Below are 72,089 nucleotides of genomic sequence, written 5' to 3'. Positions count from 1 at the left end.
AAAAATGTGAAACATAACGATCAAGTATCTGAGAATGTTTTTGTCACTTCCTACGAAGTGAAATCTGAAGCAGGCCAAGCCTAGTTAAAACTGAACTTTTCATATGTCGAAGTAAAGTAAATTCACAAATTACCAGATAATTTGATCCAGTTATTAAAGAAATGTATGAGAATCGCTTGGGGGACGCTTCCTAAGTTTCGCTTCTAAGTCAGAAGGCTTACATTTTGAATTTGTGTAAATCGAAAGTTTGGCGTCTGAATAGGGTCTCACATTACGTGCATGTATTTGCTTCACAAGTTGAAGATACTTACATACTTCCCGAACAAGGATATGTAGCAGCAGATAAAAGTTGCATATTCCTGTCAGGAACTCCATAGGTTTTAGATTACCGAATGTCTGTTTACGGCTGCTTTCAACAAGAAAATAACCATGCATACGTATATTTGTCTCTGCGGCACGAACCCTGGGGTCGACCTCGGTTTGGTGATTTTGTGCTATGCTTACTACTTACTATACTTAAGGAAGGCTTAAGGAGTCCGATTTAGGGACTTGTCAGAAATTAGCAGGGGGGAGGGGGGGCTGGGAATTTTAAATTTGGGTTCGGAAATTAGGTGACCCATCCCTGCAATGGGAGTGAAATTTGCTAACCCTCCCCTTGAGCTTGGCCTAAAATATCATGACCCTCCCCCTCTTGTATAAATGATAAAATCTAGTTCTTGCAATACACTAGGGTGCGTCAGTATTATGAAAACTCAAAATATATTTCTAATCTGTTCTTTGTCATGCTACATACATACATTTTCGATGACAGCATTAAGAGTCCGACTGATCACTCGACTCTCCTATTTCTCCCAATACAAAGTCTTCATCACTAGAACAAGTGGGTAATGCCTCATCCCCTTCATCTACCTCACATTCATCATGATCATCCACCTCTTCCAAATAAAGAACTTCCTTTTTCTTCTGTGGGTGAACCTCTACACGATCACGGGCATATATTTGCATGACCCTCCCCCTTTTAACTGCCCATTTTTCATGACCCCTCCCTTTTCTGAGGCTCAAAAAGTTGTGACCCCCCCTCTGTTTCCACCCCCCTCCCCCCCTGCTAATTTCTGACAAGTCCCTTATTTCCTTCGATCGCGGGACTTATTAAGAACGATCTTTTATGGCTAATGTGTTGCAAACTGGTGAACCTTCCACGTATATGTGAGTTCGACCAGACCTCTCACAAGATGTGAAAACTGAACTGAAACGGTCACTTCCGCTCTTTTAAGTTAAGAGCTTGATTTTTCCTGTACATTAAGTAGGGCTTTCCTGGATCTTAAAACCTTCGGATCCCGTGTGGAAAAATTTTATTTTGACTTTGAATCTCACCCAACAATTATCCAATATCACTCCTCCAAAATTCCGATGTGCGGGTCTTAAATTAGGCATATCACTGTTCCCGAAAAACCATTCATGTAAATTTATTGAAAACAGTTAACTTTGCCCAAAAAGGTCAAAGTCCGGGTGGAATGTTAGAAGAGAAAAAGGGAGACTTAAAGCAGAAAAATAAAAAATCAAAAGAAAAAGGGGAAGACAGTTTCTAGCATACTTCTTCTCTCAGTATTTGCCCATCTTCTCATGATCAAAGATTTTAAATTCCGTTCTGTACATTTGAGACACGCAGAATCTCCAATTACGTATACAGGCTTGTCATACCTTGCGTTAGCCCGGCACTGTCCAGTCGTTTATTAAAGAAATACTTATACAAGATTTTGTATAAGTATCCAAAAGTTTCCTTTTTCCCTAACTATTAACTTGTTTTGGGTCGCACTGACGAGAGAAACTGCCTCCAGAGCGCACCACGCCTAGCAAAGGCACCGAATGCTCGCGACCTGCCATTTTCAGGCTTTTTAATCACTATACTCTATACCATTCTAATTACATTAATTTTGCTTCACTCTTTCCTTTAATCACTGAATCTGACTTACTGATAAAATCTCATCATCTCTTACTTACTTCGGGAAACTCTGGTCGACCGACTCATAACTCTGAACGATCACTCTCTCTCTCTGATTCTCACCAACCACTCACTCTTACGTACACACATTGGTATTCACTATCCGTGGGTGAGTGGGCATGCTGGCCAACTGACCTTAAAACATTAAAAATTTGATGTCAGAACACTAACCTTAAGACTTTTACAAGCATCTAACAAAGAACAACAACTTACTTAATGCTTCCAATCAACCGGATAAATCTCTAACTGCGTTAGCCAAAACAAGAACTTTATGATAAGTGATTCCTTACTGTTTTATTTGGAAATATACTTGCGTAAAGCAAATTGTGACGTGGCTCAAAGCCCAATTTTGTAATGAATCTAGTCGTTTGATCAAATGGGTGCAATTTTACAACAAGGCGTCAAAACCGAAGCGAGTCAACCTGCGGAACCTCACTCGGCCAGCGTGATCTAAAGCTCTTGCATGAAATTGAGGTGGTCCAAAATGGCGTCGATAAGCTGAAACGGTCTGGCTTCGGATCGATACCTGCGGGATATCATGAAACCTGTGAGACTGAAAAAGAACATGAATGGTATACGTTCTCTACGTAGAACACAACAAGGCTGTCGCAATCAGGAAACTTATCGCGATAACTTGAACCCAAATAACTTTAACATTTTTCTCTAACATTTTTTGAATTCAAATTGCATCGAAATACTAGAGATAAACAAATGACTTAATCATACTGAACTACCTCCCTCCCTCACATCACTTTTCTAGAGGATTAAGGGGTTATTAATGAGAGTCTGGTGACAACATTTTTACTCTGAATATTTAATTTCTTTTATTAAAATTTATAGCCCTTTTTCGAACTGATCAAAAATAAAGATTTCCTATTAAGCAATATAATCTCACAAAATTACCTATGGTTATCTCTAGCTAATAGTGTGATTGAAACAAACTTCAGCAGCAGCTGACAGAATATTACTGAGGCATTTGCCTTCGAACGCTTCCTACTTAATAGTAGCAAAACGAATAACAAAAAAAAACCCTTAGTCGAATTTCTCTCAATTGCCCCCTATTCACCACGGCCTCCAAAGCCTGATACTAACTGCCAAAAGAAAGAAACGCTCTACAAAATTAAGTTAATCACCTCTCTACTATTAACATACAGTGCACCAAAATTCGAGTCAAATTGTTCGAGAAACAATATTTGGAAGCTTCTTTTCAATATTGACTGCCGAGAGAATAAGAATGTCTCTATTAATGAAACCGAAAATTCCACAAATTGATGTACTTAATGAATGTTACCTTTTCTTCAGTTGTTGGTTTCCTTCTTAATTATATATTTTGATGTTGTTACGCATTTATGTGCGACACAAAGCATTTTTCACAAATATAAACATTTTAACTTACGGAAAGGTCAAAATGCATTGTATCCCTTTGGTTGAAAAATGTGATACCCCAAAGCCGCTGTATTCGTCTGTGTAACGGCAAACACTCGGAATGTTTAGCAGTAACCAGCACTTAGCCATTCTACGAAATTCACCGTTCACTTACGTGGGATATATTGGCAAGCAATATTCCCTCGGTAACTTTATTGTACATAAGTATGTCTAAGTTCACTGTTAAGTCTTTTGAATTTCGTTAGATTTTCGTTAGATCGGGCCAGTTGAGTGAATCAGGTCCAAAGATGGAATTTTAAGGCTGGCCATGCGGACGTAAGTTGTCTTCCTTGAGTGAAGTCATTCTGCAGCTCTGAAAGCTATGTACTCAGATGGGCTCATAGCTGTTATTGATACTTGTATGGAAGTTAATTAGATGTCTTGGGTTCAAAGCAACAATAGCGACCTGTTTGGAAGACAGATTGCCGCGCCATCAGACCACGTAGGTGATGTAGCTTGCATCCGATGATTCCCTGCTGTGAGTCTGGGACCCAACGGGCTTCGACTGGTTTGGAAGTGTTTCTGGTTTTATGTCGTGCGAGTCTTGTGAAGTTCGTGATAGTGTATCTGGTCTCACAAGTTCTCCACGGACATTCCTATATGGCTGCAGGATTAAAAGGGAAAAAGATCGGAATTTAAGACAAAAACATGTCAACAATAATTAAGCAAATTTATGCGATATCCTACCACAACAAAAGAACTAGGGCCACTTTGACCTGGAGTATTAGGACCCAATTGTTCGGATACAATTTAGGTGATAGGATCTAAAGAAACCTTGAAAACATTACAAGAGGCGTTTCCCTTCACGAGGATAAGAAAATTGGTGTTCCTTTCCTTCATACACTCCATGTTTCATAAACTGAGTTTTACAAAGGTAAGTATGTCTCCTCTGGTCCATAGAATAGAGAAGCTTGCCGGCTAAACGCAAGATTTTGCGCAGTGGGTGAAGGAAAGAAATAGAATTTTCTCTTCTTGTTTGGCTGGTATATCATAAACATCAGAGCATCGTATGTCAAAGCTATGTCGTTTTTTACGAGAGAATCGTCTCTGTGTTTGATCAACTTCAAAGTACATGATTATTTTGGAGTATGTGGAGTAAAAGTTAACTTCGGAAATGAAGAATCTATCTTATTCCATGAACTTTACCAGTTTACTCCGCTCCGGCTGATAACGTAAAGCACCGCTTGAACTGTTCCGTGGACGTTTTTCCAAAGTGAAATTAAGAGGTGATGAAGGCTCTGATTTTCCATTTTCTGCGTGGAAATAACACTAGATGTTAGTAAACTTTTCAGTTGTCAAGGCTAAAGGAAGAACAATAACACTTAGTTATCACACACTGTGTCTTCGTAGTTGCAAAGTCAGAAGTATGACTGCAAATGTGGATCGTTCCTTAATGGAAAAATTTCACTTTTGTGTCATATGTGATCATGATATCAAACGACGTCTTTATAACACTGACCCTTGTTGGTCAAGAGCCCTTACGCGACCACAGAAGGCTCCGGAAAAGAACAGATAGGCCATGGAAAAGATTTTTTTAAGTTATAACACCACAGCTCGAGGTTATCATAAGATATTTCTTGACGCAGGAAATATACTCTGGAACTTCTCTCCCTTTTTTTTTTGAGTTCTTTAGTCGACCCCGTAGATTTAACACTTGGTTACCTACCTGTATCATCTTTTTGGGGCGTTTGGCGGTTGCTAGGTAACATTTCAATGGGGATTATTAAGTTTCTTGGCCCCTCACTTGTAGATGCATTAGCGGGGCCATCAAGATCCAAGTTGCCAGGATTGTGTAGAATTGGTCCTTTAGCAGATTTGTCCTTCGCTTTGAAAGGGTCTAGCGATAAAAAAGAGTAGGTGGAAACGATCATGAACATCTTAAATTCTTTAAGGAAGATTTGTAAGTAAGACGACCCAAGTAAAAAGTGGGTAAAATAAGTAACACCAGGCAGAGGGAAATGTTTGATGCATTCGAAAAGACGTCTGCCATACACCTTTGAGTAGTAGGCTCTCCTTCCAGCACTATTAAAATGTTTAATTTTCAATTTAATCTTATTCTTTTTTTTAGTTTCAATTCATCTTACCAAAAACCGATTCAAGGGATGCAGGACTTTGTTTATCCAACTTCTTTTTCTTGTCTGGCATGGCATATATCGCCGTTGGATCAAGAGGTCCTTTATCTTTGTCACTTCTATGTCCGTCTTGATTAGACCTCATTTCACTTGGTGCTACACTGGCTTCTTCCGCCCTGTGTACAATATGACAATCATAATTCGACATATGCATTAGGGATTCCAAGAGATGATAGACGTTGTCCTAACGTCTGTGAAGGAAAATTGGAAGATCATTGGGATGGTATGTTCTAAAATTGATGGGAGTCTCGGTGATAGCAGGTTGGCTTACGTAGCTACAGCCTACCACAGCCCTGTGGAGCACATCACAAGAGAGCATGAAAAAGCGGAGTACAGCTGACCTGAGCAAACACAACAGAACACAGCAAAGCATAACAAAGCACTGCAAAGCACAGCGTGAAAGAACGAAGCCACTCACTGCGACGCAAAAAAATTGAGTGGCCTTAGAAAAGAGAGTTGAATAGAGGTACTTATACAGAGTACGTGAATGTAGTACATGGTGATACAGAAACCTGTCTTCCGGGGGACTTTTCCGTCGCTTCTGCCTGCCGCCTGTGGATGTACTCGGCCTTGGTTCAGTCATCATTATTCGATCTTTCTGTTTCGAGGCTTCCTCATAAGAGGGTGGTCTGTGGTAGGAGGGAAGTGTGCTGCAATCTCTCTGTGGTCCTTTCGCTAAATATGTGGAGGTCACATCAAGCTCTCCTGTACTTTCCGTAAGACGGTCATTTTTGGGGAGACGGGAGCCTGATTTTAGCAGCATTTCACCTTGTGGTTGATCTGAATCTAAGATAGACAAAAAGGTGGTGGGGGGAGGGGAAGAAAACAGAGAAATTTATAACTGCTTGCGAATTTGATACTTAGCAAAAACCAGATTCGACTGTAAAAGAGTATTTACACAATGATGCATTATTTGTACATAAAGAATTTTAACCTATTTTCTAAATTGACAACCTCGTGGGAAGGAAAGAAAAGAAATATAGTGTCGAGATGGCTGCAACAAGAGCCGTCTGTTTACGCGAATGGTTGATCAGGCAAACCAATTTTCCGTTTACATTAGGCACGTTAGTAACGCTTAAAAAAAACCCTAGAAAATCAACAGGTTGGGGTTCAAAGTATGGTCTGTGTCAATGTGTTGTATTTTAAGGTAAGACACGTACTTCACGCGGTACCCCTCTCCAGGCAGTTGTCTACATAACAACACAGGATAACCGGTGAATAGTCAGAGAAACCAGACGTAAAGGGGGATAACTTCAACGAGCTAACATCCCATCCACAGAAAGCAGCCAACAAACTGGCTAACCTCACGCTTCAGGAACCGGAATAAACTATGGCTGCGATTTAAGTTATGTTCCTATGAAAACACCTTACATTAATAACAGCCACATTCAACGTTATCAAGAAAACTCTGTACGGTTAGCCTTATAAGGCATCATATGGATCAAGAATGTTGGCTTAAGTCTAAGTTCTCTACCGTCTGGTTGGTATCCATAGTTGACACTGGAATCTCTCTTCCTGTCCCTTCTATCGACTGAATTCTGGGAATAAGTAGACGCAGCAATGAATGGATCATCTTCAATAGATTCCCTGCTAGAGCTAGGCTTGTCAGAATGGTGGGGGCCATTCTTTACATACCTAAACAAAAAAAGAAAAAAGAAACGGACGAATGAATAAAGCGAATCACAAAAACTGGAGAATGTGTTTGACTCCAACAAAAAGGCTCTCTCCAGTATCAAATAGCTACAATCACAGATATCAAACATTGCCTTCCACCAACTTCAATTTGTATGAAGTAAATGATGTATAACAAAGTAACCTCAAGAGTGTTCTTATCAGCGTGAGATCCTGCTCACCAAATGAAATTCGCCTTTGAAAGTGGGAAATTGACCCTTTAACGCCGCCAATGTCACTCTAGCTAAGCGACCTGGCCGTACTTTTCATCTCTTAGTGATCCGTTTGATCGCTTATTTGGAGCTACACAAACGTAATCAGTTGTTGATTGCGAGCCAAACGTTGTAATTACCGCAATTTGGTGCGTCTGTTAGTGAATTAATAAAACTAGTCGATCAAACCCGGTAACCAACTTTACCTTACCTGTAAAAAGCGAAAGCAGATTTGACAGCGCTCTTTCGCATGAAAAGTATCACAACAGAAAAAAGTAAAATTTACCTCGAAGTAGTCGACATGTCAACGGCTTCATCTTGAAAGAAAGCAAAAAGAAATGTATAAGTATTTGTTAATATGACATGCCCGTTACTATCATCAGATTAAACTATGTTACATCGTAAACTCGAAGAAATTATTCATAATAAAAAAGAGGTCTGAAAGTAATTAGCATGAAGCTCATGTGGTCGTGGAGTATCAGCAAAGGGAAACCATCTCTCGTATTGTCACCCAAAGTAAAGAGAAAACCAGGCACAAACTTAAGTCGCGTTTCTCTTAGCTTTTGATATAATCGACACCAACTTGATTTATACAAGTACATTGGACATGTATGTTCAACGTCGAGGAAAGCAGCTTCGACCGGGTAGCGGCTTTTACTTTCACATGAACCTTCGGGGTTCGGGGTTGATAATTAAAAAGGTTTCAAAATCGCGAGAGATGAAACGATAGTGGTGTCAGTGTTACACTAATGGTAATACTTATAGCGTGATTTTCTTACCTCCGGAGCCCTTCTTCTTCTTCTGAGTTTTACTGATCCAACAAAGTAAGAATATAACGACAAAGAGGAGGACAAGACCAGAAACACCAGCTATAACAGCAATCATCCAATTCTTAAGACCTTGGTTATCCCCGCTCTGAGCAGGGAGTTCGGAAGGTACAGCGGATGCTGAGGAAAGGAAGTAATGTAAATGTAACTAATGTAAAGCTGAGGCATTCAATTTAATGCAAGCACAAACAAGTTTAAATTCACTGGCTAGCGAATGTAAAGAGTCACGAGTCGCAAATTACAATGCTGAAAAAGGTTAAGTAGCCAAAGCTTTCAGCAGTTTTTCATGTTTTCTACTTTTAACATTACTATATCTGACAGAAGAAAAAAAAATCGTCCATCATGTAGTGGTTTTTAAAATTGATATTGTTGGCCACACTTCGGAATATCCTGGCAAATATAATTACGTCAGGAGCTTGCCTTACCAACGAATCGATTCCCCTCCGGAGACAATAGTGGCATCGATTTATCTATACTTGTAAGTTATCAACTTTAAAAGGTGATTAAAAAAATTATAACACACCACATCTTACAGCAACTAATAATGTCCTGGACTGGTCCTAGTCATATCCTCGCTTTTCATTCCTACTTACATGCATTTTCAGTAGTTTTTGTGCCATACGTTGAGCTTTTGGGTCCTTCAGTTGGCCTTCCGGGTCGCCAACCTACTATTTCTGAAGCTTTCACACCCAACTCTTTCAGCCCTCCATTCTCTGCAGAATCTTTTAGCATTGAAAGCACCTTCTCCTCTTTAACAGAGGAATTGAACTTCAAGGCCAAATCAACAATCACGCTACCACACCTAGGAGGGTCAGAACAAAAACAAGAATTTAAAAACAGGTCTACTTATAAGAACAGCTGTAAATCCTAGGACTTTCTAGTATCTCAGGGTAACTGGCTGCAAACCTTAGGCCCCTTTCTCGTGCATCCTCAATGTAATAAGTTCAACAGAGGACTGAAAAATAACCTGCACACATTTCGTAAAGAGTAGGATAGGAATTCCAGCTATTGTAATACATCATGTTTTTGCCTGAGTCACAGTAAGTCCACAGCAACATCTTTCTAAATACATAAAAAGGACAGATTACCCAGGTAATAATTCATTTCGCCTACATACCTGTAATTTGTTAATTCTGTGCTCCTGTATCCTTCATTTTTAAATAGGTCCTCGATCTACAAGAAACGATAGCAAAATTATACAGTGCGAATCCCATATGCACATCATCACCGTTCTGCTGAATAAAGGTATCTATTTACGTGTGTGGTGGTGTCACATGCCAAATAGTTACCTTTTGTTCGAGGTTCTTCCACAACACGGATTCAGATAAATTTTCATCAGGACACTGTTCACTGATGAAAAGTGTCACATTTATCACATTGCCTGCTATAACTGTTTGATGAAACAAACAAGCAACATTAGTTTAAAGCTGTGTTATGCTACTGGAGGCGACACAGCGGCAACAATGGAAGTCAAGTGAGGTCTTTTTCAAAGAAAATAAGCGGGAAAATTAAGACACCGAGTTAACAACTATGTCAGCTATTTCAGTCTTGCTGAGCCTCGTCAGCATGGTATGGCTAGCATGATGACTTATGGGTTTCCACAAAGAAAGATATGACTGATTATGACCCCGTGAAATCTTAATCATTTCATAATATTAGCTATTCCAGTGCTTGGCTGAGTATGATTCAACTTTCCTTGAATATATATAATTATTTGCAGGTGATGATCAGGTTTAAATACATGTAGGAACAAGTTGCATTCAGTGATCGTTTGCTATACCAAAGGAGATCTGTGAAGTTGTTATTAAATTTTCATAAAGGAAGCTATGTAAAAATTCCTCATAACTCTAAGTTAGCATCGCTTAATTAAAACTTACCAACTTTGGTCTCTCTTGTATCATTACCCAAAACATTTGCCACATTGCAGGAGTACACAGCGTCGTTAAGAGCGTTGGAAACGGTAAGTGTACTCTCATGACATGCTTGGGTCTTTGAATCACAAGGGAACCACGTGTAAGCAGGCGGAGGATTTCCTTCGGCTTCGCAGTGAAGACGCACACTTCCTTGTACTGCAACGTGATGTTCGCTAGCAAGTTTAACAACCTTAGCAGAATCTAAGTAACAAAAACAAGCAGAGAAGAGTAAAAATAATCCACTCCAGCTAGCGTCTGCTATTAGGATGAATTACCGACGCTGATTAACTTTTGTAGTAAACAAGATCACAGTAAAACTGGCCGAACATTTGCCATATTCCTTTCACCTATCTTTGACGAGCAACTTTTCAGTTTCTGTATATGTCGTCGAAACGTCAGTCCTTGACGCTGACAACAGTACTTTTCACAAATGCTTTCACCCGGTCAAGAGGTTTTTGAAGTACCTTATTGAAGATATTTATCACTCATACTTCTTGAACGTCAACCGAGGCATTTTTTGGTTTACCAGTTGTTTTGGGAGACGGAAAAATAATGGGAATTAAAATTCTCCATGCTAATCAAAGCGGTGACAAGGTATGATACACCTACAGGTAACATTGACTTTTATCAGCCGCCACACTGGATTTCCAATTCCATTGTCAGCTGTACAGTTGTATAAACCAGAAGCAGTTCTGTTAATTTTTGTTAAATTCCAATGGGTTCCATGATGCAGCAATTTACTATCGTTACTATTTTCAAGCACTTTGGTCCACGTTATGTTTGGGGTTGGATTACCAAATGCTTGACATAACAGTTGAAGATAAGATCCTTCTTGCACAGTTTGGTGGTCGCTAACATTGGCCATGCTCGCCGCATCTGAAAATAAATCACATTTTACTAGGTAGAAAAAGTAGAGAGAGAACAACTAAACTATCGTTTAAGTCAAATCCACACGTTGCGACCGCGCTTATTTAACACAAAAATTAAAGAACACCATACGAAAAAGTTATATAACAAGCTGTCTGGCAAAAGCTACGTATATATATAATGATCCTAAATTGACAGCGACAAGTATCACCCAAAATGTAAACGTTGTCACTTTCTGCAGGAGGAAGACAAAGAATTGAGCAACGACGACAACAAAAAAATGAATGCAGAAAAGAATCGACAGTAACGATAATGATGTCGATGACCTTTACGATAATGATGAAGCAAAAAGGATAACGATAATCACAATCACAATAATGATGATCCATCCCAATGAAGTTGCAACTTACGTTGGTTATGATACGCATTATACTTAGTAAAAAACACCTTGGTTTTAAAGATATAGGCTACATCTTACATGACCAACCACAGTTTTTGTTTGTTTGCTTACAATGTACTGTGAGCTCCATGATGCTGGAGAGCGTGTTAAGTTCGTTGATGTCCTCCCTGAGGGTTTTAACATCAAATCTATATCTTCCTCTGTCTGATCTTTTCAGTCCAACAATTGTTATAGACGCCATAGTATCTTGTATATAATCCACATGAAAACGAGGTCTATAAGCTGTATGTACGATTGGTGCAGTATTTAACACTTTCTCTGCAATGGTTTTTTCCCCGCTGCTAAGATTAGTAAATTCTGCTCCTCGAAATGACGACGCTAGGCCGAGTGTTTTCATATAGGTCCACCGAAGGGTGAGGTTGTGACGTTCAACAGCAACAACAGATAACGGTCGCTCCACCCAATTCAGATGTCGTTCTGGCAAAAAAAAACCCCCCAAAATCGTCAATTCTAAATCAATTTAAACCGCCATTCTTCCCATACGTCAGACTATTGCACCTTTAAAGCGGAAATTGCACATGGTTCTGCTTTTAATGTGACGTACACTCCCAGTTAAGACTCTTTGACTCTAAGGAGATAATACAAAGACCATTGCCTTACCGGCGAGGTTATAAGAATGTTCTAAAGCTGGTTTTTGGGTTTTGCTGTTTTGCATAGTTTTGGGGCACTTGGGGTCATTTTAAGAAAAATTGGGCGCTTTTTCTGTTAACTTTCTCAGACATGCGAACAGCTATGCGTGCTATAACTGTAGCTTGCTGATCACTCCGGGTAACTCTAGACCCCATAACATTTTGGTGGGGCTACCAGCTACTGTAACTATAAAGGGTCTTGACTGTAGATCAAAAATAGGAAATCCTTCCAAAGCTCGACACTGGGTTTGAAAGTTTGGTCATGGTAATAGTATATCTTGGGACAGATTGAATACAGAGGGGAAGTAGGGATACCAAAACCAGACATTTTTATCAAAGAGACACAGTTGGGATGGTTGGTAAATTAAACAATAAAAACTAACGAGAGTGATTTAAGACTGGAGTTTTACACAATGCGTCGGATGCAATAAGATGGATATCACCGAACTGACACTTACTTGTAAAATTCACGAGAATACTGTAGGTCCAAGAGTTACTTAGCGTGGAGAGCTTGCATTGGAAAATCGCTTGTTCATCCTCAGTCACTTTTTTTAATATCAGGGTGGCCACATTACTATCGCTGATATTAAATCGCGTCCTGTAATTATCTTTGTTATATATCACAATGTTATTGTCAGCATGGTATATAACTCCAATGTCATTCCAGCTGCTGCCATCATTGATGGAAAAAGTTGTTGTCTTCAGATCTGAACCTTCTGACAAAGTGTAATTCCAACTGAGATGTATGTGGGTGCTGCCCTTCAACACTTGAATATCAACTGTTCTGATGTCATTTGAATCCGTTTGGGTCCAACTTGGGGCTGGTTTTGTCCACAGTACTGTAGTGGCTACAACATATTGAAGTAAGACATAATCTTTTTAATTTATCATACAGAGAAGAGTAACGGTTGCCCTCCTTAGAGGGTAACCATATTATTATCCCTTTAACACCCAAGATCTCATAAAAACTGAATTCTCCTTATTGTTTGCCTTACGTCAGTTCGGAAAATTGAATTTTGGATCAATTAAGGAGAAGGAGAAATTCTGTCTTAATCACTCATGAGAGTTAAAAGGTAAACACACTTCCTTTTTCAATTGACCTGTTTACAAAGCAACTTGAAGTAATCCCAATGCTATGCTACCCAAGCTGACAGATACAATAACGGTTATGGCAGTGCCAAGGGAGCCCTCTTTTCCCTCTAAGTACTCGTTTTTCCTGTCTCAGCTGCACGAACGTAAAATTGACATTAACAGTAAGAGTGTTCCCACCAATGTAACTTTTTGACTCACTCCAAATTTTGTTTATCCTGAACTAAGAGGTAACTGTTCTTTGAAGAATGGATTTAAACTGAATAACCCTAAATCACTTATTTTTGCAAAATATTCGATCACTTCTCGTTACTTTTGTTAAAATATGCGTTCGCTACATTTCTAGAATGGTGTAGTTTGATTTCCATGAATCTTGTGTTAGGAGAGGGGTGGTAAAATTATTGATCTCTAAACTGCTTCCTTTTTGTAAGCCAAAGTAGCAGCCACTTTTAAGATATTACGTAATATCACTGCACGCCCAAAATTTTATCTATCATTTTGAGAACTTTATACAATATGGCTTCTTACCAAAAGCCCCCACCCCTTCCCCCCAATAAGAGATGTCCTTGTCAGTCCAGCAATTGTTTTTCAATTTCAATAATAAAAAAATCCCCAAATTTAAGGTGAAAATTGTCGTAAGAGTGAAGGAAAATATCAAGCCGTTACTGAAAGAACGTTTCAAGACGGGCAGGGGTTAAAGAATAAAACACTTCAGAAAACATTCATTAGTAGGAAGACTAATTTTGCCCTTAGGGGAGAAGAAGGAAAAGAAAAAACCAACTTTCTCGTTTGTAACGATAGCTTAGTAATTTTAGAATTTTTAGTAGAGAGAAGAATGATTTGTGATAAGAAGTTGAGGATGTTGTTCCTTCCATTTTTCTTTCAAGTTGAATATAACTGAAACTATGCTTTACAAATAAAAGCGACGACATCGTATTCAACTTGTATGAAACCAAAGAGGTACGGCAAGAATCACGACGGCAAGTTATTCGACGTTTATCGCGTGCGATTATCTCAGACTGCGAGAGGTGTCGATCGAGGGGCAATCAGTAAGATCTAGAACACTTTAACAACGACAAAGAGCCTTTCATAAATGGGAAATTAAAATAGCCGGTTTTTCTTGATTAGGCACACTTAGAGGGTGACGTTGCAAAAATTAATATATCTATGAATTAAAATAAAGCCATTTTCTGGCAGAAAAAAGCCCTCGCAATATGTTTGCGTTATTGAGAGCATTCCAGAGCCTTTCTTGTCTTTTGCCCTCGGGATGTCCAAGGAGTTAAAAAATATGAAATAACAACAATAGAAAAATGAACTGAGGCTCTGAATATTCGAAAGAAGGAAAACTTTTCGTAGAGACAGCTTACGTTCTCTTTTGGTTTTTAGTACAAAGGGCAATTCAGTTCCTTGTGCCTGTCTGAAGCTCTTATCAGTTTGATCAAGAACAGCTTCGGATCTTTTCAAATTTAACAATAAAGGCAGACACATTAAAACATTGCTAGCGGCATTGCTTTTGCATTTCACATTTGTGACACAGCGCCAAACCAAACACTCCGGATATTAATGTGGTCGACGTGAAGACGCCAGAGAACTAAATTATTTATTTCTGACCACAATGATTCTAAGAATTAATTGTAAAGTTTACACCTCCAATTACGCAGGAAATCTCAAACAATAATATTTAGCCGTCATCAACACATTGTTGTCGAGCTCTTAAAAGCCAATGAACCATTTCCGCCTGTAAGCCTCCCTTAGGCGAGTGCTAAATGAAAGCACGTTACGTAGTCAATTCTCTTCTGCGTAACATCAAAAAAGTTAAAAATAGTGAAAGAAAACTAAAACTCATGTTAGGCTCATTTAGCATTTGCAGTGCTGAGCACCGAAAAGCTGCAGTTGACAACAAAGCTTACCTCTATTTTTGGTAACAATTTAACACTAACTCTAAGCAGAACCTCAGTATAAACAAACATTAACAAATGTGAAAGCGTTAGCAAACATTGGAGTTCATCTTTCAAAATCGCGAGCGATGCAATGGATTTAGAGTACATATCATCTTACGCACAATAACAATTCGCCCAATAGAAGAAAGGGAAATTGACAGATCACAGAAACCATAATCGTTGTCAAGCTAAAAGCATGACAACAATCACGCGTAACATAACATCAGTCACGCAAGACTCAACAACCCAATGTGTATATTCGTTTTTCCTTTTCGAGCTTCAATCTTTCCAGACAGCGGATTGTGTCATATTTTGGTCGTAAAATTTAAACATAATAACAGTTCTACGCCTATCTTCGCCTTATTTATGTCTACATCCACAGATGGCATCCTAATTTGCACAAAGGAACCTGGAATGTTTCGGCGAAATTGTCGTCATTTCGAATCATTGATCAAGTTGATCACTAAGAGTAATAAATCAATCTACGGCTCCTAGCCCCTTTGCTTAAGTTTTCTCGGTTTCCTTATTCCGTTAAATAAAACAGATTATCTCCTTGTGAGTCAGTGTTATATTTTGACTAAACAAAAACATGACTTTCACGGGTGAAATCCGATAACATAAATACAAAGCCAGCCAGCCTTTATGACTCAACGATCATACAATTAAAGGAAAAAGCGTCTTAAATGTGAGCTAGTTTTCTTCTGCTTTGAAGAATGTAATTGTTATCAAAATATATTGGACCATGCATTAAGACATCCTCAGTGCTTCGACAGAATCTATCTCCCCATGATAAGTCGAAAACTATGAATCGCAAATGCATGTGATCTACGAATATTTACGATCTTATGTATGAATCAAGTACACAAGATGAGAATTATATGCTTTACACCGTCTCAACAGCCATACGCTCACAACCTTGTTTGGAGCATGATCCCCGCTGATATCAAAGCTACATCACAAAAACTTACAGATACGAAAACCATGTAAGTGATAAACAAAGCATTGAAAGCCTTAAGCTTACCGACAAACTGTCGATGAAGAATCAGCCAGAGAAATATTCCACCAAACCTTGTTAATCCAATTTTGTTAAGAGCCGAAGTTATGTTAACCGAGGCCATGTTCTACAACAAACGCATACAAGACGACAGATCACTTTCAATGGCGTGCAACGTATCACATTTTACTTTCACAACAGCTTAGCTGCCAGGCAACCGTCAGCGTCAAGCGAGTAGGCGCGCGTAACCTGTCAAAGGTGCTGGGTCGGTGGCTTGTGAACGATGCTTGGTGGTTTCCATGGGAAAGGGCTAAATCTCCGCTACTTTTCGTCCGCACACGTTTTCCTTTATCTTAACAAAATAAAAGCCTGGCAAAAGTTAAAAAGTGTGTCCAAATCATAGGAAACCAAAATAAACCGCTATGAAAAGATGCCATAGGTATCAATTAGGTGGCGAACGCGGCGTTCCACCTAATTGATACCTACTTGTAAAGTTCAGGAAAATCCTGTAGGTCCAAGAGTTTCTTAGTGTGGAGAGCTAGCACTGGAAAGTCGTTTGTTCATCTTCAGTCACTTTTTAAACTTTCAGGGTGGCCTCATCACTTCTACTGATATTAAATAGCGTCTTTTAATTATTTCTATTATCTATCACAATGTTATCGCCAGGATGGCATATAACTCCTATATCATTCCAGCCGGTGCCATCATTGATGAAAAAGGTAGTTGTATTTAGACAACTTTTAGTTATCGTTCTGAACCATCCAACAAAGTGTAATTGGCTTTTTCTCCTCCTAGTTACGCTTTACACATACGTTTCCATATCCCGTTAAAACAGATTATCTTGATAGAAAAAAAGTGTTGAGACACGTTAGGAAATTTAACCGAAAGAAGAAGGAATGTAGTTCTGACGAGGACTGACATGAAGTAATGAACTAGGTTTTTGTTTTATCTATTTAAAGTTATCGATATGGACAAAGGATCTAGGCCAAGGGAAAGAAATCTCAACCTCCTTTACGACAACCGCGCCTCAAAGATTTTCACACAAAGGACGCTACAGCATAAACACAGATACATTATTATGTAAAGTCGTAAACAATGTATCAAGAGACTTATACCTACTGGAAGACTGGTGGTGAAGAATCAGCAAAAGGCATTGAATCAATCCAACTTTGTCAAAGCGACCTGAACAGTAGACGATACCAAAGGATCACCCTCAATTTCGCGCAGGGTATCGCATGTTGCAACACGTCAGCTTTACTGCCAGGCAACTGTCGCAAGGTTATAATCTCCTCTAAACCCTTCGTCGGTGGCGGGCAAACAACGCTAGATGGTCATCTTGGGAAACGGCCCCATTCCCACCATTTTTCGCCCGCCGTCGTTTTCGTATATCTCCATTTAAGAAAGTCTGACAAAGACTAATTTAAGTAGTGCACAAATCGTTTCAAGCTTTGCGAAGAAACAAATATTAGAGAAACAGAATCATACCAACAGAAAATCTACAAGTGACTTGACATAATGAGATGGCGGCAGAGAGCTGGCCATTAGCAGAGAGTTTGCTGTGTAGCTTTTGCTAAAAGCTTTGGCCTTAGATCTAGAGCACCGGACAGAGATAAAGAAAGCCCCTTTTGTATCAACAACATTCAACAGTATTTGCAAGAATGTTAACAAGATTCCAGAGGGGGGAGGCTAATTTTTTTTAGTGCAAATTACCTGTTATAACTCTTTGCCCTCTCCTCCTTTTCCTCTTTGCGGCCTCACCGCGATTACCATTCGCAGTTTTAAAAAGCTCCAAACATGGTTGAAAATACTATTGTTGAAATTGTTTGATCTGTCAAATCCATTTACCCTAAACATCCTGACGTCAACCTGCATACCTGTATATGTTCTATACTGTTCCCTACACATTCCCTATGTGACTAACAAAAAGATTTTGTTTTTTTAAAACAATCGTAACTTTTTAAATGGCTCTCATTCTGTTTCGTATGTAAGTTTACTTAACTGACCTCTTTTAAGGGCCAATATGGACAAATTGGAAGCAAACGAACCGTGCTGATTAAAAAAAACCCCAACGGGAAGGAGGCAGGCCAGTTGGCTGTACATGTGTACAAAGTGCAGCCAAGGAGTTGAACTTGGGGCAACCGAGAACAAATCCAGTGAGTGGCAGGATGGAGGGCCAGGAGTCTAGAGCCCGAAACCACCAGACGCGCCCTAACTACACAGCCTCCTTGGGATTCAACGGCGATATGTTGAGTGGAAATTGGATACTAGCCACTCGGGAATTAAATAGTTAACACGGCCCTTTCTCCACAGTTCAAAAAATTCCTTACTTTTGGTAACTGCGCGTACTATTTTTGAAATGAAGGGTGGAAAAAAACAATCTCAAGATGCGGAGCCTGTGAAATCTGAAACAGGCAACAAAAAGATTGATGAAAGACTCTATTTTATCAAAATGTCACCTCCTTAAAGTTGAACATATTTTCAAAACCCCTCACTCGTTACCGTTTATACTCGAACATCAGTAGGCATAGTCTCTATGCTGTGCTCTATACATTACCTATGATGCTGAAAAGGAGAATTTTTTAACCAATCACTTCCTTTTCCTTTCCTCTCGTGTTCTATTGTGTGGTTAAAGGTGATATTTCGAAGAGAAATTATATGGTTGTCACTCTTAGGGTCAAAGGGTTAACTCACGCTCTGCGAAGAACACAGGCATGTAAAATAATAACTAAAAAAAACGAAGTCAATGGCCAGTGCTGAGCTTAACAACAATTACAGACCCACAGGTCACATTTAAAAGGTACAGCATCTATGCCAAAACCCTCAACAAATAAACATAAAAAGATGCATTTAAACTGCTTTAATTAATTGACGAATCTCAAGTTTAATGATACAAAATCAGCTAAATATACTTACTTCGATGTTTGACGAATTAACTATAGTTCTGATATATTTTTTGATAACACACCACGCTGTAAAGATGTTTAATCGTCGACCAGTAAGTTTCTTAATAATTTCCTCTTAGGATTAAAAATCATTCACCGAGAAAACTGCTAAAAATGGATAATATAATTATATGATCATAATTATGATTATGTTTTAACTAACACAAATGTTATCGTGCCGATGCACAAATACTATACAGCTAAAAAAGGGTTACGACTTTGAACATTTTAGTATAAATCTATTGCTGTTTCATCGCAAATGTTGCAATCTGATCGGTTACAATACTCGCTATCTGTTCAATGATATACAGATAGTGAGTACAGTTCGAAGCCTTTTGGTGCGCGAATGCAAACAAATTACAATGAAAACATAAGCTTAACTTGTTATTAAGGTTTGAACCACAGGTACATTGATACCAAAACAATATCGTTTACTATGCACGATAATGGATTTGGACCTCTCCTTCATCAACTATCACGCTATAGAAATGGAGAGCTTTCATAATCTAACTGTTACGTACATGAAAAAAAATTATGTCGTGTTCCCTTCTAAATTATGATTACCACCTAGCGACTAGTTGAATAAATAATACCTAGGACACTCATTAAATAAATGCTATAAATATCCTATTAAAATGCAATCAGCTATTTCTGTATTGCTATCGTTAAAACTAGACCTTATCTTGTTGTGGCATTATTCCTTTGACATTATACCATCAGTTCAAGCTACTTTTATCTCAAAATTTTTACGACCACAATTTTAGTGGCCTGGACTGCCAATGAAAATTAACCGTGTAAGATTTTATTCGACCCACAAGATTTAAAACACTTATATCATCACTAGATAAAACATCAAGTTTAAGACATGAAAAAGACAATGATTTGCGAGAACTAAAGTTATGAATGAAGTGGAATGCAACATACAGGAGCTTGCTCGTTAAAACTCAAACTTCACCACACACCGCACAGTTGAGTGGTTATCTACAAACACTTATCTTGAATTATTTTCGTGTTCTAAAATTTGGCGAAAAGATGTAATTTGATGTTTACTTGGAAAAAAAGAACACAAGGAGCGAAACGAAACTACGACAGAAGCCCTTAGATTTTAAACCTAGAAAAATACTTACAGGTTACGAAAATATCTCAGTATGCTCAAGAAAGGTTTCTAAGACGATGCCTCGTATATGGATACTACTTCGGTAGATTTAGTTGCGGTTTATAGCCTAATTGTTCAGTTTGTCCATCTAGGACCCGACTCTATCTCGCTACTTCTACAAACACGTCCTTTTTTTCTTTTCCTTTTATTTCTAATCATTAGTTTTACGTTATTCATACTCAAGGCAAGTACTGCTCGCTTTTAACAAACAATGTGCCTTCTTATCTAACATTTATCTATATTATTGCATCGAAATAACGTTACTGATGACTTAACTTAAGTTACAAAATGCATTTCATTTCTGCAAAAAGTAAAAATTATGCAAACGTGCTAAACCACTTAAGAACATTTTTAAATTCTAAAAATTGTTTCTGAGGTGTACGAATATTACTCTAAAGATCGGTTTATTTAGATTTAACTGCTTATCCGCCAAGCCGGAACTGGCTTCGTCTTTCTTGCTCACTGCAAGGAAAATACAATGTGTAAGAAGAAATAACAACGCCCAACAACAGTTGCTTATGAAACTGAAAGAAACAACAGTTTATTTCACGTAGGCCTTGAATAAAATCTGAATCCGACAATAGTACTTAAAATGTAATATTCAGCATTTTTTAGTAAATAGGCAGTGCACTTTTCTGAATTTAGATTTTTGACCTTTAGTACTAAAAAAATTTATTTTCATAACTTTAATCGAATTTTTAAAAACTATTGCTCATCTAATAGTTCAAAACTTAAGTTAGAGCTGTTACATGTTATCTTCATTCTTGTTCAACAATTTTCTTTAAGTAGTGACGGAAGTTATATCATGAGTGGATAACAAATCTTGAATCTTGTCGAGTGGCATTGTGAACACAAGATGAATTGCTCCCTATGTGCTGGCTCTGAAACTCGTCTTCTTTCTGTGTTGTGCATTACGAAAAGAACAGGTCCTCCAGCTTTTGGAATAGAAAGAACTGAGCTCCAATCTGGCATTTTATCTTCAGAAATGTGTGCTTAGGGGCTTTGAGTCACAAATTTTGGACTGCTTCGGTGATTGTCATCCTCTTAATTCCAATAAGCCATTATTGTGCCTTGGTATCCAGCTGATTATTGCTTGGATGCGAAGACTGGGTTCAATTCAGTAAAAAGTTTCTTACTTGATTGGGAATAGGCGATCCTGACCACAGAAGCGTTAGTCTTGGGCATATCTTATGGCATATCTTATTATCTAAAGATGGCTACTATCAGTAGCCATTTTAAGTTTTCAAAGTCAGCGTGAAGTTTAGTTAACATCAAAAGGCATTCACGAGGATTGTAATATGCGGTTGCACAACGTTGATTCATTCATTGATTATTGATTGCTTAAATTTTCCGGACACGACAACTTTTCCAGGCTGGTTTTGACACTAGACTAGCACTGGATGTAAGTTAATGCGTTATCATTTCATGGCTCAATTTATGCGTTTGTTGCAAAATGAACTGCAAATTAAGATTTTAGTTGAATACGAATGAAACACGAGTTTCGGAGTGAAAAGCGTGCAGTAGAGGCTTTATGACATCCCGGAGTGGTGTACCAGACGTGGGCATAAGTAGGTCACCGCAAAGTTACGGCATTTTAAATATGAGTCTTAAAATAATTGTTGTTCAAGGTGGGAGAACACACACAGTCACAAAAAAAAAACTAAAATAAACTGAAAAAGGATCCACTATGATTAACTTTTTCACGAATATGAGATTGAAGTAACTAGTGCCGTACATAGTGGAACAAAAGTAGAACCTACATGACTTTGAGCTCGCCTTACCTTTGTCATACTGGAGTCATTGATTGCAATCCCAGGAGTCTGCGCTGGATTTGTCCCCTTGAATGTTACCATTTCAGTGGAGTGGTCCTGGCCATTCGTTTTGTCATACTCGTATCCTGAATTCACATTTCCATAATTGTTCCCTTGAAGAGTCCTCTCTGCTGAACCAGCAGTGCTATCATACCAAAAAGAGGCAAGTTGATATATATATATAAACTTGTGAAATTAATTGTTTTCTTCAAAAGTCCACGTATGTTACTGACTTAGGATAGAAGATTTATGGAAATTGACTATATAGAAGATTCATTCGTATTTGACTTTCACAATTCATATCAAGAAAAGCTACGAAATAGACAAAGAATCTCACAGAAAGCCAAGGCCGGAGCCATATCGAAGGTGACTGTCCCTATCACAAGTTACCATGTACCTGTAAGTTTACGTTGTTCTTTTAATTGTAGCATTCCTTTCTCACAACAATAAAGTCCCTAATTCCCTAACATTTTAGTTCAATCCAAAATGTCAAGAACAGGAAAGTTGGTAGAAAAACAAGACCAAAAATAGAGATAATTAACCCAAGGTGGTCTTCAATCTTACGTTAAAACGATTATTACGTTAAACTCGTCGCTCAATCTTGTTTTTTCTTTTCTTTTTTTTTTTTGAGGGGGGAAGGGGGGGGGGTGTTGACTTGTTTGTTTGTATGTACGTATATGAAGAGGAACCTTCGATCAAACTCCTCCTAAAATATATCGCAGCCTGTGATCTTGCTTACGGCCTAAAAGAGCGCTTGCTTTGCTTTAGCAGGCTTACATCACAAAAGAGCACGACGATTTCAGTTTTTACCATTACTGCGTATTTAACTAACATTGCGGCAACTATACATTATAAATCATTTTCCAAAACAAATGTCTCACCCGTCTGGATCGGCCCTTGGTGCATAGTTAACTACGAGTCAAAAACAAAAAGTCATTTCTACTTCCAGAACAGAATTGATCTGTTTCTTTTTTTGCTCTCCCCTCATCTTTTCTTAAAATTATTATTTTTCAAAATTCTGTGGCATCCATTATTACAGTTTCGGCATCGTGGAACAACCCAAACGAATCAGAAAAGAAAACAATGTGTTACCCATTTTTACCAGCTGTTTCTATCCCAGTTAGATTATTAGAACTAATTTCCCCTTAGGAACACTCACGTTTGTCCGATTTCTGGTATTTTGTTCCACATCTCAAACAGATTGCCGGTACCGAATCATTTCTCCAGGGAATAAAAAAGTATAACTTTTCCTCTACCCCCTCCCCCCCTCAAAAAAAAAAAAAAGAGAGAGAGAGAGAAACATCATCAACAATAAGGCCAGAACTAAAAGGAAGTGATAATAAAAATAAAAAGTAAATAAATAAAAAAATCACCGTTAGAAAAAAAAAAGAATTATGATAGGCTTACCATTTGAAAAGGATGCAACGTTTGATTTTTTCTTGTGCAAACCGTAAGCTATTATTGCTACGATGATTGCCAAAACTGCCACACCTCCAATCACGCAGAGTACAATCAAACCAGGCTTCGCTGGAAAAGATCATGAATAAATAGCATGGAGTTATATGGCCAAGCACAGTTTATAATTGTAATTTAAATGAATGGAGTGCAATTTGGTCTGAAATCATACCCGTCATTTGAAATCAAAACTAAGATTGCACAACACGGAGTTCAATTGCAGCTCTATTACATCCGTTTATGAAGCGCAAAATGTAACCAATATTCTACTGATCCGGTACAGAGCTGGTTTGTAAATGATTTAATGTTGCCTTTCATTTTGTTGCGATTTGATTGGTTACTTTAAATGATTGGTTTGTAAATGATTCAATGTTGCCTTTTTTTATTTTGTTGCGATTTGATTGATTACTTTAAACAAGCCATGAAATCTAATTGGTCGTTGCGTTTTAGAAAAGCTTTCTCATTGACTAGGAAAAGATGCGATTTAGAGCAAACAATAGTGCGATGCGTAAATAAATCGCGCCGACCAGGACCACCAGTGATTTCAAAATGGACGTAATAAACTCCAGTAAATCTTACAAGAAAATTGATAAATTGATGATCAAATTCAATTAAGTTCCGAGTGGATATGAGCATGGGAGCCCTTCCCATTCCCTGTTTCTAGGTCAAATTGGAGTTTGACGTGGGGATTGGAGGAAGGAGAACGAGGAGAAGTATCCTCGCCAGAACGAAACTTTTAACAAAAAAATGACACTTGGTTCCGGTTTCTCGATAGTCGCGTTAACAAAACGGGCTCGAAACTTTGATTAAAATTGAAACTTATGGATTAATAATGAGGCTACTGGCTAAAAAAACAGTTCTATTGTCTTCAATTTCCCGAAATTGTAGTTGTTCGAATTACACTTTTTATATACCTCGATGCTGAATGTGAACACAGCAAACACAATAAAACCCGTTTGCTGAATGGGAACTACCAAGACTTTCCGAGAATCAAACCCTGGCCACAGGCAAGCTCTGTCTTATCACTACACCATCTAGGGTACCTGATCACTAATTTTATCACGATGTCATCGCAGTGAGCGCAAGGTACAGAAATCAGAGTGTGTATCATATTAAACGTTTTCCAAAATATTTTGTGTTTTCCAAAATAGCATTTGCCATGAGTTTACTGAAGCAAAATTGGAACGCACCCCTGGAATTCGTTGGAAATAATTTGAGCTGAAAGAAGACCGGTAAGGTATTGCAGGCGAATTTTCGAAAAATCAGTTCACGCGTCACGGATAAAAAGGGAAATTTTCTAACTTCTCATCTTGTGTGCAAGGTTTATTGAAATCTTGAGGTTTCAAGTATACTTCAGGATATCAAATCTCCCCTTACACAGTTTCATAAATTCACGAATAACGTGACATAACGTAACATCTTTCAGTAAAATTCACGCGTGATATTTAACTTTCGTCTTAATCACGAGCCATGTATAATCACGAGTCATGTATAAACATTTTGTTCATACCTTAAGTTTCCTCTCAGGAGGTGATACTCCAAAGGGTCCAGCAAATTGATTAATTGTGATACACATGTAGCATAATTCCCTCTCGTAAACACTGGTAGAGATATTAATTAAAATCTGTGATTATGTCAATTTAGCATTTTTCCCCTGGATAGTGTAGGGTCTAAGGCTTTCATTAGATAGTTGAGCATTAATTTCCCTTGTGATCTTTTCCAAGTTCATGCAAGATTTAAATGATATATTTGTGCTCTATTTGTGACATATACAAATCTTTTAAAATTGTTCTGAACTGGACTGAAATTGTGTCGCAGAACTTCTGCGACACCCAGTGTACAAGTGTTTGAGAATTTCTGCAACATCCAGTGTATGAATGGTTGCAGAATTTCTGCCACACCCAGTGTATGAATAGTTGAAGAATTTCAGCGACGTTCAGTGTCTGAATGGTTGCAGAATTTCTGCTACACCCAGTGTATGAGTGGTTGCAGAATTTCTGCGATATCCAGTGTATGAGTGGACGCAGAATTTCTGCAACATCCAGTGACTGACTCTTTGCAGATTACATAGATTACCTTTACATCTTATCATAGTTGACCATTAACACATACTTTCTTACGGACATGTTAAATCTTGCAGAGGGAAACATAAATTTTGAATTCATTTTAAATTTTGTCTGCAAAATTTGACTATTAATTTTTTGAGATTAGCAAAACATGCAGAGAAAAATCATTGATTTATCCAAAAATGTACTATTTTGGAAAACACAAAAAAGTTTGGAAAACGTTAGAAGCTTGCAATCATTTGAACTTGTTATACAATCGGTGAGAATGTCTTTTTGAGTGAAATCACCAACGTGATTAATGAAATACATGCCCTCTGATTGGTCAATCAGTACGCTATATCATTAAAATAGTGGTTGACAATTTACATGCCAATCTTGTCTTTCGTGATTTCGCGCCAAGATCATGGCCATCTCCCCTTTCACTAAAATCTACAAAACATTATTACTAACGTTATATTTTCACACAATAGGTTAATTTTAAGATAAAAAAAAATTTAATCCCTACCTTTTTTACAATCTTCTCCCTCAAAGAAGGTTCCACAGTCCTCGGGTGGTTGTGAAGTTGTAGTTGGCCCTGAAACATAAAAAAAAAGCCTCATTTTATTCAGTTTTAAATTCTAAGCCACCCTGGCACATTTTCACTCATCATTACGGGTGCCAAGGGAAAAGAAATCCCGGACCTAGTAATTACAAATGCGGTTAAGCCAGCGCAAGGAAATGTTAAACTCTGACTTTGTTCAAAACACCTCAAAAAGTTAGCTTTCAAAGTACAAAGTCATCATTTGTGTCTCCCAAAATCTGGCTTGTCGAATAATGGAGATTAACTAAGCAAAATGCCGTGATCTGCAAAACAGCAACAATTGACGAAGACAAGAGAACTAACCTGGGAAATTATTTCCAACGCTAAACTCTTCAACTTCCATATCGCCAATTTTTCCTTTATTCGCTGCCTGTGTCAGCAATGCATTTACATTACTTTCTCCGACAGAATTGTTAAATTTTAGTTCCAAGTCAGCAATGATACTTCCTTGCCTGAGAGGTAAGCAAGAAATCAAACACTTTTAGATGAAAAGACAAATAAATAGTGATGTGCCGAGGGGCTTTAGGCGCTGCAATTTAAACCTGCACTTCCTCGATAAATATTCTAGCTCTACTCCTTCCAATCTTGCCTCCCATCCTTTCAATACCCAAATTTCGATATTTCATTTTAATCGTAAAGCAGTTGTGTCTTCCTAGCTCTAAGTCAAAATGTTCAGCTGAGAGCTTTAAGATTCTAGACGCAGCCCAAACAACTCATTGCATAAAATTACAGGAGTCATTGCACATGAGCCGCTTGAAACCTATGCTGAATACTCAGATGCATGATAACTTCAATTCACTTCCCAAAAAAAAAAAAGGAAAGGGAAAAAAGGTTAACTTTCCAAGTGTTACATTTGCGCAGACGAGTGTCAACTATTGTAACGGTACCAATTGAACTACCGATTTAAACTGATAGCATACTGTTTAAGTAACGTCTAAATAAAAGTCAAAAGAGGCAACACAATAAACTGATGATGGCATGAGTCATGTCATTACCTTGTCTTTTAAAAAAATTCCTCGTGAATTTGAAATTTAATTTAATCTTAAAACCATAAAAATCACTAGGAGGATCTGGTTCACAAACTGGAGATTATTTAAGGTTTGTTCTCCAGAACAGCTCATTGTCTTGGGTGTCTAAAGTACACATATGACTCGCTGCATTTCTTAACAAACCCTGTTCTATTCATTGAGTTGCGACATATTACTCGCAAATTATAATGCAGCTTTGAGAAGGACGTTCTAAGTGATCTATAAATGATACCAGCGATAAAATCCTCCAGCATCACACGTACTCCCCTGTACGACATGTACGTTAAGCAAGAGATTATAGTTCGCTTAGTCTATAATCTCTTGACGTTAAAATAATGATTGGCTTGTGCCCTCAGAGCTTCATATGCATCAAAATTGCAAACACTGCACAATGAACAAAATTAACCATAGAGTTTCTGATTTAACGCACACAAAGTTTGGAAACGTATTACCTCAGTTTGATCACCTTAACGCTAGCGAGACCAGTGCCATTGAATTCTTTCATCATCTGGAAAAGACAAAAACAAAAAACTTTCAATTCTATTTTCTTTACTTTCTATGTACTGACAAGGAGAAATTTATGCCCCGATCTGCTGTTTTAAAAAGACATTAAAAGCGAAGCCCTTCGTACGAAATAAATTTTTTATCCCAATAAAAGAAACATTAATTTCTAATTGAAAAGCACCACACTTCCCCTAATTCTGAGTGAGAAGGTGTCCGTGTAGAAATCGGATAGGGCCTTGCAGTAGTCTGGTGCATATGTACACCTTACTAAATTATTTTAAATCATGATATGCAATGGGCTGTATTCCAAAATAATTATTTCTGTCCTTAAAATATTACAATACTATCTTCAAGTTAATCATAATTATTTTTACCAAAGCACTCACATTTTTTTCAATCTTTTTGACAAGCGTTTTTGTCTCTGGATTTTCCAAGTCTTCATATGCTTGTTTGAACTCTCCCTTGAGTTTAAGTCCCACAACAAAGTCTTTCTTAGGTGTATCTGTTAGGAACAAGAGAAACATGAACATTACAAAAAGCAAAATAAAAAATAACACCTCAAAAGGGGATAAAACATCGAAGACCTTCAGTTCATCTCAAAGCTTTGCACAGCAGACAAATCAAACGAACTTATCCACGTTGCGGAAACACCACTACCTGGCTAAATGCAAGAAGAAAGGCAATTGGGTTTCCACTGGGCATGTAGTCGCAAAAAAAAAAACAAAAAACAAATGTACAAAATTTGAATATGCGTATGGCTAAATGTAAGTGTATCCTCTGGAAGGTTAAAGGCTGATTCAATAGGGACCAACATCAATTTTCAAAGTATGTGTTGAGCTAAGTTTAAGTCTGTGCTTTGGAGTGTTAAAGACTGATTCATTAGAGATCAGCATCAAGTCTGAATAATCAGTCTATCTGTCTATGTAAATGTAGCATATATATCAGGTATACAAAATTTTCTAAAACGATGATCTTCATGCGGGGTATCATTAAATACATAGGCACAACCGCGTGTAAAACGAAGATATCAGTAGAAGAAGAGTATGGTTAAACTGTACAAGCACTTAATTTAAGGTTGGAAAGATAGCAAAATGAATCAAATGCAACAGGAGTGGCTTTTTCTCTGCAACAAATTTAAAAGTTGTTCCAACCTGTTTTCTCACACTTTTCTCCTGTTTTCCCTTTAGGACAGATACAAACGTATGTGGCTCCAAACTTAAGACACGATTTCCCATCAATACATCGTTTCTCACAAAAACCACCTGTAAAGAATGAGAGTTAAAAATCACGAAAAATTACATTTCCATGTTCTAAATATGCTGAAGCTCTTTGGAGACAACAAATATCATAGGGCAAGTACAGATGCTAAATTTATTCAAGAAGAAAAAATCAAAACAAAACAAAACTCTAAATTGACATAAATAAACTATTTTAAGTTTAAGAAGCAGTTTAGAGTTGTAATTTAATTTTAAAATTTTGACAGAGTTTTGGAAGAACCTTCATATTTCTCCGGAATGTCTACATTATGGATCAAATAATTTTGAGTTATTAGAGCTGTGACCATATCGAAAATATGTTGGACTCAGAGACCGGTAATCCCCATGCCTGATTTGGGCCAAACAGGTTCCAAGTAATTTCATAGCAAATATGTATTTACTAGTAACCCAGCAATACCAGCAAACAACTTCTTTACATTCTGTAAGCGAAGCATTTCCCATATCAACTTGACTCACCCACCTTCATATAAGATAAATGTACTTTTGATATCTCCTCCATATTTGTTGCTGGCATTACACCTATATTCTCCAAGTTCCTCCACTTGGATATCGCTAACTGTCCATTTTTTCTGGTTCCACGTTTTGCCTGATTTTACATGAGTCCATAACACAGTAGCAGGTGGCATTCCAGACGCATAACAATAAAGTTCAATAGTTCCATTCTTAACAACAGTGTGATTACCCATGGCCACAATTGCAGCTGGAACTATAAGGCACATTACAAAGATTCAAAGTTAGTAGTCCTCTGGTTAAGAAGGGAGTTTAGCATAGAATCATATACCTAAACCTCTTTGAATTAGTTCATAACTGTACCTGCACTGTACAAGTTAGAGTTTACCCGTTGAATTTCCTTTGGATTTTTAATTGTACTCTGGATAAGTAGTGACTTGACTGTTGTCCGCAATTTCACAACACAAACGTACCAACACATGCATGTATCTGTGACACTTACCGGGCACTGGTTTTTCGAAGGTTAGACAACGCTATCCACTGGATCTCTGTCCGGTGGATAGTGTGACACGTTTTGCTATCACTTATCCGCTGGATAGCGATTTATCCGTTGAATTTCGTTATCTGACCTTTATACTACTGGGCCCAGAACACTACCAAAAGACATGCATGTATAATTATAATTTAACAGCAAAAGTTTGTTAAATTATAACATAAGGAAGCTAAATGAGTCTCAAAAGAAGCAAAAAAGGATTTGGTGATTTTGTTACTCAGGAGCAGTTTTTAATCGTGAGTCGAAAAACCAAAACAAATATAATCACAGCGGCCAATACGGTTAACATTATCATTAGCCAATGAGAACACGAATTGAAAACAAGCAGACTTCTTGAGGTGCGGGAAAACAAAGACAAAGTTGCGGTTGATTTTAGCTTTGCATCTGATTGGTTGAGAGAATGGCGCGAGTTTGCTGGACCAATCAGTGAGCTGAGTTACGTAAAACCAAAATCGACACTCAATTGAAAATTTCTTTATGTCAAAACTAAGGTATCAGTCTGAACCAATACCTATTGAAGGCCAACATTATGTAAAAGCTTGAGATTAAACAAAAGACAATCATAACTGCCATAAACTACACCACTTACAATGTACTGTCATGTTGACAAACTTAGTTACAGGGCTTCCAACACCATTCTCAGCTGTACATCTGTACATTCCTTCATCCTGACTATCACGGATGGTCAAAGGAAAGTTCACTTGACTGTTATCAGCAACTTTTGTCCAAGTTATCTTTGGTGCTGGATTACCTTCCGTTATACAAAACAAACTCACCACGTCACCATTATTCACGATCTGCTCATCAGAAATGTTTGTTATTCTTGGTGTATCTTTAAAAGGAACAAATCATCAAAAAGTCATAAGATATTAAAGCGTTTTATTTCTGATACAAATTCAGATAAAATGCTGTCAGATTTCCGAAGCGGTACTGTTAAAGTACACCAATTAAGATCTCAAGTTCAAAGTAACGACAGTAAAAGCAATAAACCATCCAAACTCACACAGCACATGAATGATTGCAGTCTCTGTTCCATTGCCACACTCATTACTGGCTTCACATTTGTATTCACCAGCTTGACTCCTGTTAATGTTTGTAAACTCCAACATGTGTCCATTGTGACGCTGACCACCAGGCTTAATCCAAGACACACTTGGTTGAGGCATTCCAGATGCATTACATGTCAAAGTTAAATTATCACCTTCGGTTACATTCTGATCTTGTGTTATTTGGGTAATTGAAGAAGGTACTGTAAAATAAAAGTGAAAATGTGGAAGGATTTTAAAATTAATTAATGACCAGCTTGTACACTTTAACACAAGCACCATTTCACTTCAAAAATGCAATGTACAGTGCGTGTAATTCTCGTCAACTTAATAACCCCTGACAATCATCAAGATAATTAAGATCACGCACGTATACAAAAATTATGTTGCTTGATGGTAGACTCCTAAAAAGCGTTAGCGACTAATTTGCTTACCATTTACAGTGAAAGGAACATTCATGCTGTATTCTGATCCTAGAGAGTTGTTAGCCACACATTTGTAGATGAACACTCCTTCACTTCCCAAAGTCTTACTCCACGTCCCCGAGGCACTTGTGTTTAAAATGGCCTTTTCGTTCTCAAACAACTGGTATGACGTCACTCTTGGATTAGCATCAGCTGAACAAGTAAAACTGATGACTTTTCCCATACATGCTTTGTCATTCATGGCAGAATTCATTAACTGGACATTCTCTGCTTTGTCTAAGGACAAAAGAGACAATTTATATTACAATTTCATTGGCCTTTGCAAGTTACGTATCATGAAGTGTCCAAGGAGTCATCCTCTTTCCTTGGCTGATGCTGAAGCTACGAATAAACAAGTCTCTCCATCAATAAAGTGATGGAGAAGCAAATTGGTATGCTGTGACAGAGAGCAAAAAAGAAACAAGATGTAACCATGGATGACTTTCACATGTACTTACACTGCACATTAATAGTTGCCGTCTCTGTTGCATTACCACACTCGTTACTGGCTTCACATTTGTATTCACCAGCTTGACTCCTGTTAATGTTTGTAAACTCCAACATGTGTCCATACTGATGCTGACCACCAGGCTTAATCCAAGACACGTTTGGTTGAGGCATTCCAGATGCATTACATGTCAAAGTTAAATTGTCACCTTCGGTTACATTCTGATCTTGTGTTATTTGGGTAATTGAAGAAGGTACTGTAAAAGAAAAGTGAAAATGTGGAAGGATTTTAAAAGTAATTAATGACCAGCTTGTACACTTTAACACAAGCACCATTTCACTCCCAAAATACAATGTACAGTGCATGTAATTCTCGTCAACTTAATAACCCCTGACAAACATCAAGATAATTAAGATCACACACGTATGCAAAAATTATGTTGCTTAATGGTAGACTCCTAAAAAGCGTTAGCGACTAATTTGCTTACCATTAACAGTGAAAGGAACATCCATGCTGTAATCTGATCCTAGAGAGTTGTTAGCCACACATTTGTAGATGAACACTCCTTCACTTCCCAAAGTCTTACTCCACGTCCCCGAGGCACTTGTGTTTAAAATGGCCTTTTCGTTCTCAAACAACTGGTATGACGTCACTCTTGGATTAGCATCAGCTGAGCAAGTAAAACTGATGACTTTTCCCGTACATGCTTTGTCATTCATGGCAGAATTCATTAACTGGACATTCTCTGCTTTGTCTAAGGACAACAGACACAATTTATATTTCAATTTCATTGGCCTTTGCAAGTTACGTATCATGAAGTGTCCAAGGAGTCATCCTCTTTCCTTGGCTGATGCTGAAGCTACAAATAAACAAGTCTCTCCATCAATAAAGTGATGGAGAAGCAAATTGGTATGCTGTGACAGAGAGCAAAAAAGAAACAAGATGTAACCATGGATGACTTTCACATGTACTTACACTGCACATTAATAGTTGCCGTCTCTGTTGCATTACCACACTCGTTACTGGCTTCACATTTGTATTCACCAGCTTGACTCCTGTTAATGTTTGTAAACTCCAACATGTGTCCATACTGATGCTGACCACCAGGCTTAATCCAAGACACGTTTGGTTGAGGCATTCCAGATGCATTACATGTCAAAGTTAAATTGTCACCTTCGGTTACATTCTGATCTTGTGTTATTTGGGTAATTGAAGAAGGTACTGTAAAAGAAAAGTGAAAATGTGGAAGGATTTTAAAAGTAATTAATGACCAGCTTGTACACTTTAACACAAGCACCATTTCACTCCCAAAATACAATGTACAGCGCATGTAATTCTCGTCAACTTAATAACCCCTGACAAACATCAAGATAATTAAGATCACACACGTATACAAAAATTATGTTGCTTAATGGTAGACTCCTAAAAAGCGTTAGCGACTAATTTGCTTACCATTTACAGTGAAAGGAATATCCATGCTGTAATCTGATCCTAGAGAGTTGTTAGCCACACATTTGTAGACGAACACTCCTTCACTTTCCAAAGTCTTACTCCACGTCCCCGAGGCACTTGTGTTTAAAATGGCCTTTTCGTTCTCAAACAACTGGTATGACGACACTCTTGGATTAGCGTTAGCTGAGCAAGTAAAACTGATGACTTTTCCCGTACAAGCTTTGTCATTCATGGCAGAATTCATTAACTGGACATTCTCTGGTTTGTCTAAGGACAAAAGAGACAATTTATATTACAATTTCATTGGCCTTCGCAAGTTACGTATAATGAAGTAGCCAAGGAGTCGACCTTTTTCCTTGGCTGATGCTGAAGCTACGAATAAACAAGTCTCTCCATCAATAAAGTGATTAAAAAGCAAATTGGTATACTGTGACAGAGAGCAAAAAAGAAACAAGATGTAACAATGAATAACATTCACATGTACTTACACTGCACATCAATAGTTGCCGTCTCTGTTGCATTACCACACTCGTTTTTGGCTTCACATTTGTATTCACCAGCTTGACTCCTGTTAATGTTTGTAAACTCCAACATGTGTCCATACTGACGCTGACCACCAGGCTTAATCCAAGACACGTTTGGTTGAGGCATTCCAGATGCATTACATGTCAAAGTTAAATTGTCACCTTCGGTTACATTCTGATCTTGTGTTATTTGGGCAATTGAAGAAGGTACTGTAAAAGAAAAGTGAAAATGTGGAAGGATTTTAAAAGTAATTAATGACCAGCTTGTCCACTTTAACACAAGCACCATTTCACTCCCAAAATACAATGTACAGCGCATGTAATTCTTGTCAACTTAATAACCCCTGACAATCATCAAGATAATTAAGATCACGCACGTATACAAAAATTATGTTGCTTAATGGTAGACTCCTAAAGAGTGTTAGCGACTAATTTGCTTACCATTTACAGTGAAAGGAACATTCATGCTGTATTCTGATCCTAGAGAGTTGTTAGCCACACATTTGTAGATGAACACTCCTTCACTTTCCAAAGTCTTACTCCACGTCCCCGAGGCACTTGTGTTTAAAATGGCCTTTTTGTTCTCAAACAACTGGTATGACGTCACTCTTGGATTAGCATCAGCTGAACAAGTAAAACTGATGACTTTTCCCATACATGCTTTGTCATTCATGGCAGAATTCATTAACTGGACATTCTCTGCTTTGTCTAAGGACAAAAGAGACAATTTATATTTCAATTTCATTGGACTTTGCAAGTTACGTAGAATGAATTGGCCAAGGAGTCATCCTCTTTCCTTGGCTGATGCTGAAGCTACGAATAAACAAGTCTCTCCATTAATAAAGTGATTAAAAAGCAAATTGGTAAACTGTGACAGAGAGCAAAAAAGAAACAAGATGTAACAATGAATAACATTCACATGTACTTACACTGCACATCAATAGTTGCCGTCTCTGTTGCATTACCACACTCGTTACTGGCTTCACATTTGTATTCACCAGCTTGACTCCTGTTAATGTTTGTAAACTCCAACATGTGTCCATACTGACGCTGACCACAGGGCTTAATCCAAGACACCTTTGGTTGAGGCCTTCCAGATGCATTACATGTCAAAGTTAAATTGTCACCTTCGGTTACATTCTGATCTTGTGTTATTTGGGTAATTGAAGAAGGTACTGTAAAAGAGAAGTGAAAATGTGGAAGAATTTCAAAAGTAATTAATGACCAGCTTGTACACTTTAACACAAGCACCATTTCACTCCCAAAATACAATGTACAGTGCGTGTAATTCTTATTAACTTAATAAACACCCTGATAAACATCAAGATAATATATACGAAAATTATGTTGCTAAATGTGACCCTCCATGGGAAAACGGACACTAACGCTTTTCCGTTTAAACTGCAAAACCGTTTACTATCCGTTTATATCCGTTTAAACGGTTCGTGAAAGCGCTTAAACGGTTTGCTTATCCGTTTAATAAAATTTGCATCCGTTTAACGCTTTAGCTAAAACGTTTAAGCGGTTTACTTATCCGTTTAAAAAAGTTTCTATCCGTTTAACGCTTTTGCCAAAACGTTTAAGCGGTTTGCTCATCCGTTTAAAAAAATTTGCATCCGTTCAACGCTCTAGCAAAAACATTTAAACGGTTTGCTTATCCGTTTAAAAAAAAAAGCCATCCGTTTAAAGTTTCACGGAAAGCTTTGGACTGTTTGCCTATCATTCTTTTACGGGCAGTTCGAAGTATAAATCTTACATTCGCTCGATACTCGCCGGTTCTTGAAATACAGAAAGACCGAATCATATTTCGGTTTTATCTTTTGCGTGATCATAGTAAGCGAGTTTCCGTCGCATCCTTTGACAAACAAATTAAGTTGAAATATCCGTTTGTAAAAACCAAGAGCATCGAGAGCCAATTGCAATGAAGCCATTCATTTGACCATGACCCTGCCATCGACTTTGTTCGATCAGAACAGTGCGACTGATCTTGATTACAGGTTTAGTGGAATCGAGATAACCCTCTCTTGGTTCCCGTCACATAGTTTTAAATTGTTCCTCATTGATGGACTGCTAAATCGGCTTCTCTCTTTCTGTTTATATCATCTTGATTCATTTCTCTTGGTTTTATTGACAATCATTTTAACGGCCCCGCTTGGTGCGTGACACCAATTCGACCTTTTATTTGCAATGGAAATTCATTGCGTTATTTGACCTTGAAACGTTTCGGCTTCAGACAAGGTGGCGGCATTGCATATGCAAATTTGTTTTGCGAAACTTCCGAACAGGAAAAAATGAAGTTCATTTTCAATAATAATAAGAATAAACAAAGGAGAAGATTGAGTTTCTCGCGGTAGCCGTTCAGGATATTCGGCAGCGAAACTATTCTCAGTAAATTGCGCTTATTTCATGAATGTCACACGAAAGCGGCAGTAATTAACCCAGAAATAAAATGCGCAAGTATATGCTAGTGATTTTTTTTTTCAAATTATCATGCTCATTGTTTTCGCTTTAAAGGATAATTTTCCGTTGTCACTCTGAAAGTTTTTCCGCAGAAGATCTCGTCGGCTCAATCACAGCCGTTAAACATTAATTTTTGGCTCATCGTTTGTCGATTTTGGTCAACCGTTTCTCGGTTTAAGCTATCCGTTTTTGGACTTTGGTCAACTGTTTAACGTTTCGGGCTGACCGTTTTTATTTTTGGTCAACCGTTTCCCTTGCGAAATGACTTTTGGAATTCCTAGGAATTCCTAGGAATAAAGGTGTGAATTTTCACGGTAAATTCGGACTGGGAATTCCTAGGAATTCCTAGGTATTCCCAACCTGTGCTGTATTCGATTTACGTTTACATTAATTCAGCCTCGCTTCCGTTCATGATTCGATGTATGATCACTTCCGGTAATGGCGACGACACATGTTAGAAGTTATTAAAAGTTCTGTGTTGAAATCAAAGAATATATCTCCGTTTCTCGTGCCATCCGAACACCACATGGTGTCAGAAGTGAACAAGAAGATATAAACTGTGTCCAGAACGGATATTTAGCGATCAGTGATCAGGAATTACGCGGAAATATGGCTACGAATCTTCCACCACCGAAAGCTCTTTGTCTATCGGGAAATGCAAGTGAGAATTTCAAGTTGTTCAAGCAGCAGTACGAATTATATGTGAACGCCATTGGATTATCTACTGCCAGTAAGGAAAGGAGAAGTGCTATACTGCTAAATCTCGCAGGTGAGGAGGCGCTGAAAATCTACAATGGCTTCACATGGGCTCCAGCGGTAGGTGACCCCGAAGGGGAGGAACATGTACCAGCAGAGGACAAACTGGATCCGGAATTAATTCTGGAGAAATTCCAGAGGTTCTGCACGCCGAAAACAAATGTTACTTATGAACGTTACAAGTTTCACAGGTATACGCAATCAGAAGGTGAGAGTTTCGATAATTTCTTATCACAAATTAACACTCTCGTGTCTACGTGTGCCTACGGTGAACTAAAGGACGATTTTGTCAGAGATAAGATCGTATTGGGTATAAATAGTGATAAGGTCAGAGCACGGCTGTTGAGAGATGGTGAACTGACTTTAGAAAAAGCGATAAATGAGTGTAGAGCAGAAGAATGTTCTGGAAGGTGGGCTCAGGATATAAAAGGAGAGACTTCTAAAGTGCAGGCAGTTCAACATAGGCGGAAAGGAGGCCCTCGTGACAAGGGACCACGTAGTAACGGGCAGCAAAGAAGTGCATCAAATTGCTCCCAGGCGTCGAATAGCCGGTCATGCCGGTGGTGTGGAAAGGAGGTGCACCCCAGAGAAAGATGCCCTGCAAAAGACAGTAAATGTAACAAGTGCAAACGCCCAGGACATTGGGGCAAGGTCTGCAGGAGTAGTAAAGGAAAAGGGTCTGTACAAGAGGTAGCAGAAGTGCAGTCTGACTCAGATGAGTACTACTTCTTAGGAAGCATCAGTGATGAAAGTTACTCTATTGAGAGTATCAACAACAGGAAACGTAGGAGTGCTTGGTTTACGGAAGTCCAGGTGTCAGGTCAGAGCCTGAAATTTGCTGTTGATACTGGAGCAGATGTGACAGTCATTTCCAAAGCTGTGTATGATACACAGTTTCCACACTTCATTTTGCAGAAGCCTGACAGGCCTCTTAGTGGCCCAGATCAAAGCAACCTTTCAACTCTTGGATTCTTTACTGCAGAACTAAAGAAAGGTGATCAGACAATCACAGAGGATATATATGTGTTCCCCAAAGGCTCTCTATTGCTAGGTAGAGACGCTTGTGCAGATCTAGGTGTCGTTAAGTTCATTGGAAAAGTTACGTCAGATCCTATCCAGTCAGCGGAGTTCGGATCAATGTTCAAAGGCTTAGGAAAGCTAGAAGGAGAATATAAGATTAAGATCGAGCAAAACGCAGAGCCATACAGTGTGATGACTCCCAGGAGGATATCTATTCCACTACTTCCTCTAGCCAAAGCTGAACTTGACAAGCTTATCGAGCTAGATGTTATAGAACGGTGCACAGAACCATCGGAATGGTGTTCTCCTATGGTCGTGGTGCCTAAAGGAAATGGCAAAGTGAGGATCTGTGTGGATCTCACGAAGCTTAACGAAGTAGTGAAGAGAGAAAGAATCATGCTCCCCACAGTGGATTATACAATTGCTCTGATGGGAGGTGCTAAGGTTTTCTCTAAACTGGATGCCAATGCGGGCTTCCACCAAATCTGCTTGGATGAAGATTCAAGGAAACTGACCACGTTCATCTCACCATTTGGTCGATTTCGATATAAGCGAATTCCCTTCGGTATCAAATCTGGCCCTGAGAAGTTTCAGAGTGAGATCTACCGAATACTAGGTGGTCAACAAGGTGTGGTATGTCTCATGGATGACATTGTCGTGTTCGGAAAGAACCAGGAGGAACATGACGAGAGACTCGTACAGACATTAACACGGCTGAAAGCAGCAGGTGTCACCTTGAATAAGGATAAGTGCCAATTCAGCAAAAGCCAGATTGACTTTCTAGGTCATCGGATCGGAGTTAATGGTGTGGAAAGCTCTCCAGAGAAGGTTGAGGCTATATTGAAAATGCGTGCTCCAGAGAATGTGAGTGAGGTAAGAGGTCTGATGGGTACAGTGAACCAGCTCATGAAGTTTGTACCCAACCTTGCTACTATGACACAACCTCTACGTGAACTCTTGAGCTCTCACAGTGCATGGTGCTGGGGTCCAGCACAGGAACAGGCTTTTAAAGAGATTAAACAATGCTTGACGAGCAGCCCAGTGTTGCAAATATATGATCCTTCACTAGAGACCAAGGTGTCAGCAGATGCGTCTTCATACGGACTTGGCGGAGTGCTTTTGCAAAAGCACGGTGACAGGTGGGCGCCAGTGGCGTATGCGTCCAAAAGCCTTCTGGATGTAGAGAAAAGGTACGCCCAGATTGAAAAGGAGGCCTTAGCTAGTACCTTCGCATGTGAACGATTCACAGATTACATTCTGGGAAAGGATATTATACTAGAGACTGATCATAAGCCTCTTGTACCACTGCTATCCACGAAGGAGTTGGATCAACTACCCGTACGTATTCAACGAATGAGAATGAGGCTCATGAGATACTCGTTCACACCTGTTCATGTGCCAGGAAAACTGTTGTACACTGCCGACACGCTATCCCGTTCTCCAACACCAGCCAAATCAGGTGATTCATTTCATGAGGAAGTGAACTTATATGCTCATCAAGTCATAGCTGGAATGCCTATCAGTGATAGCAAATTAGATGATATTATGATCCATCAACAGGAGGATGAAGCATGCAGGCATATTATGAACTATGTAGCTGAAGGTTGGCCTGAAAAACATAATGTCAAGGGTTTAGTCAGCCCTTATTTTGCTCATAGAGCAGAGCTGACAGTGGTTAAAGGGCTGTTGATGATGGGACCTCGAGTCGTTATACCATCGTCTATGAAATTGGAAGTCCTGGATAAGATCCACGACGGTCACCAAGGGATTGTCAAGTGCAAGGCATTGGCCAGAAACACAGTGTGGTGGCCAAGCATGATGAAGAATATAGAGGAGTTAATTGAAAACTGTCGCAAGTGTCAGTCTAACAGGAAAAATCCTCCAGAACCTCTAGTTCCTACCATGCTCCCACAACGACCATGGCAATACATAGCCACTGATGTCTATGAACTCAATAAAAGACTGTATTTAGTAATGATTGATTACTACTCCAGATGGATAGAGGTAGCTAGTCTGAGTTCAACCGCCTCAGCAGAGGTCATAGACAGGATGAAACGTGCATTTTCCAGATTCGGAATTCCAGATCAAGTAAAATCTGACAATGCCAGCTACTATACATCAAGGGAATTTAAGATGTTCACTTTAGATTACGGGTTTCGACATGTCACTAGCAGCCCAGGTCATGCTTCAGGCAACGGTGAAGCAGAGAGAGCAGTGCAAACAGCTAAACGTCTCCTAGCTGGCTCTCAAGATCCTTATCTTGCTTTGCTACAGTATAGAGCGACACCATTGGCTAATGGTTATTCTCCAGCTGAGCTAATGATGTCAAGGAGGCTAAAAACCAAAGTGCCGGTGGCCCCGTCTCAGCTGTCCCCAAACCTTGTGCAGAATCATGCCCTACGTCAGTTTGAAGACAATCACAAAACCAAACAGAAGCTGCACTTTGACAGAAGGCATTCAGCGAGGCCTCTTGTTCCCTTAGAGAAGGGAGATGAAGTGATGGTACAAGACAGAGGACAGTCTGGAATAGTAGTGGAGAAGTGCACACCTCGTTCTTATGTGATCCATACGGACACTGGGTCATATAGAAGGAATAGAGTACAGATCAACAAGATACCACCCCCACCCCCAGCTGCAGCTACATCTCCAGCCAAACCCACACCGGTGCCAGTACCTCCATCACCTAAACTTCCTTCACCCCAAACTGCTAACACTGCAGAAGGAACTGGCACATCAAAAGTGTACACCAGATCTGGCCGTCAATCTAAGCCCTCATCTAGATTGAAGGATTATGTGCCATAAGTGAAGTTATACTTTCTGGCCAGATTTTCTCTGGTTTCTCAGACAGAAAGTCGTAACTATGAACGCGTATTCTAGTGTGTGAGAGACTTAGTGCAGAGACAAACGACAATAGCTACCCAGGATGTGTTTCTTAACAAAATGACGATTACTTGAGGACATTTGATTGACGTTGTTTTGATTTTGAATTTCACGCTAGATAAGAAACAAGTATGTCTAAGTAGTTTCTCTTTTATTACCTTAAAGGGGGAGATGTGCTGTATTCGATTTACGTTTACATTAATTCAGCCTCGCTTCCGTTCATGATTCGATGTATGATCACTTCCGGTAATGGCGACGACACATGTTAGAAGTTATTAAAAGTTCTGTGTTGAAATCAAAGAATATATCTCCGTTTCTCGTGCCATCCGAACACCACACAACCATAACAACTCTGGTTCTAAAAACCTAGAAATTCCTAGAAATTTCCAGAAATTCCAAGTTTATAGCCAACAGGACTTGGAATTCCTAGGAATTCCAACTCAGAGAACCAATGACTTTCCCTGAAAAGCTGTAAATCTAAAAAATTCCTAGGAATTTCTGGGAATTTTTGGGAATTTTTAGGAATGTTTAAGAATTACTGGGAATTTTGAGCAAATTTGAGGCTCATGATATAAAATAAATACTTTAAATTAAAAAAAAAACCAGCTGAAATTCAAGTATTCAATGAGATTTATTTAGAAGCTTAATTAAAGCTTACATGTAAAATATTTTTGATTCATTATTAACATCAATGTGTGGTAATGTTAGGATGGAATTTGATTTTTCTTTTCTTGAAAACTTCATATGGATTAATCCTCAATTACAGCTATTCGTATAAAATAGTCCTAATCAATCATTAAATTTGGTTTGACACAAATTGTGAATAAAATCTGTTGATTCTTTTCCATAAAATACAATATCTTAAATTATATTTGAAAACCAAGCACTCTTAGGAGTGAAGGGGTTAATTACAGACAAATAAAATTGATTTTTTTTGATTAAAATCTTGTTGTAACTGTAACAATAGATTAGAATGAAGTTCTCCTAAACTGCAAACTTAGCTGCTGTTTGTATTTTTTTCCTGGGCTCACAATGAGTTGGCCTTGAATGAGGTTGTCTACAAGAAGCTTGACCATTTTGTATCTGGGTTCCATGACATCTGAATTTGAAAAAAAAAAAATATTTAAATATATATATTTAAACCTCAGACCAGGCCTTTCAGATGGGTATGAGGAAAAGGGCATTCATTGGATTCTCAAATTGAGAAATCTCTGTTATATTGAGTGACTTTTATGTTGGAGTTAGTACATCTTTCTCATAGATTTTACTAAAAAAGGGCTGAATACGTTATTTTGTTTTTACCAAGGAGGGCTTCTTTATGTAATAAGGTTTGTTTAATAACAGTTCCTATTATGAATCTTCCCAAACGTGACTAGAGGAATCTTGAAACCTTACTGATAGGTTTATTTCATTGTAAAGCATAAGCTTAAGAAACTGCGGCATGCAAGTGACCGGTTCGATTCTCAGAATTATTCTAGTTTCAGTTGCGCCGAGCGTTATGTAAGCTTAATTCAACCCGCGACATCTATTCTTTTATGAGATTTTAATCACGTAACGAATATCGCAATTTTTACTCACCACAAACTTTCAAAATCGTAGCTTTACAGATGGCCACTCGACCCTTGTTTGTACCAGTCAATATGTCAACTGTTGTTCCTCCTTTTAACTCCACGGCGCCAACGACTTTCTTTTCTTTTGAAACACTCACGCTGTTCTCGTTTTCCCATTGAACCACAATAAAACCTATCTTTAGAAATGTTATATTAAGCAAAACAGTTGAGAAAAACGATCAACCGATGAAAAGTACATTCAAAGATGAGCGCCAAATGGAGTCTTCTTTGTTTCTGATCACGGGCATGATTGGTAATTGGCTAGCAAAGTGAATCCGCTGGCTTGCCGATTGCAGTGTTATGAGAAGCGCACGACTGTATTCTGACTTCTCCGACCGGTTCTCTGCTTCTAGAAGTTGGAAACCTTGATGATATAAATAATGATGTGAGCTCACTCTATGTAGAAATAATCGACAAGAATCGATCGTATTACAAATGCACGATTTGTGGCCGAAAGTTGTCGAGGAAACATAGACTCGAAACTCACTTGAGTTGTGTTCATGGCAAAGGTGAGAAATAACACAAGCCAATCACAGTTTTGAATGCGACTACAAATCGTCTTTTACCCTCATATTTATAAAAGAAGGATACCACATTAGGAAGTATAAGAGATACATAGATGATCCCAGTGTACCAGTACCTAAATCTACAAAGCTTGACCGTAGCAAGCGTTCAGCAACATGTTCCAACACCGCCATCTCGATTCCTCAGTCAGTCATTTCCACTGAACTTAAAGCAGTAGTGACAACAGAGTAGAGTGCGTCTTACAAAGGAGAAACATTTGTACAAGAGACAGAAGTAACTATATGCGATTACAGAGGTGCGTTGGAACTCTGGTCCACAAATAGTTATGCACTGTCCGAAGTATAAAACAATTTTGTTGATAGCTGACAGACAGAGAAGAACAACAAGTAAACTTTAGAGCTGTTATTATTGTATTGTGACTTGCAATTTTCATTTTTGTATAAAGAAGGACTTGTATTTTGCACCAAAAATAAAAAGATGTAATATTTTTTGGGAGATCCAGTGATTGGGACATTTAAGAAATTAAGTTATGAAAGGAAACTTGGTTGGTACTTCTCACTAATAACAAATCTTGTTGACAAATATTTTAATAAAGTAAATTGATATATAGATGTCATTTAAAAGGTGTTTTTTCTCAAAGGGAACATTGACTACCTCTGTCTTGTCTGCATGCCAAATGTTTGCAAAGTGTGTGGATGATCCACAAGTATTGGAATTCTTACAAAAATGTTTTGTAAGAATAAAAACAGCAAAACAAATTAAAGAAATTAGTCACGAAAACAGAGCAAAAAACTGAAAAAAAAAACAGCAACAACAATCATGAAAAAAGAAAGATTAATTAGGTGTTGAATTTGTTTGTCTAAGGCATGAAATTTCTACTAAAAATATTGTCAACAAAAAGTCTCTGACAGTGTTTGAGGCAACTGAGCTTGACTGTTCCAAGGTTTTCTAACAAAGGCAACCAGTAATGTAGGTTAGGGAAGTAACTTATGTTCATAGCTAACAAAGTTCTTTAAGTGTAGATAACAATGTAATCATTGTTAATTATTGTGGAAGTTGTGTACCAAGGAACAGTCAATGAATGTTTGATGATTTTGGCACATCAGTGAACATGAGACATTAATTTGCATCACAATAAAAATATTTTTTGATCATAGAATCTAAGAGTCCTTTGAGGTTAGAAAGCAAATCTGTGATATGAGTACATTGGATTAATTGGCAATTTCCATTTAACATAACTGACAGCTGGTTCATGAGAAAATCCATATTAATGTAAAGATTTACTAAAACTTAGTTTGAATAATAAATTTCATGATCTTTAAGTTATTAACATATACATGTATGTATATCTCTTGGTAAGTTTTGTAAAGCATACCTTTCATTGAGCCAAAGTTTTAAGCCTCTGAAATTACTCCTTCACTTAAAACCTTCACATTCAAGGTATTGAGAATTTCTTAGAATTTATGTGGACCTCAGGGTATTAAAATTGCCTCAAATTCAATTCCCAGAAATTCCCAAGAGTTCCACACTTCTTAAATTATAGGTAGTTTGTAAAGCTGAGAATTCCTAGGGATTCCAAGTCCTCACAAAACTGGAGTCTTCCTTTCCTAGAAATTCCCAGTAATTCCAAGCTTTTTAAATCAGAGTTAATTTGCACAGTTAGGAATTTTTGAGAATTCCTAGGAATTCCCAGAAAACTGGGAATTCAGTTTGCAAGGGTCATTTGCATAATTGAGAATTTTTGAGAATTCCTAGGAATTCCCAGAAAACTGGGAATTCAGTTCGCAAGGGTTGAAGGCCTAAGCTATCTGTTTTTGGACTTTGATCAAACGTTTAAATTTTTTGCCATCCGTTTAAACGGTTATGGCATCCGTTTAAACGCTCGAGATAGCCATTTACTATCCGTTTACAACCGTTTTTCAAGACCTTCTAATGGAAAAGCGTTAGTGTCCGTTTTCCCATTAAGGGTCACATTTTAATTAAACCAATATCATGACTTGCACAGGACAGCAAAATCAGCAAACATATTTAACAAATCTACAACATTGTCCAGTCCATAACAAATAACATAACTTACAGTTGACCAATAAGAAAGCAGATTTTCTATCTCCAGTTCCTACTGCATTTGTACCATCACACGAGTATTGCCCAGCACTTCCCTTCGTAGCATTCTTGATTGTCAGTCTGCTTTCTGTATCGCTAATTTTCAAAGTTTCAAAATCTTGCGAATTGGATATCTCATTACCATCCTTAAACCATTTGTTTGTGGTTGCAGTGGGAAATGCTTCCGTGAGACAATAAAATGTGGCAGTATGACCTTCCAAGACAGTTTGATTACTGCACAAACTGTTTTTCTTGTGCACAGGACGAACTGTTAGGTAAAAATGTGAAAACATGAAAGGAAATCTTTATCATTGGCTTACATAAGGATTAAGTCACAAAGCTACAGTACACTGTATGCACCATATTAACAGTTTACTGTCCTACATGTAAACTAAAGTAATGAGGTTTATTGGTTTGTTGGCCCTATAACCCACAATGGTTGTAAGGAAAACAGTCATAAAGCTACAGTACACTTTACGTACCATACCAACAATTAACAGTCCCAAATGTATACTTCTGTTGTAGACTGGACTTTCTATTGGTTTACCAGCCTATAACCCATGCAGAATGTAACAAATTCAAGAGAATTGTTTATCAACCAAGAGCTAAAGGCAAGAGTTTTAAGAACTTTACTTGTGTTTTTCCAACATCCCAAGAGGGTTATTACACCTGGTTAATCAATAGAAAGCCAGGTAAACTGCTTTTACAAAATGAAATCAAAATGTTTAGATTTTCTATTTAAGGGTTTAAGGGTGCAGTAATCAATAGTATTTTTCAGTCAACCAGGGCAATAATATCTTGTACCTTGTAATAATATCTTAATATCTTGTGATATCTCAGTTATTTAACCCTTTAACTCCCATGAGTGACCAAGACAGAATTTCTCCTTAGAGTATCAATACAATTATCAACCAGATAAATCATGAGAATAAAGAAAAATAACAACTTGGAGATAATTAGTTGATCTAATGCTAAATTCTCTTAATTAACCTTACAAGAATTGTATGGTTGACAGTAAGGAGAATTAAAAATTTGATCAGGGAGTTAAAGGGTTAATAAACAGGAATAGTCACAACAATTTTAGATCCTTCTCAAAATTACCTTTACATGAACAATTGACAAAATGATCCCATGAGCATGTAGAAAATGTTTCAACACGTCCTGGGAGATAATGTTCAGGACTGATTGTCAATGACATTTATTCTATTTATAACAGGTATCACAAAATATCCTCATAGAAAAAATTCAATTAAAGAACCACATCATTTTAACTTCTAACTGAAGTATTGTGAAAATGCTGTTGGTTATGAAATTACACAACAAACCAAAAAAAATTTAGATGAACTTGCATTCAATCCTGAACTCACAAGAAACAGAGGTCTGAAATTTCAGAACTTCTTCAACAAGTAACTGTTTGTATATGTTTTTGTTGGCCATTTCTGAGAATATGTCGATGATCCCCTTTAATGTAGTGTATATTGACTATACATGAACATCATACAACATTTACTGCATTCAATCTTGGACATATATGTACAATTTTAAAAGAGAAGTATGATTGTTTGTCTCATGATGTTGTCACTGCAGTTGTGGATCGCGACGTTTCAACTGCATACTGCTTGTCTTCTTTAGGAGTTTGATTATGTGTTACCTGTTGTGCTCAGCTGTGATTGGATGCATGTGTTCATGCATTGTAACTGAGTTTTCCAAAGTACCGTATTTACCCGTGTATGATGCGTACTTTTTTTCTATAAAAATAAGCATCAAAATCGCGGTGCGTATTATTCACGGATTCAATTGTTTGTCAAGCACGTCCTAATTTGCATACGTTAAAAAGACAACAAAGAAAGTAAAAGTGCGCGGATCGGTGGCCAGGGGATGAGAAAGAGCTTGCTTGTTTACGACTCATTTGAAGCTCACGTGACAGATACGGTGACCGCTTCCTTCTTCAGCCGCTCGATGTATCTTTGAACAAACCGTTTAGAGATACGGGCAGATCCTCAAAACAACTCTGAGGGAGGCGGCTGAGAGAAGAGCTCAAACAATTTGCATGGTTATTAGCATGATTTTGTATTGGGCGTGCTCAATCAGAAATGATCGCTGCCTCTTTCTGAATTATGGGATCACAAACAATTCGGATGGATCACAAGTTGAATTGGTTTACAATTCAACCGAGATCACTGATGAACTTGATGATTCAGTCAACGAAAATCTATTCGAATTGGACTGCGAGTCGGAATTTGAAGGTTTCGTTGTTTAAAGACACTGAACATTTTACTTAAATCACGCAATTGCAATGCAGTGATGATATTCAAGCTACCAGCAGTGCTGTGAGTATAAATAATGTTTATGAATGGCTGTTATGATAATAATTCAAGTTGTGAATTTAGGTATATTAATAAGGACTTCAAGTTACAACATTTGTAAAACGTTAGACTGTTATTGAATAGAAAAGTCGGTGCGTGCGATATTTGTAGTAGCAACTAGTTAGAAATTGTTGTAAACATATTATTGATGAATTCCCAGCTCTAGTTAACTAAATGAAAAAATGGAAGTTTTCATTTTTGGTATTTGTCGTGAAATCTTTTTTTTTTTTCGGAAAAAAGAGGTCAAAAATTAGGAAGCGTATTATACATGGGCGCGCATTATAGACGGGTAAATACGGTAATATTTTTTCTAAGCAGTTTATCATACCTTTCTTTGTTGGTTATTTCTACGAATTTGTCCATGATACCTTATAAGCTGGTAATTTCCTCAATCTCATTACCCATCTATTTAACATTGTATTATAATAGTAAACAAAGTGCATAAGATGAGCTATCCAGGGAAAAGAATAGAAGTAGGTATTGTGAGTTGACTTACATCTAACTGTAACCTGAACAGTGTAAGAGTCACTGTACTGGCCAAGAGTTGGAACATTAACAACAGCTTCACATCTGTATGTCCCTGCATCATTCCTGCTGGCTGATGTTATTGTGTAGTGGGAGTTGTTTCGATCTTCCTGAATCTTTATGTTATCTTTATACCACATGTAAGTGGGTTCGGGGTTACCACTGGCAACACACAACAATGTTCTTGTGGCACCTTCATCCAAAGTTGGAGCTGTTGTAGTTTTAAGTGTAATTATAGGGCTCACTGTGTAAAACAATGAATTTTTATTAATACAAAGGTAAGATAATCAAGGGATTATTACAGTATCCTAAAATATTTTTGAATCACCAGATAGAAGAGTTTTAGTACTGGGGTTAAAATCTGTCCTTAAGCCTTGACACACTTGAAAATTTTTATATTCTGATTGTGGTTATCAGTGAAAATCACCAGGCATGCTTGATGCAACAATGGCAATTTCCGTGGATTGCTATGATGGGCATGTACAGTAGGATTGCTGATGTCTGGCATGTCAGATATCACTCATCTTTGCTTATGATCAAATTGGCTACGCATAATCTGTGGAAAAAATCGCCAAGAGTGTCACCAGCTTTAGTTTAAAAATGTTAAAACTAGGAAATGTTTATGCCACTAATATTAATAGCAAGTTACCTTAGTTGAGGAACTTACCGACAACAACTAGTGTAGCAGTATCTTTAATCACAGGAGGGAGACTATTGGTGAAAAACACTTGACAATCAAAATCACCATTGTCCTTTGCCTGAACGTTGGATATTCTAAGTGTTGCATCCCCTAATACCTGATACTGTGAATTGAGAACAGTGGCTGGTCCAATTGATGGTTTAGTAGCAACCCAAGTATCATTGTGAAACCACAGTATTTGACTGACTGTTTTCCCATTGCTGTTGAAATTCCACGTCAAGGATGCAGATTGACCCTTCAACTGATACTCAGGACTGTTTGGTTTACTTGTGAAACTTTGACTGTCTGGAAATGTACAAAGGAATAAAAAAGAAGTTTTAATGACTGTCTAAGGATAAAAGACTATCAAGAGAAATTTCCAGCTTGCTTTATTCAAAGGTGCCAATTAGGAACTCAAATCTCAAAACATGGTAAAGTAGAGAATTTTAATCAAGTTTTTTTTTTAAGGTGGAGATGACAATTTTTTAGAGTTAAAGTATTCTTCTATTTTAACTTTTAACTCCCATGGGTAAGAGTTGCTGCTTACATAGGTGAAAACAACTCTAACCTCCTAACAAAAGAACTCTCAAAAACTTTCTGAGTGCTTTTTATTTCAATGAAGACACTGTTTCATTAACATCCTCAACATGGTATTTTAAAAGTTGTACCAAGAGAAATTCCCTCTTCTACTAAAACACTTAACTCATTTAATTTTGTTGTATGTTGGGAAGATGAAGCGGGCTTACTTATCAAAATGTTTCACAAAAGAAAGTCAGTCATCTTGGAATGAAATTGAATTGGTGGACTGGAATGGGTACCCTGTGCCACATTTCCACAATTTATGCAAGAATTGTGCAAAATGAACATTGGATGATTAAAAACTGTTCCTTTAGCTGAACACAATGCAAATAAAATCTGTTAAAGCTGACTTGGAGGAATCTTGCACTAGTGTAGCATAATGATCAATTTCTTCATAGCCTACAAGAATTATCCAAACATTTATGGCTGGCTATGGTTTGCAATCCTGTATTTACTTTAATCAGATTCCAAACTTAATCAGTAATATCATTAGAGCATTTGTAACAGCTGCACGGTCCTTGTGTTAAGTGTTTGGTAAAATGGTTTGACTAAGTTGGTTCCCAGGCAGCAGTTGTACAGGCATAAAAAATAAATTACATTTTGTTATAAGGGGTTTACTGGTCACCAAAGCCGATGGCAAGTGATCCATTGCTGTCACTGCTTAACATTTCTGTATGATAATAACTATCACCATGAATAAATCACTCCTGTTTGGTTTACATTGGAGCAAGACTCTTTGGAAATCAAACTGGCTGTACACTTTCAAATAAACGAATATATAATTATTCATCTAATTACTCCTTAGTTGCTAAATTTATCACTATCGTTACAAAAGTATGCTGCATAATGAGTTTACAAGGCAAATACAAAATAGACGCGGTGTAAATTCGCTGCAGGTTTGAAGAAGACTTAGTGAGATGCTCTTGAATCTAAAACAAACAAATAACTGCTTTGTATACGACAAGACAAAGGTTACCAGCTGGTAAGTCAAAAACAACTTAATCACAAAATTTATTACGCAATAATCTCGTTGAAGAGTTTTCTTGTCCCTAACAGCTTTCCAAAGCAAGTATTAGATGTGAGATTGAATATCTCCTTATTTAATCACCTTGTCCATGACCAGCACAATCTCTAAGGAAATTCAAAACTGTTTCTACCCTGTTCCTCAAAATTCATAACTGCCTGTAATTAAATTTACCCTCTCAGACTCTTAATCGAGCCTCATCATTTTCATATGCTCAAATTTTAGAAAACAGAAGATGGCCACCGCAGAGCTCTTCCTAATTTACATAATCCGTAATACCACTGTATCTTGCTCTTAGCTAATCAGAGCGCCATTAACTAAAGCTACATGATAAAAATATTTAATGAGCGGAGTGCCATTTGAGATCATTGATACAAACAAAGCATGTCAGTTGAATTAGGAACGTTCTTCCCAAATTGAGAGTTTTAGTCACAAAACTCTTGGAAATGGAATTTAATCTCTTCAGGCATTGTTTGAGGGAAACTACATGTAGGTTAAAATTTGATACTTCAACTATTGCCGTGCCATATTGTCATTTCTAAACACCATGGGTCAGTTATTTCAACAAAGTTTAGCCGTAGTTTAACAAAACCATGTTCTAAACAATCTTCAATTTAGCTGGACCTTTTATCTAAACATATGTTTTTGTGAAAAGAGTCAAGAGGGCCGAAATCTAACAGAGGAGGAACATTCATTTAATGAAATCAACCCTCTTATAGCTAGAGTCAAGGCCTAAGGCGCGCCGCTTATGTAAAACCATGGTTTTGGTTAGACCTCCTTTAAATAACCGGCCCCAAAAATCTGTCAGCAATGCCAATGTCAAGGCCGAGAGAATATCAACAGTTGATATTCTCTTGATATCCTCTTGTTTTAGATTGAGCGACAAATGAAATCCAGGTATTATTTCTAGGTTTCTACAAATATATTTTCATGGTCGAATCTAAATCTCTTTATTCATCATTCCTCCATATATTTCCAATACACACCAATAGATTCCGATGGAAAACGTGGTTTTTCGATGGAATGGGCAAAAGTCTCTTTATGACACCTTTCGTTGAATGGTGTCACGAAGACTATTTGTTTTTTTTAGTTGACATTTCTGACATTCATACCGTAAGTAATCATTCGATACTGAAATACGAAGCACGTATTGGAGTGTACTGAACGTCATAGTCTTGAAAGTCTGATTCATTTTACAAAAAAAAGATTGTGTCGTTTATGCATCCAATAAACTTTACAATAGATGAAGTTCTATCAGCCAAGCGCTAAGCAAAACTAACTAAAAAGAAATAGTGCGTCAAAACTCGATTGATGTTTGAAACTCTTGTGAGACGTTTCGTGACTATCAATAGATTTCAGTGAACTGCATTGATTGATGATACGAGATAATTAACTGTTTACTTTCGTGACGATCACACGAATGAACGGCAGTTTTGAACACAGATTTCTGTGAATGGCCTCAATTGATTATGTGAGATAATCAACAATTCGTGTTGTGGCAAATCATTTATTTTGAATAACATGTTGAGTTAAAAGATATAAATAGACACTAATTGTTAGATTGCATCTACTTTGCCACAGTAAAATAAAACGATTTCCCTACTTTACCTCGCATAATTGTAATTATCGCGTGATATATTTGAGAAAAACTCCACGGGATAAGATAGTGTTTCTTGCAAAAAATGTGAAACATAACGAACAAGTATCTGAAAATGTTTTTGTCACTTCCTACGAAGTGAAATCTGAAGCAGGCCACACTTTCAAGACTATGACGTTCAGTACGCTCCAATATTACGTGGTGTGACCAAATAGAATTCGTGGTTATTCCGTCCCGCATGACGAAAATACCATCGAAATTCTTGGATTTTAAAGGCTAACGAAAACATACTTTTATTTTCGTTGCTTGGAAAATACAGTAGTAAATAGTCGCTTAGGGCTCTCAAGCTGCGTCCATGGTAAGGAAGTGCTTCGTATTTCAGTATCGAATGATTACTTACGGTATGAATGTCAGAAATGTCAACTAAAAAAAAAAAACCAATAGTCTTCGTGACACCATTCAACGAATAGGGTCTCACATTACGTGCACGTATTTGCTTCATAAGTTGAAGATACTTACATACTTCCCGAACAAGGATATGTAGCAGCAGATAAAAGTTGCATATTCCTGTCAGGAACTCCATAGGCTTTAGATTACCGAATGTCTGTTTGCGGCTGCTTTCAACAAGAAAATAGGGACTTTAAGATCCAACAACGCGGACGTGACTGAAGCTCACCGGAAGTAAAAATATCAAAATGATTACCACAGCGCATGACCGTGACGTAAACAAGTCACGTCCTTGCTCAAGACGAACGCGCTGGACAGCATTTTCACGTTGTCAACAAACTGTAAGTATTTCGACTTATTTCAGTTACAAAAACACAGTAAATTGGCACTTTTTCTTTGTATATCGAAAGTTTTATCATCCCGGCTGCATTCGTCATTTCTTTTGGCATTTTCTTGTCAGGCTCACTCATATTTCTGAACAGACAAGACAAGACAGTTCTCATGGCCTCAAACACCAAACTGCAGTGAGTAGATTCTTGCGTTGTTCGTTCAGTGAATTACGGCTAAAAAAAAAATACTGATTTGTTGTATAAAAGCAATGTTGTTCCCGATTACAGTATTTCCTTTACCTTGAAAATTTATTTTGAGTCCTTTACCAGCACTGTGCTGTATTTTGCGGCAATTCAATTCACACACTGTTTCCGCAAAAATTGTTTCAGTGAGATTTTAATTTTAGAGGCTACGGGCACAGCAGTTTCACAAAGACAAGAAACAGAACTATATACATGTAGAAGAATATGTTTGCCAATTAAGTGCTTCTGTCCGCAAAATGTTTGCTTTAAGCCGTTAGCGGATTTATAACTGGACATACACTTCAATTGGCGAGTTAGATTTAAGTTTTGTTAGAAGTCATCAGTTTCACATAATTCCAGGTTTGCTTTAAGTTGTTTGTAGTTGTACACGTATATTTAAAACATGTATCGCTTCTTTTTGTCTGCAGGATTATGAACTGGACGGAGGAACATGATTCCGTTTTTTGCCGAGAAATAATCTTTGTAAACCCATTCAGTGCTAAGAAGAAATCCGTTCAGCGAAGTGCCCTTTTTCGAACTGATCAAAAATAAATATTTCCTATTGAGCAATATAATCTCACAAAATTACCTATGGTTATCTCTAACTGATAGTGTGATTGAAACAAACTTCAGCAGCAGCTGACAGAATATTACTGAGGCATTTGCCTTCGAACGCTTCCTATCAAAATTAAATATACCAAAAGTGAAGAATATATCCATCATCATAACAACATGGAGGTGAATAAACTGTTTCAATACATACTGCTTCTACTTAATAGTAGCAAAACGAATAACAAAAAAAAAAACCCTTGGTCGAATTTCTCTCAATTGCCTCCTATTCACCACGGCTTCCAAAGCCTGATACTAACTGCCGAAAGAAAGAAACGCTCTACAAAATTAAGTTAATCACCTCTCTACTATTAACATCAGTCAAATTGTTCGAGAAACAATATTTGGAAGCTTCTTTTTAATATTGACTACCGAGAGAATAAGAATGTCTCTATTAATGAAACCGAAAATTCCACAAATTGATGTACTTAATGAATGTTACCTTTTCTTCAGTTGTCGGTTTCCTTCTTAATTATATGTTTTGATGTTGTTACGCATTTATGTGCGACACAAAGCATTTTTCACAAATATAGACATTTTAACTTACGGAAAGGTCAAAATGCATTGTATCCCTTTGGTTGAAAAACGTGATACCCTAAAGCCGCTGTATTCGACTATGTAACGGCAAACACTCGAAATGTTTAGCAGTAACCAGCACTTAGCCATTCTATGAAATTCACCGTTCACTTACGTGGGATATATTGGCAAGCAATATTCCCACGGGAAATTTATTGTACATAAGTATGTCTAAGTTCACTGTTAAGTCTTTTTTGAATTTCGTTAGATTTTCGTTAGATCGGGCCAGTTGAGTGAATCAGGTCCAAAGATGGAATTTTAAGGCTGGCCATGTGGACGTAAGTTGTCTTCCTTGAATGAAGTCATTCTACAGCTCTGAAAGCTATTTACTCAGATGGGCTCATAGCCGTTATTGATAGTTGTATGGAAGTTAATTAGATGTCTCGGGTTCAAAGCAACAATAGTGACCTGTTTGGAAGACAGATTGCCGCGCCATCAGACCACGTAGGTCATGTAGCTTGCATCCGAAGATTCCCTGCTGTGAGTCTGGGACCCAACGGGTTTCGACTGGTTTGGTAGTGTTTCTGGTTTTATGTCGTGCGAGTCTCGTGATAGTGTATCTGGTCTCACAAGTTCTCCACGGACATTCCTATATGGCTGCAGGATTAAAGGGAAAAGATCGGAATTTATGACAAAAACATGTCAACAATAATTAAGCAAATTTATGTGATATCCTACCACAACAAAAGAACTAGGGCCACTTTGACATGGAGTGTTAGGACCCAATTGTTCGTATACAATTTAGGTGATAGGATCTAGAAAAACCTTGGAAACATTACAAGAGGCGTTTCCCTTCACGAGGATAACAGGGCTGAACAATTATCATCCCCAACTATTTCTTTATGATAAGCGCAGAAAAGAAAATTGGTGTTCCTTTCTTTCATACACTCCATGTTTCATAAACAGAGTTTTACAAAGGTAAGTATGTCTCCTCTGGTCCATAGAATAGAGAAGCTTGCCGGCTAAACGCAAGATTTTGCGCAGTGGGTGAAGGAAAGAAATACAATTTTCTCTTCTTGTTTGGCTGGTATATCATAAACATCAGAGCATCGTATGTCAAAGCTATGTTTTTTTTATGAGAGAATCGTCTCTGTGTTTGATCAACTTCAAAGTACATAATTATTTTGGAGTATGTGGAGTAAACGTTAACTTCGGAAATGAAGAATCTATCTTATTCCACGAACTTTACCAGTTTACTCCGCTCCAGCTGATAACGTACAGCACCGCTTGAACTGTTCCGTGGACGTTTTTCCAAATGGAAATCAAGAGGTGATGAAGGCTCTGATTTTCCATTTTCTGCGCGGAAATAACACTAGATGTAAGTAAACTTTTCAGTTGTCAAGGCTAAAGGAAGAACAATAACACTTAGTTATCACACACTGTGTCTTCGTAGTTGCAAAGTCGAAAGTATGACTGCAAATTTGGATCGTTCCTTAATGGAAATATTTCACTTTTGTGTCATATGTGGCCATGATATCAAACGACGTCTTTATAACACTGACCCTTGTTGGTCAAGAGCCCTCACGCGACCACGGAGGGCTCCAGAAGAGAACAGATAAGCCATGGAAAATATTTTTTAAGTTATAACACCACAGCTCGAGGTTATCATGAGATATTTCTTAACGCAGGAAATATACTCTCGAACTTCTCTCCCTTTTTTTTTTTTTGAGTTCTTTAGTCGACCCCGTAGATTTAACACTTGGTTACCTTCCTGTATCATCTTTTTGAGGCGTTTGGCGGTTGCTGGGTTTTTCAATGGGGATTATTGAGTTTCTTGGCCCCTCACTTGTAGATACATTAGCGGGGCCATCAAGATCCAAGTTGCCAGGATTATGTAGAATTGGTCCTTTAGCAGATTTGTCCTTCGCTTTGAAAGGGTCTAGCGATAAAAAAGAGTAGGTGGAAACGATCATGAACATCTTAAATTCTTTAAGGAAGATTTGTAAGTAAGACGATCCAAGTAAAAAGTGGGTAAAATAAGTAACACCAGGCAGAGGGAAATGTTTGATGCATTCGAGAAGACGTCTGCCATACACCTTAGAGTAGTAAGCTCTCCTTCCAGCACTATTAAAATGTTTAATTTTCAATTTAATCTTATTCTTTTTTCTAGTTTCAGTTCATCTTACCAAAAACCGATTCAAGGGATGCAGGACTTTGTTTATCTAACTTCCTTTTCTTGTCTGGCATGGCATATATCGCCGTTGGATCAAGAGGTCCTTTGTCTTTGTCACTTCTATGTCCGTCTTGATTAGACCTCATTTCACTTGGTGCTACACTGGCTTCTTCCGCCCTGTGTACAATATGACAATCATAATTCGACATATGCATTAGGGATTCCAAAGGATGATAGACCTTGTCCTAACGTCTGTGAAGGAAAATTGGAAGATCATTGGGATGGTATGTTCTAAAATTGATGGGAGTCTCGGTGATAGCAGGTTGGCTTACGTAGCTACAGCCTACCACAGCCCTGTGGAGCACATCACAAGAGAGCATGAAAAAGCGGAGTACAGCTGACCTGAGCAAACACAACAGAACACAGCAAAGCATAACAAAGCACTGCAAGGTACAGCGTGGAAGAATGAAGCCACTCACTGCGACGCAAAAAAATTGAGTGGTCTTAGAAAAGAGAGTTGAATAGAGGTACTTATAGAGAGTACGTGGTGGTGGTGGTGATACAGAAACCTGTCTTCCGGGGGACTTTTCCGTCGCTTCTGCCTGCCGCCTGTGGATGTACTCGGCCTTGGTTCAGTCATCATTATTCGATCTTTCTGTTTCGAGGCTTCCTCATAAGAGGGTGGTCTGTGGTAGGAGGGAAGTGTACTGCAATCTCTCTGTGGTCCTTTCGCTAAATATGTGGAGGTCACATCAAGCTCTCCTGTACTTTGCGTAAGACGGTCATTTTTGGGGAGACGGGAGCCTGATTTTAGCAGCATTTCACCTTGTGGTTGATCTGAATCTAAGATAGACAAAAAGGTGGTGGGGGGGGGGGGGGGAAGAAAACAGAGAAATTTATAACTGCTTGCGAATTTGATATTTAGCAACAACCAGATTCGACTGTAAAAGAGTATTTGCACAATGATGCATTATTTGTACATAAAGAATTTTAACCTATTTTCTAAATTGACAACCTCGTGGGAAGGAAAGAAAAGAAATATAGTGTCGAGATGGCTGCAACAAGAGCCGTCTGTTTACGCGAATGGTTGATCAGGCAAACCAATTTTCCGTTTACATTAGGCACGTTAGTAACGCTTAAAAAAAACCCTAGAGAATCAACAGGTTGGGGTTCAAAGTATGGTCTGTGTCAATGTGTTGTATTTTAAGGTAAGACACGTACTTCACGCGGTACCCCTCTCCAGGCAGTTGTCTACATAACAACACAGGATAACTGGTGAATAGTCAGAGAAACCAGACGAAATATTGGGTAAAGGGGATAACTTCAACGAGCTAACATCCCATCCACAGAAAGCGGCCAACAAACCGGCTAACTTCACGCTTCAGGAACCGGAATAAACTATGGCTGCGATTTGAGTTATGTTCCTATGAAAACACTTTACATTAATTACAGCCACATTCAACGTTATCAAGAAAACTCTGTACGGTTAGCCTTATAAGGCATCATATGGATCAAGAATGTTGGCTTAAGTCTAAGTTCTCTACCGTCTGGTTGGTATCCATAGTTGACACTGGAATCTCTCTTCCTGTCCCTTCTATCGACTGAATTCTGGACGCAGCAATGAATGGATCATCTTCAATAGATTCCCTGCTAGAGCTAGGCTTGTCAGAATGGTGGGGGCCATTCTTTACAAACCTAAACAAAAAAGAAAAAAGAAACGGACGAATGAATAAAGCGAATCACAAAAACTGGAGAATGTGTTTGACTCCAACAAAAAGGCTCTCTCCAGTATCAAATAGCTACAATCACAGATATCAAACATTGCTTTCCGCCAACGTCAATTTGTATGAAGTAAATGATGTATAACAAAGTAACCTCAAGAGTGTTCTTATCAGCGTAAGATCCTCCTCACCAAATGAAATTCGCCTTTGAAAGTGGGAAATTTACCCTTTAACGCCGCCAATGTCACTCTAGCTAAGCGACCTGGCCATACTTTTCATCTCTTAGTGATCCGTTTGATCGCTTATTTGGAGCTACACAAAGGTAATCAGTTGTTGATTGCGAGCCAAACGTTGTAATTACCGCAATTTGGTGCGTCTGTTAGTGAATTAATAAAACTAGTCGATCAAACCCGGTAACCAATTTTACCTTACCTGTAAAAAGCGAAAGCAGATTTGACAGCGCTGTTTCGCATGAAAAGTATCACAACAGAAAAAAGTAAAATTTACCTCGAAGTAGTCGACATGTCAACGGCTTCATCTTGAAAGAAAGCAAAAAGAAATGTATAAGTATTTGTTAATATGACATGCCCGTTACTATCATCAGATGAAACTATGTTACATTGTAAACTCGAAGAAATTATTCATAATAAAAAAGAGGTCTGAAAGTCATTAGCATGAAGCTCATGTGGTCGTGGAGTATCACCAAAGGGAAACCATCTCTCGTATTGTCACCCAAAGTAAAGAGAAAACCAGGCACAAACTTAAGTCGCGTTTCTCTTAGCTTTTGATATAATCGACACCAACTTGATTTATACAAGTACATTGGACATGTATGTTCAACGTCGAGGAAAGCAGCTTTGACCGGGTAGCGGCTTTTACTTTCACATGAACCTTCTCGCTCCGCGGGGTAAGGGGGGGTGGGAGGTGGGAGGTGGGAGATAATTAAAAAGGTTTCAAAATCGCGAGAGATGAAACGATAGTGGTGTCAGTGTTACACTAATGGTAATACTTATAGCGTGATTTTCTTACCTCCGGAGCCCTTCTTCTTCTTCTGAGTTTTACTGATCCAACAAAGTAAGAATATAACGACAAAGAGGAGGACAAGACCAGAAACACCAGCTATAACAGCAATCATCCAATTCTTAAGACCTTGGTTATCCCCGCTCTGAGCAGGGAGTTCGGAAGGTACAGCGGATGCTGAGGAAAGGAAGTAATGTAAATGTAACTAATGTAAAGCTGAGGCATTTAATTTAATGCAAGCACAAACAAGTTTAAATTCACAGGCTAGCGAATGTAAAGAGTCACGAGTCGCAAATCACAATGCTGAAAAAGGTTAAGTAGCCAAAGCTTTCAGCAGTTTCTCATGTTTTCACTTTTAACATTACCATATCTGACAGAAAAAAAATCGTCCATCATGTAGTGCTTTTTAAAATTGATATTGTTGGCCACACTTCGGAAAATCCTGGCAAATATAATTACGTCAGGAGCTTGCCTTACCAATGAATCGATTCCCATCCGGAGACAATAGTGGCTTCGATTTATATATACTTGTAAGACATAGTTTGATGCTACACTAGTTTGCAGATTTAATGAATGTAACCGAAGAAGTTACAATTCATAGACCCAACGTTTCGGCACTCCTGTCTAGTGCCTTCATCAGGGGTGATCTAAACGCTGCAACAAGAGGTCCTTTTATATGATCACTAATTAGCGGCCTTTTGTTTTCTGACGAGGCGTAAATAAGCTTCAGGAAGCAGACCGCCATCGTCACGATTTAAAGGAGCGTGGGCGGAGTTAATGTGCCAAGCCTCCAAACAAAGGCGCTGGTGGTAACGCCGATTAGTGGTGATAATTTTAGAATTATCCCACCCAATTGTATGGTTGGTTAGGCAAGTATGCTCCGATAAAGCTGAATTTTCCTTTTTGCATAGAAAACCCGCTTTTTGGTGCTCTTTTAACCGTGTACCAAACTGGCGTTTGGTCTGTCCGATGTATTCGTTGTCACAGTCATTGCAAGGAATAGAATAAATGGCGTCGGTTCGTTGTTCTTTCGTGACAGGATCCTTAGGTTTGGCGAAAATATGCCCCAAAGTCTGAAAAGGTTTTTGAGCAAATTTAACGTTGTGGCTATTCAGAATTCTCTTGATGGGTTCAGTAACACCCTGTATGTAAGGAATAACAGCAAAACCAGTCGCTGGTTCCCTTTCATCAAGAGCGTTACTATTTGTAACTGGTTTTTGGCAGTTACGGAGAAAAGTTTTTGTATAGCCATTTGCCTTTAGGACATTGGAAACATATTTCCTCTCCTCAGCCTTCGAATCGAGTGAAGATGGTAGACAGTCAGCCCTCCTAAGTAAAGTTTTGGCTACAGACTTCTTATGGCAAATAGGATGGTGAGAATCGAAAGCGAGGTATTTGTCGGTGTGGGTGGGTTTACGGTAGACACTTGTCTCTAAATTACCCTGAACCCCTCTGGACACGTTTAAATCAAGAAAGGGCAAATGTCTATCCTTTTCACGTTCAAGGGTGAATTGGATCGACGGCTCTACTGAATTCAAATGCGACAAGAGGCGCTCCGCTTCATTTCCGGATACCGCAGAAATAACATCATCGACATCGTTTCCAGAAAAAGGGTTTAACCGGTGAAGTGGCTAAGGCCCTTTGCTCCACGTCTTCCATTACCATGTTAGCAATGCCAGAAGAAACAGGCGAACCCATCGCTGTACCAAAAACTTGTTGATAGTATGTGCCGTTATATGTAAATTGCGTGGTTTTGAGGCAAAAAGACAGCAGATGAATAATATCCTCCACAGGCAAAGAAGTTCTTTGTCCTAGGGAAGCATCTTCTCTGAGTCTTTCTTCCGCAACCTTAACGGCAAGATCAACTGGGATTTTGGTGAAGAGCGAAACAACGTCGAAAGATACTAATTCTTCACAAGCGTCAAGAGTTTTATCTCTTATGAAATCCGTAAATTCGCAGGAATTTTTGACAGTGACAAAGCTTTGTCGTGATATTGCTGTTTGTCCATAACCACAACACAATTACCCTTGTCAGCAGATAATACGAGCCTGTCCGGATCCTTTTTGAGAGTTATAAGCGCATTGAAAACATCCTTTTGAATGTTTTTGGGAGGAGGTTTAGCACGCCTGAGTATGCTACTTACTTCTGCTCTTACCAAATGCCTACGATCGTCGTCGAGTTGAGAGATACTCTCCTCAACAGCGGCGGCAATTTCGGCAGTCGGTATTTTGCGAGGAGCAATAGCAAACTTTAGACCCTTCTCTAAACCACTCCGTTCCAGCGCGGATAATTCCTTGGAGGAAAGGTTCATGACCCATTTATCTTTCAGAGATGAGCCTGAATTAACAGGAGACCTCTTACTGAGCAAGTGACGGAGTTTTCTGTCGTGTTTCTCTCTCTGTTTGGTAAACGTCTGCAGTTCTTTCGAATTGCAAAACTCCTCGACCCAGGAAGTTTCGGAGTTGTTAATCAAAGCAGAGAGTTCACTGAGTGAACGAGAGAATAACGTACGCAACCGCAGTATGGAACTGTGACATTCATCTATTCGTAGCTTAAGAAAAGAAAAACCAGTACGGACCATGAGCTTGTATCCTTTAGCACTCCGTAAAGGAGGCCGAAATCTCAAACTCGATGGAAGCACGTGGTTTTCTTTGCAACGGTGATTGAAATACAAATGACAGCGATACTTAGCAATGCGGACTCTGATGTTCGCGAGCCGGTTGATCCTTGTAACAACAGTTTGACCATACTTTTCTCGCAAATAAAATATATTAAAGTTCACACGTCAACCAGGTGGACAATCAGACATAGTTTGATGCTACACTGGTTTGCAGATTTAATGAATGTAACCGAAGAAGTTACAATTCATAGACCCAACGTTTCGACACTCCTGTCTAGTGCCTTCATCAGGGGTGATCTAAACGCTGCAGCAAGAGGTCCTTTTATATGATCACTAATTAGCGGCCTTTTTTTCTGACGAGGTGCAAATAAGCGTCAGGAAGCAGACCGCCATCGTCACGATTTAAAGGAGCGTGGGCGGAGTTAATGTGCCAAGCCTCCAAACAAAGGCGCTGGTGGTAACGCCGATTAGTGGTGATAATTTTAGAATTATCCCACCCAATTGTATGGTTGGTTAGGCAAGTATGCTCCGATAAAGCTGAATTTTCCTTTTTGCAAAGAAAAACCGCTTTTTGGTGCTCTTGTAAGTTATCAACTTTAAAAGGTAATTAAAAAAATTAAAACACACCACATCTTACAGCAACTAATAATGTCCTGGACTGGTCCTAGTCATATCCTCGCCTTTCATTCCTACTTACATGCATTTTCAGTAGTTTTTGTGCCATACGTTGAGCTGTTGGGTCCTTCAGTTGGCCTTCCGGGTCGCCAACCTACTATTTCTGAAGCTTTTACACCCAACTCTTTCAGCCCTCCATTCTCTGCAGAATCTTTTAGCATTGAAAGCACCTTCTCTTCTTTAACAGAGGAATTGAACTTCAAGGCCAAATCAACAATCACACTACCACACCTAGGAGGGTCAGAACAAAAACGAGAATTTAAAAACAGGTCTACTTATAAGAACAGCTGTAAATCGTAAGACTTTCTAGTATCTCAGGGTAGCTGGCTGAAAACCTTAGGCCCCTTTCTCGTGCATCCTCAATGTAATAAGTTCAACAGAGGACTGAAAAATAACCTGCACACATTGCGTAAAGAGTAGGGTAGGAATTCCAGCTATTGTAATACATCATGTTTTTGCCTGAGTCACAGTAAGTCCACAGCAACATCTTTCTAAATACATAAAAAGGGCAGATTACCCAGGTAATAATTCATTTCGCCTACATACCTGTAATTTGTTAATTCTGTGCTTCTGTATCCTTCATTTTTAAATAGGTCCTCGATCTACAAGAAACGATAACAAAATTATACAGTGCGAATCCCATATGCACATCATCACCGTTCTGCTGAATAAAGGTATCTATTTACGTGTGTGGTGGTGTCACATGCCTAATAGTTACCTTTTGTTCGAGGTTCTTCCACAACACGGATTCAGATAAATTTTCATCAGGACACTGTTCAGTGATGAAAAGTGTCACATTTATCACATTGCCTGCTATAACTGTTTGATAAAACAAACAAGCAACATTAGTTTAAAGCTGTGTTATGCTACTGGAGGCGACACAGCGGCAACAATGGAAGTCAAGTGAGGTCTTTTTCAAAGAAAATAAGCGGGAAAATTAAGACACCGAGTTAACAACTATGTCAGCTATTTCAGTCTTGCTGAGCCTCGTCAGCATGGTATGGCTAGCATGATGACTTATGGGTTTCCACAAAGAAAGATATGACTGATTATGACCCCGTGAAATCTTAATCATTTCATAATATTAGCTATTCCAGTGCTTGGCTGAGTATGATTCAACTTTCCTTGAATATATATAATTACTTGCAGGTGATGATCAGGTTTAAATACATGTAGGAACAAGTTGCATTCAGTGATCGTTTGTTATACCAAAGGAGATCTGTGAAGTTGTTATTAAATTTTCATAAAGGAAGCTATGTAAAAATTCCTCATAACTCTAAGTTAACATCGCTTAATTAAAACTTACCAACTTTGGTGTTTCTTGTATCATTACCCAAAACATTTGCCACATTGCAAGAGTACACAGCGTCGTTAAGAGCGTTGGAAACAGTAAGTGTGCTCTCATGACATGCTTGGGTCTGTGAATCACAAGGGAACCACGTGTAAGCAGGCGGAGGATTTCCTTCGGCTTCGCAGTGAAGACGCACACTTCCTTGTACTGCAACGTGATGTTCGCTAGCAAGTTTAACAACCTTAGCAGAATCTAAGTAACAAAAACAAGCAGAGAAGAGTAAAAATAATCCACTTCAGCGAGCGTCTGCTGTTAGGATGAATTACCGACGCTGATTAACTTATGTAGTAAACAAGATCACAGTAAAACTGGCCGAACATTTGCCATATTCCTTTCACCTATCTTTGACGAGCAACTTTTCAGTTTCTGTATATGTCGTCGAAACGTCAGTACTTGACGCTGACAACAGTACTTTTCACAAATGCTTTCACCCGGTCAAGAGGTTTTTGAAGTACCTTATTAAAGATATTTATCACTCATACTTCTTGAACGTCAACCAAGGTATTTTTTGGTTTACCAGTTGTTTTGGGAGACGGAAAAATAATGGGAATTAAAATTCTCAATGCTAATCAAAGCGGTGACAAGGTATGATACACCTACAGGTAACATTGACTTTTATCAGCCGCCACACTGGATTTCCAATTCCATTGTCAGCTGTACAGTTGTATAAACCAGAAGCAGTTCTGTTAATTTTTGTTAAATTCCAATGGGTTCCATGATGCAGCACTTTACTATCGTTACTATTTTCAAGCACTTTGGTCCACGTTATGTTTGGGGTTGGATTACCAAATGCTTGACATAATAGTTGAATATAAGATCCTTCTTGCACAGTTTGGTGGTCGCTAACATTGGCCATGCTCGCCGCATCTGAAAATAAATCACATTTTACTAGGTAGAAAAAGTAGAGAGAGAACAACTAAACTATCGTTTAAGTCAAATCCACACGTTGCGACCGCGCTTATTTAACACAAAAATTAAAGAACACCATACGAGAAAGTTATATAACAAGCTGTCTGGCAAAAGCTACGTATATATATAATGATCCTAAATTGACAGCGACAAGTATCACCCAAAATGTAGACGTTGTCACTTTCTGCAGGAGGAAGACAAAGAATTGAGCAACGACGACAACAAAAAAATGAATGCAGAAAAGAATCGACAGTAACGATAATGATGTCGATGACCTTTACGATAATGACGAAGCAAAAAGGATAACGATAATCACAATCACAATAATGATGATCCATCCTAATGAAGTTGCAACTTAAGTTGGTTATGATACGCATTATACTGAGTAAAAAACACCTTAGTTTTAAAGATATAGGCTACATCTTACATGACCAAACACAGCTTTTGTTTGTTTGCTTACAATGTACTGTGAGCTCCATGATGCTGGAGAGCGTGTTAAGTTCGTTGATGTCCTCCCTGAGGGTTTTAACATCAAATCTATATCTTCCTCTGTCTGATCTTTTCAGTCCAACAATTGTTATAGACGCCATAGTATCTTGTATATAATCCACATGAAAACGAGGTCTATAAGCTGTATGTACGATTGGTGCAGTATTTAACACTTTCTCTGCAATGGTTTTTTCCCCGCTGCTAAGATTAGTAAATTCTGCTCCTCGAAATGACGACGCTAGGCCGAGTGTTTTCATATAGGTCCACCGAAGGGTGAGGTTGTGACGTTCAACAGCAACAACAGATAACGGTCGCTCCACCCAATTCAGATGTCGTTCTGGCAAAAAAAAAACCCAAAATCGTCAATTCTAAATCAATTTAAACCGCCATTCTTCCCATACGTCAGACTATTGCACCTTTAAAGCGGAAATTGCACATGGTTCTACTTTTAATGTGACGTACACTCCCAGTTAAGACTCTTTGACTCTAAAGGAGATAATACAAAGACCATTGCCTTACCGGCGAGGTTATAAGAATGTTCTAAAGCTGGTTTTTGGGTTATGCTGTTTTGCATAGTTTTGGGGCACTTGGGGTCATTTTAAGAAAAATTGGGCGCTTTTTCTGTCAACTTTCTCAGACATGCGAACAGCTATGCGTGCTATAACTGTAGCTTGCTGATCACTCCGGGTAACTCTCGACCCCATAACATTTTGGTGGGGCTACCAGCTACTGTAACTATAAAGGGTCTTGACTGAAGATCAAAAATAGCAAATCCTTCCAAAGCTCGACACTGGGTTTGAAAGTTGGGTCATGGTAATTGTATATCTTGAGACAGATTGAATACAGAGGGGAAGTACGGATACCAAAACCAGACATTTTTATCAAAGAGACACAGTTGGGATGGTTGGTAAATTAAACAATAAAAAGTAACGAGAGTGATTTAAGACTGGAGTTTTATACAATGCGTCGGATGCAATAAGATGGATATCACCGAACTGACACTTACTTGTAAAATTCACGAGAATACTGTAGGTCCAAGAGTTACTTAGCGTGGAGAGCATGCATTGGAAAATCGCTCGTTCATCCTCAGTCACTTTTTTTAATATCAGGGTGGCCACATTACTATCGCTGATATTAAATCGCGTCCTGTAATTATTTTTGTTATATATCACAATGTCATTGTCAGCATGGTATATAACTCCAATGTCATTCCAGCTGCTGCCATCATTGATGGAAAAAGTTGTTGTCTTCAGATCTGAACCTTCTGACAAAGTGTAATTCCAACTGAGATGTATGTGGGTGCTGCCCTTCAACACTTGAATATCAACTGTTCTGATGTCATTTGAATCCGTTTGGGTCCAACTTGGGGCTGGTTTTGTCCACAGTACTGTAGTGGCTATAACATTTTGAAGTAAGACATAATCTTTTTAATTTATCATACAGAGAAGAGAAACGGTTACCCTCCTTAGAGGGTAACCATATTATTATCCCTTTCACACCCAAGATCTCATAAGGACTGAATTCTCCTTATTGTTTGCCTTACGTCAGTTTGGAAAATTGAATATTGGATCAATTAAGGAGAAGGAGAAATTCTGTCTTGATCACTCATGAGAGTTAAAGGGGAAACACACTTCCTTTTTCAATTGACCTGTTTACAAAGCAACTTGAAGTAATCCCAATGCTATGCTACCCAAGCTGACAGATACAATAACGGTTATGGCAGTGCCAAGGGAGCCCTCTTTTCCCTCTAAGTACTCGTTTTTCCTGTCTCAGCTGCACGAACGTAAAATTGACATTAACAGTAAGAGTGTTCCCACCAATATAACTTTTCACTCACTCCAAATTTTGTTTATCCTGAACTAAGAGGTAACTGTTCTTTGAAGAATGGGTTTAAACTGAATAACCCTAAATCACTTATTTTTGCAAAATATTCGATCACTTCTAGTTACTTTTGTTCAAATATTCGTTCGCTACATTTCTAGAATGGTGTAGTTTGATTTCCATGAATCTTGTGTTAGGAGAGAGGTGGTAAAATTATTGATCTCTAAACTGCTTTCTTTTTGTAAGCCAAAGTAGCAGCCACTTTCAAGATATTACGTAATATCACTGCACGCCCAAAAAATTTTATCTACCATTTTGAGAACTTTATACAATATGACTTCTTACCAAAAGCCCCCACCCCTTCCCCCCAATAAGAGATGTCCTTGTCAGTCCAGCAACTGTTTTTCAATTTCAATAATAAAAAATTCACAAATTTAAGGTGAAAATTGTCGTAAGAGTGAAGGAAAATATCAAGCCGTTACTGAAAGAACGTTTCAAGACGGGCAGGGGTTAAAGAATAAAACACTTAAGAAAACATTCATTAGCAGGAAGACTAATTTTGCCCTTAGAGGAGAAGAAGGAAAAGAAAAAACCAACTTTCTCGTTTGTAACGATAGCTTAGTAATTTTAGAATTTTTAGTAGAGAGAAGAAGAATTTGTGATAAGAAGTTGAGGATGTTGTTCCTTCCATTTTTCTTTCAAGTTGAATATAACTGAAACTATGCTTCACAAATAAAAGCGACGACATCGTATTCAACTTGTATGAAACTAAAGAGGTACGGCAAGAATCACGACGGCAAGTTATTCGACGTTTATCGCGTGCGATTATCTCAGACTGCGAGAGGTGTCGATCGATGGGCAATCAGTAAGATCTAGAACACTTTAACAACGACAAAGAGCCTTTCATAAATGGGAAATTAAAATAGCCGGTTTTTCTTGATTAGGCACACTTAGAGGGTGACGTTGCAAAAATTAATATATCTATGAATTAAAATAAAGCCATTTTCTGGCAGAAAAAAGCCCTCGCAATATGTTTGCGTTATTAAGAGCATTCCAGAGCCTTTCTTGTCTTTTGCCCTCGGGATGTCCAAGGAGTTAAAAAATATAAAATAACAACAATAGAAAAATGAACTGAGGCTCTGAATATTCGCAAGAAGGAAAACTTTTCGTAGAGACAGCTTACGTTGTCTTTTGGTTTTTAGTACAAAGGGCAATTCAGTTCCTTGTGCCTGTCTGAAGTTCTTATCAGTTTGATCAAGAACAGCCTCGGATCTTTTCAAATTTAACAATAAAGGCAGACACATTAAAACATTGCTAGCGGCATTGCTTTTGCATTTCACATTTGTGACACAGCGCCAAACCAAACACTCCGGATATTAATGTGGTCGACGTGAAGACGCCAGAGAACTAAATTATTTATTTCTGACCACAATGATTCTAAGAATTAATTATTAAGTTTACACCTCCAATTACGCAGGAAACCTCAAACAATAATATTTAGCTGTTATCAACACATTGTTGTCGATCTCTTAAAAGCCAATGAACCATTTCCGCCTGTAAGCCTCCCTTAGGCGAGTGCTAAATGAAAGCACGTTACGTAGTCAATTCTCTTCTGCGTAACATCAAAAAAGTTAAAAATAGTAAAAGAAAACTAAAACTCATGTTAGGCTCATTTAGCATTTGCAGTGCTGAGCACGGAAAAGCTGCAGTTGACAACAAAGCTTACCTCTATTTTTGGTAACAATTTAACACTAACTCTAAGCAGAACCTCAGTATAAACAAACATTAACAAATGTGAAAGCGTTAGCAAACATTGGAGTTCATCTTTCAAAATCGCGAGCGATGCTATGGATTTAGAGTACATATCATCTTACGCACAATAACAATTCGCCCAATAGAAGAAAGGGAAATTGACAGATCACAGAAACCATAATCGTGTTCAAGCTAAAAGCATGACAACAATCACGCGTAACATAACATCAGTCACGCAAGACTCAACAACCCAATGTGTATATTCGTTTTTCCTTTTCGAGCTTCAATCTTTCCAGACAGCGGATTGTGTCATATTTTGGTCGTAAAATTTAAACATAATAACAGTTCTACGCCTATCTTCGCCTTATTTATGTCTACATCCACAGATGGCATCCTAATTTGCACAAAGGAACCTGGAATGTTTCGGCGAAATTGTCGTCATTTCGAATCATTGATCAAGTTGATCACTAAGAGTAATAAATCAATCTACGGCTCCTAGCCCCTTTGCTTAAGTTTTCTCGGTTTCCTTAGTCCGTTAAATAAAACAGATTATCTCCTTGTGAGTCAGTGTTATATTTTGACTAAACAAAAACATGACTTTCACGGGTGAAATCCGATAACATAAATACAAAGCCAGCCAGCCTTTATGACTCAACGATCATACAATTAAAGGAAAAAGCGTCTTAAATGTGAGCTAGTTTTCTTCTGCTTTGAAGAATGTAATTGTTATCAAAATATATTGGACCTTGCATTAAGACATCCTCAGTGCTTCGACAGAATCTATCTCCCCATGATAAGTCGAAAACTATGAATCGCAAATGCATGTGATCTACGAATATTTACGATCTTATGTATGAATCAAGTACACAAGATGAGAATTATATGCTTTACACCGTCTCAACAGCCATACGCTCGCGACCCTGTTTGGAGCATGATCCCCGCTGATATCAAAGCTACATCACAAAAACTTACAGATACGAAAACCATGTAAGTGATAAACAAAGCATTGAAAGCCTTAAGCTTACCGACAAACTGTCGATGAAGAATCAGCCAGAGAAATATTCCACCAAACCTTGTTAATCCAATTTTGTTAAGAGCCGAAGTTATGTTAACCGAGGCCATGTTCTACAACAAACGCATACAAGACGACAGATCACTTTCAATGGCGTGCAACGTATCACATTTTACTTTCACAACAGCTTAGCTGCCAGGCAACCGTCAGCGTCAAGCGAGTAGGCGCGCGTGGCCTGTCAAAGGTGCTGGGTCGGTGGCTTGTGAGCGATGCTTGGTGGTTTCCATGTGAAAGGGCTAAATCTCCGCTACTTTTCGTCCGCACACGTTTTCCTTTATCTAAGCAAAATAAAAGCCTGGCAAAAGTTAAAGAGTGTGTCCAAATCATGGAAACCAAAATAAACCGCTATGAAAAGATGCGTTCCACCTAATTGATACCTACTTGTAAAGTTCAGGAAAATCCTGTAGGTCCAAGAGTTTCTTAGCGTGGAGAGCTAGCACTAGAAAATCGTTTGTTCATCTTCAGTCACTTACTTTTTCAGTAACTATCAGGGTGGCCTCATCACTTCTATTGATATTAAATAGCGTCTTTTAATTATTTCTATCATGTAACATAAGCAATGTTATCGCCAGGATGGCATATAACTCCTATATCATTCCAGCCGGTGCCATCATTGATGGAAAAGGTAGTTGTATTTAGAGAACTTTTAGTTGTCGTTCTGAACCATCCAACAAAGTGTAATTGGCTTTTTCTCCTCCTAGTTACGCTTTACACATACGTTTCCATATCCCGTTAAAACAGATTATCTTGATAGAAAAAAAGTGTTGAGACACGTTAGGTAATTTAACCGAAAGAAGAAGGCATGTAGTTCTGACGAGGACTGACATGAAGTAATGAACTAGGTTTTTGTTTTATCTATTTAAAGTTATCGATATGGACAAAGGATCTAGGCCAAGGGAAAGAAATCTCAACCTCCTTTACGACAACCGCGCCTCAAAGATTTTCACACAAAGGACGCTACAGCATAAACACAGATACATTATTATGTAAAGTCGTAAACAATGTATCAAGAGACTTGTACCTACTGGAAGACTGGTGGTGAAGAATCAGCAAAAGGCATTGAATCAATCCAACTTTGTCAAAGCGACCTGAACAGTAGACGATACCAAAGGATCACCCTCAATTTCGCGCAGGGTATCGCATGTTGCAACACGTCAGCTTTACTGCCAGGCAACTGTCGCAAGATTATAATCTCCTCTAAACCCTTCGTCGGTGGCGGGCAAACAACGCTAGATGGTCATCTTGGGAAACGGCCCCATTCCCACCATTTTTCGCCCGCCTTCGTTTTCGTATATCTCCATTTAAGAAAGTCTGACAAAGACTAATTTAAGTAGTGCACAAATCGTTTCAAGCTTTGCGAAGAAACAAATATTAGAGAAACAGAATCATACCAAAAGAAAATCTACAAGTTACTTGACATAATGAGATGGCTGCAGAGAGCTGGCCATTAGCAGAGAGTTTGCTGTGTAGCTTTTGCTAAAAGCTTTGGCCTTAGATCTAGAGCACTGGACAGGGATAAAGAAAGCCCCTTTTGTATCAACAATATTCAACAGTATTTGCAAGAATGTTAACAAGATTCCAGAGGGAGGAGGGTAATTTTTTTTTAGTGCAAATTACATGTTATAACTCTTTGCCCTCTCCTCCTTTTCCACTTTGCGGCCTCACCACGATTACCATTCGCACTGTTTTAAAAAGCTCCAAACATGGTTGAAAATACTATTGTTGAAATTGTTTGATCTGTCAAATCCATTTACCCTAAACATCCTGACGTCAACCTGCATACCTGTATATGTTCTATACTGTTCCCTACACATTCCCTATGTGACTAACAAAAAGATTTTGTTTTTTTAAAACAATCGTAACTTTTTAAATGGCTCTCATAAGTTTACTTAACTGACCTCTTTTAAAGGCCAATATGGACAAATTGGAAGCAAACGAACCGTGCTGATTTAAAAAAACCCCAACGGGAAGGAGGCAGGCCAGTTGGCTGTACATGTGTACAAAGTGCAGCCAAGGAGTTGAACTTGGGGCAACCGAGAACAAATCCAGTGAGTGGCAGGATGGAGGGCCAGGAGTCTAGAGCCCGAAACCACCAGACACAAGACCAGCGCCCTAACTACACAGCCTCCTTGGGATTCAACGGCGATATCGTGAGTGGAAATTGGATACTAGCCACTCGGGAATTAAATAGTTAACACGGCCCTTTCTCCACAGTTCAAAAAATTCCTTACTTTTGGTAACTGCGCGTACTATTTTTGAAATGAAGGGTGGAAAAAAACAATCTCAAGATGCGGAGCCTG

General features: G+C 38.3%; 3 protein-coding genes, 1 long non-coding RNA gene and 1 pseudogene across 7 annotated transcripts in view; 1 reads left to right on the top strand and 4 right to left on the bottom strand.

Moving 5' to 3' along the window:
* Window positions 1-463, bottom strand: part of LOC131778484 (uncharacterized) — a 19,848-nt gene extending 19,385 nt beyond the window's left edge. For all 3 annotated transcript variants that reach the window (XR_010718040.1, XM_066169132.1, XM_066169131.1), the window contains exon 1: window positions 312-463. Coding sequence is in view for 1 of the 3 variants with exons in the window: in XM_066169131.1 (XP_066025228.1) it covers window positions 312-435 (124 nt within the window). In the remaining 2 variants the exon portion in view is untranslated. The remainder of the gene's footprint in view (window positions 1-311) is intronic.
* Window positions 464-2,745: 2,282 nt separating this feature from the next.
* On the bottom strand, window positions 2,746-16,351 carry LOC136282018 (uncharacterized). Its single transcript, XM_066169149.1, has 16 exons — window positions 16,189-16,351; window positions 12,597-12,986; window positions 11,561-11,926; window positions 10,792-11,058; window positions 10,147-10,383; window positions 9,559-9,659; window positions 9,387-9,442; window positions 8,863-9,071; window positions 8,222-8,389; window positions 7,729-7,759; window positions 7,034-7,194; window positions 6,072-6,345; window positions 5,512-5,675; window positions 5,094-5,264; window positions 4,574-4,680; window positions 2,746-4,031 (listed from the first exon to the last, which is right to left on the bottom strand). The coding sequence occupies exons 1-16, from the start codon at window positions 16,283-16,285 to the stop codon at window positions 3,861-3,863; spliced, it is 2,970 nt and encodes a 989-aa protein (XP_066025246.1). The 5' UTR covers window positions 16,286-16,351; the 3' UTR covers window positions 2,746-3,860.
* Window positions 16,352-19,003: 2,652 nt separating this feature from the next.
* On the bottom strand, window positions 19,004-54,822 carry LOC131768906 (hemicentin-2-like). 2 transcript variants are annotated; one of them, XM_066169119.1, is made up of 24 exons: window positions 54,654-54,822; window positions 48,830-49,147; window positions 48,134-48,406; window positions 45,246-45,539; window positions 34,847-35,092; window positions 34,359-34,625; window positions 33,882-34,127; window positions 33,394-33,660; window positions 32,917-33,162; window positions 32,429-32,695; window positions 31,952-32,197; window positions 31,464-31,730; window positions 30,987-31,232; window positions 30,573-30,815; window positions 29,441-29,686; window positions 28,855-28,965; window positions 28,090-28,205; window positions 27,652-27,707; window positions 26,475-26,623; window positions 26,097-26,165; window positions 23,478-23,597; window positions 22,952-22,982; window positions 22,041-22,215; window positions 19,004-20,721 (listed from the first exon to the last, which is right to left on the bottom strand). In XM_066169119.1, exons 1-24 carry the CDS (start codon window positions 54,679-54,681, stop codon window positions 20,719-20,721), a joined length of 4,530 nt encoding a protein of 1,509 aa, XP_066025216.1. In that variant the 5' UTR covers window positions 54,682-54,822; the 3' UTR covers window positions 19,004-20,718. The 2 variants fall into 2 exon arrangements, with proteins under 2 accessions (XP_066025216.1, XP_066025217.1); XM_066169120.1 differs by lacking the exons at window positions 48,134-48,406; window positions 48,830-49,147; window positions 54,654-54,822 and adding an exon at window positions 46,923-47,577.
* On the top strand, window positions 52,745-53,852 carry LOC131789761 (uncharacterized). Its single transcript, XR_009340631.2, has 3 exons — window positions 52,745-52,829; window positions 52,949-53,012; window positions 53,489-53,852. It is a non-coding gene; the product is annotated as an uncharacterized lncRNA (long non-coding RNA).
* On the bottom strand, window positions 54,703-69,905 carry LOC136282022 (uncharacterized; annotated as a pseudogene).
* Between the last annotated feature and the right edge of the window lie 2,184 nt (window positions 69,906-72,089).

The sequence above is a fragment of the Pocillopora verrucosa genome, chromosome 6 (genome assembly GCF_036669915.1).
Source record: "Pocillopora verrucosa isolate sample1 chromosome 6, ASM3666991v2, whole genome shotgun sequence".
In the NCBI taxonomy this organism is placed as follows: domain Eukaryota; kingdom Metazoa; phylum Cnidaria; class Anthozoa; order Scleractinia; family Pocilloporidae; genus Pocillopora; species Pocillopora verrucosa.
The sequence above is the reverse complement of the archived record's forward strand: the minus strand, read 5'-3'. Positions and strand labels throughout refer to the sequence as shown.

Coding starts and splice junctions, on each gene's coding strand:
- LOC136282018 (XM_066169149.1), bottom strand. CDS start 16,285: ATGGCCTCGGTTAACATAACTTCGGCTCTTAACAAAATTGGATTAACA. Junction 10,384..10,791: donor GATAAAAGTCAATGTTACCT/GTAGGTGTATCA, acceptor TTTGTTACTTAG/ATTCTGCTAAGGTTGTTAAA. Junction 7,760..8,221: donor GAAGAAGAAGGGCTCCGGAG/GTAAGAAAATCA, acceptor CTTTCTTTCAAG/ATGAAGCCGTTGACATGTCG.
- LOC131768906 (XM_066169119.1), bottom strand. CDS start 54,681: ATGGCGCGGCAATCTGTCTTCCAAACAG. Junction 26,166..26,474: donor CGTTGGAAATAATTTCCCAG/GTTAGTTCTCTT, acceptor TTTATGTTTCAG/GGCCAACTACAACTTCACAA. Junction 22,983..23,477: donor CGTTGCATCCTTTTCAAATG/GTAAGCCTATCA, acceptor TTTGACTCGTAG/TTAACTATGCACCAAGGGCC.